General features: G+C 43.0%; 2 protein-coding genes across 6 annotated transcripts in view; one reads left to right on the forward strand and one right to left on the reverse strand.

Annotated features, from left to right (window-relative positions):
• The window catches only part of LOC117965136 (zinc finger protein 79-like), a 15,199-nt gene extending 350 nt beyond the window's left edge, over nt 1-14,849 (forward strand). Inside the window, exons 1-5 of one of the 4 annotated variants that reach the window (XM_059006122.1) lie at nt 1-441; nt 5,145-5,465; nt 6,489-6,755; nt 12,245-12,511; nt 14,203-14,849. The exon at nt 1-441 is cut by the window's left edge and continues 346 nt beyond it. In XM_059006122.1, coding sequence (XP_058862105.1) covers nt 171-441; nt 5,145-5,465; nt 6,489-6,755; nt 12,245-12,511; nt 14,203-14,213 — 1,137 coding nt within the window. In that variant the 5' untranslated portion in view covers nt 1-170 and the 3' untranslated portion in view covers nt 14,214-14,849. Of the gene's footprint in view, nt 442-5,144; nt 5,466-6,488; nt 8,435-12,244 lie in introns of those variants that run through there. The other 3 variants (XM_059006119.1, XM_059006121.1, XM_059006118.1) reach the window with 3 other exon arrangements.
• Nucleotides 14,850-35,433: 20,584 nt separating this feature from the next.
• On the reverse strand, nt 35,434-57,737 carry LOC131703163 (zinc finger protein 239-like). Of its 2 annotated transcripts, XM_059006124.1 has the most exons (3): nt 57,517-57,737; nt 36,355-37,494; nt 35,434-36,048 (listed from the first exon to the last, which is right to left on the reverse strand). In XM_059006124.1, exons 2-3 carry the CDS (start codon nt 37,457-37,459, stop codon nt 36,023-36,025), a joined length of 1,131 nt encoding a protein of 376 aa, XP_058862107.1. In that variant the 5' UTR covers nt 37,460-37,494; nt 57,517-57,737; the 3' UTR covers nt 35,434-36,022. The 2 variants fall into 2 exon arrangements, with proteins under 2 accessions (XP_058862107.1, XP_058862106.1); XM_059006123.1 differs by having other exon boundaries at nt 35,434-37,494; nt 57,517-57,736.
• Between the last annotated feature and the right edge of the window lie 3,211 nt (nt 57,738-60,948).

A 60,948-nucleotide genomic window follows, 5' to 3' on the forward strand; every position in this document is an offset into this window, starting at 1 on the left:
AAGCCTGTTGTTTGTGTTCTTTCTTTATCACACCAGAAGAAGTGATGAATATATTTGAATGGGAAGGCTACAGTTAAAAATAAATATTAGTAAATACAAACCGCAGGCGGCGTTTCTGAATGAAAAGAGGATTCCGCTACTAGACCAGTCTGAAACTCAAACCAGTGAAGATGGACGGCAGCGTGTCCGTGTCGCTCTTTCAAGACGATCTCGCCTCGACCATCGAGCACGCAGTGAAATCGGCTGTAGACACCATCTTGTGTGCGATTACTAAAGTTGTCGGCAGCAAATTCACTGAATTCCAGGTGGAAATGGCTGGAAAGGAGAAAGAGAATGAAAGTCTGAAGCTGAGATTGGAAATATCAGAGAACGAGCTGAAAGCTGTGCGAGGGTGTATAAACGCTGCAGATGCAGACATTAAACAACCTTTAATATTTCAAGGTAAGATTGATTTTATTGTGTGGTATTGCTTGGTCAATCCAGCACCTTAAACTACCTACTGTTGGAAAGATCTTGGTTAAAACGTGTCTGAAGAGAAATTCTAAAGTGTTTGATTATTATAAGCGCTGTTAATAAAACAGTTCTGTCTTAATATTGGTTATAAGGAGTCTAATCAATGCATTGTATTATTTTATAGACCATAAGAACGTAGTGAATCTAACCAGGTCTAATTCATATTTAAATAGGTATTCTATAAACTAATAAAGTACTAGATTGGTCAATCTTAGCCAGTCTAATTTAAGAGGCTTCAATGGTATCCTTCTGGTAAAGTGATGTGTTGTATAGAGTCCCACTGAGACAGTCACAGACCATATTGCAGAGGGTTAGAATAATGATTTGTGATCTAATATCAACACACAGGCAGCAGCACATCGGGTTTCAGTGTTTGATTGAACTGTTTGACTGCGAATCTATTTTTAGATAAATGGTTTCATTGTATTCCGCTCCAGTGCTGTTGAGTTTGTCTTTGGTACAGTCGCGGCTCATTCGCTGCTCGTTCTTTTGCTTTAGTGCTGTTTCCTTCTTGTTCCACACACACACACATTTACACGATCTTTCCAGACCTCAAGGGGCGGCAGCAGCACCCTGCCTGCACCAATATAGGTTATACTATGCCAGTGTGTATTATTAAGAATGGATAGTGGTGCAGTATATGTTATACTATAACAGTGTGTATTATTAAGAATGGATAGTGTTGCAGTATATGTTATACTATAACAGTGTGTATTATTAAGAATGGATAGTGCTGCAGTATATATTATACTATAACAGTGTGTATTATTAAGAATGGATAGTGCTGCAGTATATGTTATACTATAGCAGTGTGTATTATTAAGAATGGATAGTGCTGCAGTATATGTTATACTATACCAGTGTGTATTATTAAGAATGGATAGTGGTGCAGTATATATTATACTATAACAGTGTGTATTATTAAGAATGGATAGTGCTGCAGTATATGTTATACTATAGCAGTGTGTATTATTAAGAATGGATAGTGCTGCAGTATATGTTATACTATAGCAGTGTGTATTATTCTATTATTAAGATCTATCATTTGCTCAAAACAGCATGATGCTGCAGTTTGTTTGTTTTGTTAGAAAAATTATAACCATAAAATAAATAAAGTACTTTGTACAGCTGATGGTAAATAGAATTAGGAAACGATCGCTCATATTACTTATAAACATTTACTAATGCAGGTTATTTAAGAGCAGAGCAGAGATGAGTTGGCCGGGATGCATACAAATTGGATTTATATCTACAGTTCATGTGACGTTGCACAAGTAAGCTTCCAGTGTTGTTGCTAATGATTATTACACAGGTGGAGTTTGTACAGAAAACATATTGCTGCACTTTAAAAAGTCTGAGTTGTGTAAATCACCTGTTTAAATGAAACTGCTTTGAGAATAAGCAGGCTATCCTGCTGCAGTCGCCTGTCTGCTCATTGTATTTGACACATTGAAACATTGGGTTACTTACCGTAACCGTGGTTCCCTGAAAGAGAAGACCACCATCCAATACTTTTGGGATATGCCTGCCTTAAGTAGTTATTCGCTGAGCATTTTATGTCAGAGCTGCCAATAGGCCCCTCCCTGGTGCTTTTAGCTTAAAAGTAAACCACAAAGCAGTGTTGTTGTTAATTGATTTAACTTTGAAGAACAGATATTAAAATAAAGGTAGGGGGAAACATGCAACCTTACTTATTATTATAAATATATCATCATAAAGGAAACAAAGCACACCGACTTTTTTACACTCTCTTTGCTGTTCATGTGAACAATGCAGTTGGTCACCCTTTTGTACGATCGCATCAGTCTGGTGCTATCCTTGTTGTTGAAGTCCGCAAAGTGGAGCTGAGATGCTGGTCAGTTAAATGGGATCTGTAGTGAGATTTGTTGAAATTCAGTAGTGAAAATGTTTGTTCGCACACATAGGTGCAGGCGAACAACACGAGAATTGTCTGGGCTACATTGCAGATATTTGGGAACTTTGTTTCGTTCAAAGAGGTGTAAAACTTGTCCAGTGTTTGTGAATTGTGCTTTTCCTTCACAGTGGAGTTGCACTGGAGTTCAGTGAGCTCCAGTTGTAATTCTTCTGGGGCTTTCTCGTAGTCAAATGAAAGTGGGCATGACACCAGCTCCAGGGTCTTCTCCATCTTCTCAAAGTTAGAGAATCGAAGAGAACATTCTCCCTGCAATGTTGTTGTACTTGTCTGCCCGCTCTGATGACACTTCCAAACGTAAAGTGTTGGAAAGTGAGCGAACAGTTTGCTCTTCATTTGTTTTGAAAACAGAATTATCTTGACTTTGAAAGCATTCACATTGGAATACAATTCGTGAACAAACACATCCTTGCCTTGCAGCTTCACATTAAGTTCATTTAAATGTGCTGGGATATCCACACCAAAAGCGAGGGCGCACACCCAGTTTGAATTCCTTAATTCAGGGAAATCGTTTTCTTTCCCCTGCATTTCCAAGAAAATGTTAATTTCATCTCTAAGCTCCCACACTCGCTGCATCGCCTTTCCTAAACTGAGCCAGCGGACATTTGTATGATAAAGTAAGTCCTGGTGTTCAGCATCAGTGTCCTCAAGAAGGGAAATTAATTGCCAATGATTAAGCCCCCTTGCTCTAATGTAGTTCACTATTTTCACTGCTGTGTGAACAACATGATCTATGTCCAGAACATTTGTGCCTCCTGATGTATGATACAGTGCAGAAAAATGATTTCTTTCTCACAGTCTACATCTTTTACTTTGTCCTGAATTCTTTTTAAAGTCTTACGTTTTTCTCAGTTAAATTTGGTGATCCATCTGTGGTCACGTTTGCGAGTTTACTCCAGGGGAGCTTCAGACGTTCAAGGCAACCAGACACCCTCTCATACAAATCCAATCCCTTTGTTGTGCCTTTCATCGATTCCATAGATAAAAAAATCCTCTGTGATTTCAAATTTGTTGTTAATTTCTCTCACAAAAATCAAAAGCTGCGCTGTGTCCTTTATGTCAGAACTATCATCGAGAGCTAACGAAAACTGCGTGAAGCACTGTGCTTCCTGTTCAACTCGGAGGCCAAGTCTTCATCAATTACTTCGATACAGCGAGCAACAGTTCTTTGTGACAATCTAATCTCAAACATATTTTTGTATTCAGGACACAGCATGCCAGCAACATCGACTATGCATTCTTTCAAAAACTCCCCTTCAGCAAACGGCTTATTTTGTTTAGCTGTCTTGAATGCCAAATCATAACTTGCCTTCGTAGCGGCTTCCTGAACTGCAGCTTGTCGCACAAAAATGTTTTGCTGGGTTTTTAAATTAGTAGGGAGTTTCTGAGCTTTTCTTGTCTTTTCTTCTGTTGTTAAGTTGCTGCGGTAATTAGGATGTTTCGTTGTAAAATGGCGATTCTAATTGTACTCCTTGAACACAGCGATGCTCTCTTGACAAATCAGGCATACAGCCTTCGAGTTGGCGTTTGTGAAAAAAATATTTCTCAATCCACTCTTTTTTGAAAACTCGACACTCACTGTCCACTTTTCTTTTCTTTGAAATGCTCACTTTTCTTCACAAAGCATAAAAACAAAAACCTAGCTGCTGCAATAAGCGCTGTTAATAAAACAGTTCTGTCCTAATATTGGTTATAAGGAGTCTAATCGCTTGCACGCATTCTAGCAAAGACGAATATACGTCATACACATACTGCGCCCCACGTGAGACATTGCAAAGTGCTTTGTTTTAGCAATGCACTCTGTGTGGGTCGTAAATTAGCCTAGGAAATTAGTTATTTCTAACCCAAATCAGTCAATAACATGGATCGATTTAATGGATTTTTACTATTTATAGTAATCTAGTACTTTAATTGTTAAAGTACTAGGAAGCTCCACTACCACGTCCAGACTCCACTCAAGGAGGACGTCCTTTCTAGGGGGACGCAGGCCGAGCACCCTGTAGAATGTGGGCGCCTGTGGATACTGAGTCTATGGGGATGTGGCATGCAGCTATAGCTGCCAGGTACACTTTCAGTGTAGAGTGGGACCTTCCCATCTCTAGCAAATCTTGCAGAAACTGTAAAATAATTCTTATGGGGCAGTAGATGGGGTCATGAAGGAAAAGTCTTGCCTTTTCCTTCACTTTTTTCATAGGAAAGAAACACAGCGTTAACTAATAATTGCAAAGTAGAATAACAGGAATGGTATCAATACAATAATGTACCTAAACCACCAAACTATTATACCGCCTCAACCCTATACGAAATAACTGAGGAACAGTAACTTTAAATGTATGCTGCAAATTATTGAACAGAGCAGTTTGGAGGGGTTATTTTGATACAGTCCCTGATAACAGCAACTAACACAGACTGTTGATAGGAGTTGAAATAAATATTTGATCATTGCAAAGATGTGAACCATGGAATTGTGGGTAGGGTACTAGGGTTAGATGTTATTTATTTGATCAAATTTAATTAAAGGCATTGATCACCCCTCTACCACAAGTACTTTAGAAGGAATGTTGGATCCAGCCTCATTCCCAGCTCACAATCCTGTAGTATCTGGAAAAGATCCCATAGGCTATCAATCATGATTTGCAACTAACAAACCTAGCTAGTAAGTAAGAGTTCTAATTTTATGCAATTTTTTTCCCCACAGATCCCAAAGAGACCCACGCTAACTCTGAATCTGAAGCACAGGAGGGGCCAAAGATAGAAGCAGTTTGCACACAAGAGGAGTCCTTTAAGCAGGAGTGGTGTGCAAGTCTAATGCAGGTTACAGAGCTGGCATGTGTTAAAGATGAAGAGGTCCATCAACAGGAATGTGTTCCTATTAAAGAGGAATTCATAGAGCAGGAATGTGTCCCCATCGCAGAGGAACTTCCTCATGAAAATCATGTCTGTACACTTGAGGAGAACAACAAGCTGGGATCCAACCTGTGTGATGACTCTCCATCTGAATGTGAACTGGGATTCAGAGGTAATCCTACAAAACAAGCAGCATTGAGCTGCCTATTCATCCTGCAGAACCTGGTACTGAACACCAGCAGTGTGCTTGAGATTCATATTTTAACAAGGGGAGCTGCCCAACCAGTATGTCAATAAGGACATCACTGTGCTTGCTTCTGAGGCACCTGCTAGATGTGGAGCCGCTGCCACGCCTCTTTAGAATGCTGTGAGATCAGCGGTGTCCAATCACGCTCCTGGAGGCCATTCCACTCCACATTGAACAGGTTCAGTTATATAAAGTGCTACTCCTGTGTCTGGATGGAGGTTTAATTGGTTCAATTAAACAACTTAGAACAGGGTTGGAACAAAGAGCAGGAGTGGAAGGGCCAGCTTTGGACACCCCTGTGTTAGATCTTTGCCTTTCCCCATTCCTGGTAGACTGTTTGCATTTGTGCTGCTCCCACAGCTTTATGTCCCATGACTGGGTGATGCCAAATCCAGTCGAGTTGCAGAAGAAATGTTTCAGTAGAGAATGTATGCAACAGGATCGCCAAAATGAGAGTGAACCCATACTGTACGATAATGAAAACCAACAGTCTTATTTTATTTCTTACACTTTATTCAAATACAATATCATGTTTAAACGCTCATCTCATGTCAACTATCCCGAGGCCTGCTTGCAACACCACATTTCACTTTTGTGTGTCTCACAGTAAGCATTGCTGTGTTATTATTGTCACAGTACAGTAAGTACGTGTGGGGAGGTGTTCAAAATGCAGGTAGTAAATAGTCAGGATTTTTCATGACTCGCTGTTGGCTCGATTTAAAATATTCCAATTTAAACATTAAAAAAGCATGTCGTTTTTCATTTTCCACTTGGCTGACATGTTGACATCATTCTTGCTGTGACTGAAACTTGCGGGACACTAACTGGTAAATGAATCCGCCTCATCTCAAGCAACCAATCACTGAACTCATTCACTTGTGTTCAGAACAGTGCATGTGGAAGAATGCTGTACAGTAACCTCTGTCTCTCTTCTCTTTCTTTCTTTAGCTTCTAAAGTAGATGAAGGAGAACACGACTCCACTCTATCACCCCAGTGCAAAAACTCTCCTAGAGGCAAACCACAGTGCAAGAAACACAGAGAAACGACACCCCAAGAAGAGTATGTGAAGACATTGAGAACTCACTCAGTTACAATCCCTTCTTTACAAGACAGACACCCACTTACTGTGGAGAGTACAGAGACGCCACATTCTGTGTGTTTTAACAATTCTGAAACCCAGGGCAGCTTGAAGACCTTGCCTCATTCTATTAAAGGTGGGAAGAGTTCCTGTCAATTAGACGTTCCTGAAACTCACAAGGGAAATCCCACAGGAGGGACTCCGTGTTCCTGGGCTGATTGTGGGAAGAGTTTCAATCATATATCACTGCTTAAAAGACACCAGCGCATTCACACAGGAGAGAAACCTTCTCACATACAGTACAGTGATAAGAGTTTCACACAGTTAGGAAATCTTCATTCACACCAGCACATTCACACAGGAGAGAATCCTTATCACTGCACTCAGTGTGGGAAGAGATTCAGTCACTTAGGAAACCTTAAAATCCACCAGCGCATTCACACAGGAGAGAAACCTTATCACTGTTCTGTTTGTGGGAAGAGATTTAGTCAGTTAGGGGACCTTAATAAACACAAGCGCATTCACACAGGAGAGAATCCTTATCACTGTTCTGTTTGTGGGAAGAGATTCAGTTACTCAGGAAACCTTAGAAGGCACCAACGCATTCACACAGGAGAGAAACCTTATCACTGTGATGTTTGTGGGAAGAGATTCAGTGACTTAGGAAACCTTAAAAAACACAAGCGCATTCACACAGGAGAGAAACCTTATCACTGTGCTGTTTGTGGGAAGAGATTTAGCCAGTTAGGAAACCTTAATGAACACAAGCACATTCACACAGGAGAGAAACCTTATCCCTGTGATGTTTGTGGGAAGAGATTCAGCCAGTTAGGACACCTGAAAAGACACCATAAAATTCACAGGGGTGGGAGTGTTTTGTCTATAGACGATTTTCCATCTTGAAAGTATTTTGGGAGCTGTGAAAAATGAGTGTGTGTTTGGAATGTGTACTGTAGCAATGGCGGCCGTTCGCGAGCCGAGAGCTGATTTCATCAGCAAAAACGAAATATTGTTTTTAGCTTCTTGCAGTTTACCGTGAAAAATATGAATTCTTTACAGCATTTTACACTGTAAAGTCATACTGTTATCAGATCCGTGCATTTGGTTACTATGGCAACAGGGTCAAACAAATACCAACTTCATGATTGTTTTCAAGTTATACTTATACTACCCTGTAAATTGACCTAGCGAGTCAGTGGCATATATGATGTTACAATTTACTGATAATTTGAAGGTATCTGTGGTTTTCAAACTTCATAGTTATTTCTACGTGGTATTAGAAATGTAAAGAAAAATACAAAAACTGTCATTTAAAGTTTGCCTCCCGTGTATACGATTTATTGATTTCAAGGCAGCAAAATATGGAAATTGCATGTTCCTTTTCAATAGTACGTCAACATAATTTTAAAAGGTTTACAAAACTTGAAAATGTCGCTGAATTTGTCACTCAAGGTTGTTTTAAAAAAATCTGTTTGTCTGCTTGTTATGTTTTTTTGCAGCCAACACATTTCCAAAACATTGATACATTTTTAAAGATTGTTTCAATAGCGACTCGATATTTGAATGCCGTTTGACCTTTGACGAGTACTTCCAAGGTTAGCTCAAAGATATTCTATTTAATAGAATAGAAATAAATAGAATATATTTGGTTAGCTGTACCTGAGAAAATGCAGTGAAAACGAGTGGCCATATTGAGCTGGAAACGAGGTATTCTCAGCCCAGTAATAAGCATTTAGTTGTGGTTTGACGGCAGCAGGAGCATAGCCTGTGCTTTTTTTTTGTATTTGCTTGACAGACGCCCTTATGCACGGCGACTTAGAGGTAACAAGTTATTACAATTTGCACTTTGTGGGTTGTATGTGCATATTTGCTTTGTCTTTGAGGGGTGTATAGGCTACGTGCAACTAATGTTAAAATATAAACTGCTAAAGATGTTCGCCCTGCTTCACTCGGCACCATACATTTTCAGTTTTGCTCTGCTCCTACCCCTGAATTCATACAGGTGTGTACTCCTATCGCAGCACTTAGTGTGAAGAAGTTAAGTCAGTTGCAGGCTCTTACAGGACTCTAGAACATTCTCAGAATTGCAGACGCTTGGGGACACATAAACAACAGGAGTGCATTTGACTAAATACAGAAATATTTACTGAAAACTAAAGAATAAACTTGCTTGATAAATAGGGTCACCCCTAATCACAATTTGTTTTCAATTAACCAAGGGGAGCTGCCCAACCACTATGTCAACAGGGCAGCAGTGTGGAGTAGTGGTTAGGGCTCTGGACTCTTGACCGGAGGGTTGTGGGTTCAATCCCCGGTGGGGACACTGCTGCTGTACCCTTGAGCAAGGTACTTTCCCTACATTGCTCCAGTAAAAACCCAATTGTATAAATGGGTAATTGTATGTAAAAATAATGTGATATCTTGTAACATTATAAGTCGCACTGGATAAGGGCGTCTGCTAAGAAATTAATAATAATAATAATAACAAGGACATCACTGTGCTTGCTCCTGAGGCACCTGCTAGATGTGCAGCCGCTGCCACGCCTCTTTAGAATGCTGTTAGATCAGCGGTGTCTAATCTGTGTTAGATCTTTGCCTTTTCTCATTCCTGGTAGACTGTTTGCAGTTGTGCTGCTCCCACAGCTTTACAGAGCTGCAGGGATCACATGTCCCATCACTGGGTGATGCCAAATCCAGTCGGGTTGCTCAGCGTCACCAGAAGAAACATTTCAGTAGAGAGTTTCTGTGGAGAATGTATGCAGCAATGAGAGTGAACCCATACTGTATGATAATGAAAACCAACAGTCTTATTTTATTTCTTACACTTTATTCAAATACAATATCATTTTTAAAAGCTCATCTCATGGCAACTATCCCGAGGACTGTAATGTTTGCTCGCAACACCACATCAGTTTTGTGTGTCTCACAGTAAGCATTGCTGTGTTTATTATTGTCACAGTACAGTAAGTACGTGTGTGGAGGTGTTCTGTACAGCAGACCAGCGAATCAGTTTCAGCTGGGAGGGGATTCTGGGAATTGTAGTTTTACTGGATCTTTGCTCTATAGATATTTTACACAACAAAATTTGATTAATAAAAAATTTGTTGTGGAAAAACAAAACCCCTCCAGCCCTACATAGTTCTACATATAGTGCGTCTTCGATACAGGTAGAATGAAAAGGCAAGGTGCAGTGCATGGGATTGCAAATGGAATTTCTGTTTTTAGAAGCACAGCAAATATTAATTATCAAAAAGCAAATTAAAATATTAGATGAATAGCAGTACTGTCAAAATGCAGGTATAAATAATCACGATTTTTCATGACTCACTGTTGGCTCGATTTTAAAATACAGTGAAACTCTGATAGAACGTACTGCCTTGGGACTGTAAACACAGTATGTTCTAACCAAGGTATGTAATAACCAGATACATGCACATACCCGCCAAATCAGCACAAAAACCAAAACCCAGTGCAGTACTAACTGATATAATGTGCATGTATCTAGTATAAAGGTTTACTACAGAAGAAACAATATAAAACAATGTAACATGTGACTGGTACTGTGCATTACTATACAGTGTGTGACATTCTGTATTTGAATGATTTAATACAGTAATTCTATGTTGCCTTGGATAGAGATGGTCAGCTAAATGAATTATAAAAAAATAACAGAAAACATGTAATTAATGTACTGAATAATACTGTACTTTAATTAGAAAAATAAACTAATACAAAAAAAATACAGTACAGTAATAACAAATAGAAATAATAAAACTGGTAATAATAATAATAATAATAAATAATATACAAGTCAATAATCATTACCATACAAACTGTCCGTTCAGGTACAGCACAGTAATCATTGCCTGTAAGCTACTTTAAGAAGTCTTTGGCCCTGGCCACATTAGCATTTTAGAACTGAGTTAAGGGTTAAAAACTTGTTTAAAAGTGCCTAAATCGATTTGCATCCACACTAAACACGGTTCATAACAGTTCAACAACCGGGTCTCGAACTCGGTTGTTGGTATAGCTGGGTTAGATAGACTGGTTTAACTGTAATCTGGCTGTGAACCGTGTTCGAGTCTGGTTACACAGTATCCTCCGATATCCCACAGTGCTTTGCGGAATTACGTTGCCATAATCCCCCTGTTTATATGAGACAAGAATAAAGAAAAGACAAGCCCGAATTAAAATACAGGAGGAGTTATTCTTGTCATATTCCATCGGTACAGTCAGATATGCTAATGTACTGTAGTACACAAAACCTAAAATGTGTCCAAGACACTTTTTAAATGATCTTAGAGCACATCACATATTAGCAAGTTAAAGGTCTTTATTTCAACTTTTAATTAAATTAAAGAACGTCTTATCCGCCCCAGATTTTTCCTTTGTGTAAATGCCCATCTAATTTATTTACTATGGCGTGGGCATTTTTTCCCATACATGAATTATTCCCCTTTTGATTACTTAAGCACTTTCTCGTAGCTCCTCTGTTCTGCTCCTGTGTTCAATGAAAATAAACAACAACATTTACGAGGGGGTAAAAAAAAAAGAAAAGAACGTGTGTACATTACAGTGGATTCTGGGATACAGTCATCCAGCGAAGTGTTTTTTCAGCAACAGCTGGGTTAAACTAACCCAGTTTCATTACGGCAATCTGGACGCTCTAACACTGATGGGCTCGGGTTCAGGTAAATCGGTTTTGAACTCGGTTGTTGATTTTTTTGCTCTAATGTGGACAGGGCCTTAGACGACTGCCTCAGCGACTGCTGCTTTTTAAACTTGAGCTCTTTGACAACATAATTCTGACTGCTTTCATCCCTTTGAGATTTCTCCAGTAATGTAGTTTGTCCTTGAATGAAATGGACGATCATTTAGCGCTGGCCATGATAATACTGCATAAATTACAGAGAGCAAGGTCAAGTTCAAACAGCAAGAAGTAGGCCTACGAGTACACAACATGCACAGCACAGACCACTGCGTGCCATCGCGCTGCATGCGTAATAACAGGAAGCATGCACTATCAGAGGACGTACTAAAAGGAGAACTTAAACAGGATTTAATACGATTTTACTCGGTTCCGTGATACTGGTTCTTTATATCAGTGTGTGTGTGTTGTATCTCAGTTATGTTGTAAATGGGTTTGACTGTATTCCACTTTAAACATTAAAAAAGCACGTTGTTTTTCATTTTCCACTTGGCTGACATTTTGACATCATTCTTGCTGTGACAAACTTGCGGGACACTAACTGGTAAATGAATCCGCCTCATCTCAAGCAACCAATCACTGAACTCATTCGCTTGTGTTCAGAACAGAGACAGAAGACAGGTAACAAGCGTTTGTGTTTTTTCAAGAACATCTCATGAAAATAGTTGGGAATTTTATGAAAATAACCATGGAATTTTCTGGCTCCCGGCATTTATCTACATTCCTGAATATGGTGATAGAACAAGGAGGCTGACATGAATAGGTGTGATATTAAATAGATTTGGCTGTATTCTCTCAATATGAGGTCATCAACGTTCACTCTAGTTGTCATGTTTATGACATGAAGCCCTGCAGAACAGTGCATGTGGAAGAATGCTGTACAATAACCTTTGTCTTTCTTCTCTTTCTTTCTTTAGCTTCTAAAGTAGATGAAGGAGAACACGACTCCACTCCATCACCCCAGTGCAAAAACTCTTCTAGAGGCAAACCACAGTGCAAGAAGCACAGAGAAACGACACCCCAAGAAGAGTATGTGAAGACATTGAGAACTCACTCAGTTAAAATCCCTTCCTTACAAGACAGACACCCACTTAATGTGGAGAGTACAGAGACGGCACATTCTGCATGTTTTAACAATTCTGAAACCCAGGGCACCTTGAAGACTTTGCCTCATTCGATTAAAGGTGGGAAGAGTTCCTGTCAATTAGACGCTCCTGAAACTCACAAGGGAAATCCCACAGGAGGGACTGCGTTTTCCTGGGCTGATTGTAGGAAGAGTTTCAATCATATATCACTCCTTCAAAGACACCCGCGCATACACACAGGAGAGAAACCTTCCCACACACAGTACAGTGATAAGAGTTTCACACAGTTAGGAAATCTTCATTCACACCAGCACATTCACATAAGAGAGAAACTTTATCACTGTTCTGTTTGTGGGAAGAGATTCAATCACTCAGGAAACCTTAAAATCCACCAGCGCATTCACACAGGAGAGAAACCTTATCACTGTTCTCTTTGTGGAAAGCGATTCAGTCAGGTAGGAGACCTTAAAAAACACAAGCGCATTCACACAGGAGAGAAACCTTATCACTGTTCTGTTTGTGGGAAGAGATTCAGCCAGTTAGGAAACCTTAAAAGACACCATAACATTCACACAGGTGTGTAATCCTATCCCTGCATTTAATGTGCGAAGAAGTGAAGTCAGTTGCAGGCTCTTGCAGGACTCGAGAACATTCTCAGAGTTGCAGACACTTGGGGACACCTAAACAACAGGAGTGCCTTTGACTAAATACAGAAATATTTACTGAAAACAAAAGAATAAACTTGCTTGATAAATAGGGTCAGCCCTGATCACAATTTGTTCAGATCAAAAACTCACCCAAATATGAACGACTAACATATTTTATTCAATATCTTGTTGAGCATTCAGATTTTGTTACATCACATTAGTAATATTTAAATAGACTGTTATTATGAGTGCAAGTTTCTCTTTTTTACTCCTGCATTGCTCAGCCTCTTGCAGTGTGTTGGGTGGAAAATTCCCTGATACCATGGTGAATCTCCGGCACCTCAACCTGCAGCACAGTATACTGCAGTTATCATGCAAGCAGCCTGAAGTGTAAAACCAATACTGCTTCCAGCAGGGTGCACCAGAGAGCCTTTTCATTTAATAAATATGCGCTCCAGTGCTTCAACCTCAGTACTTGTGTGTGTGTCAACTTCCTGGACTGGGGACGTGTGACAGAAATAGAATGATTCTTGGTGGTAAATCTCCCTCCCGACCTGTGAAGGCGCTAATTACAGGGAACAGAGTATTATTATTATTATTATTATTTGTTTATTTAGCAGACGCCTTTATCCAAGGCGACTTACAGAGACTAGGGTGTGTGAACTATGCATCAGTTACAGAGTCACTTACAATTACGTCTCACCCGAAAGACGGAGCACAAGGAGGTGAAGTGACTTGCTCAGGGTCACGCAATGAGTCAGTGGCTGAGGTGGGATTTGAACCGGGGACCTCCTGGTTACAAGCCCTTTTCTTTAACCACTGGACCACACAGCCTCCTATGTACCCAGAGTACCCTGGACTGACAATTCATTCCCAGGGATAAAGGGAAGTCATCATCTAGAAAGGGGGTGGAACTCCGGTGCACTAACTCATCGACCCGAAAGGGAAACGATGTGGCAGCTGCAGATTGGAGGGACGGTTGCAATCGTTTATCAAGGGGTCACGAGTGACGGTACAAATAGGGGACGGAGCGACATTAATGGTTAATGGTTAAGGAATGACTCGGAAGGGCCAGTATTGTGTTTATCATACCGTGAGTGTTTTGTTTGTTTGTCTCTAATTGTTACTTTTTGCTATTATTAGTAGACAGCTAACACGTTCCGGAGCTGTCGCCAGAGGCCAGCATTAACCCGGACATCACTGCACCTGTATCACGATAACTTGTATTTGCGCCACAAGCACTACAGCACTCACCCAGGACTGGTGACCGTGTTTGTATATTGTGGATGTAACTGTGTTTATTATTTGGGACTGCAAACCCGTTTTATAGAACAGTGCCGTACACATTGCTGTGTATTGCCTGGGATTATTGTTTTGGTCACCAGACCTGGATTAAAAATTAAATCTCTTTCTGATTGGATTATCACTGTCTGTCTCTTCATTGTGCACTGCATTACTCCTACACCTGTACCCTGTGAACCACTTTGCCACATGTGGTGTCAGACCAACGGGATTATGGATTGCACTGAACTAGCAGAGCTGATGAAGGCGCTGGACAGTAGACGAGAGGCCAAGGAGAGAGGAGCGGTACCCACTGCTCATTGAGAGGGTAGGTCTGGCAATAACGGCACGCCCTTCAATAGCACCTGTGATGATGGTGCCGAAGGCACGGGCATTGAAGATGACGACGGAGGATGACCTGGAATCGTACTTGGTCGCTTTCGATCGGCTGGCTACCACCGTGTCATGGCTGCAGGAGTTCTGGGCGAGCCAGCTGGGACCCTGCTTGATCGGGAGGCTCAGGCAGCATACCAGGCAATGACCGATGCTGAAGCCGTCGATTACGACCTCAGCAATCCTCAGACGCCTTAATATTACATTGGAGACTCACCGGGTATGGTTCAGGGAGTACCAAAGGTCCCTGGAAACACACACCAAGGTGATCGGAAAGGTTGGGTAACCACATGGTACACTGGCTGACCCCCACCAAGAAGACCAATCTGCAAATGCGGGAGGTGATAGTGGTGGAGCAGTTTTGCCATGCGGTCAGCGCCAAAACCCAAGCATGGATATGGTGCCACAACCCCGACACCCTGGAAGAAGCTGTGAAACTGGTAGAGGACTGGTAGAAGACTCCCTGATAAGCCAGTTGACACATTTCAGTTGCTGAGCTCACATGTTTATGTCCCTGACCCTGGGTGAAAAACCAAAAAAATGTGTTGGGATGCAGTGTTTTACTTAATCTCTTAGAACAGTCCTGTTTCACCTGCATTATACCAGGCTGGTTGCCTTTGTTTGTGTGGTCTCCACTTCATGGTTTGCTGTACAACATGTTTCCTTCCACGTGTGTAGGACTTTAGAAATTGATACTGTAGTAGATTCAGGTAAAAAGAAAAAAAAACTATGGAAATTCAGTAACAAAAACTTTGTTAAAATAACGTTAAGGTTGCAGTTCAGAATCACAAAGTCGGGAAATGGGACGTTAAGGCACGCAGCCCCTATTATGTCCACACATCACATGACATCAGTAATGACATCGGCAATGACCAATCACATGACAAATGCTCCACCAAGACTACCCAGAAGAACATTACCTCGGTGTGTTTGTTGGTCTGCAGAATATTGTGCCAACAGCTGTTCTTAGGAAATGACAATAACGAGACAAAATAGCAGTTAGGTCCTCATTCTCCATGACACTGTGCTAGAAAAAAAAAATCTCTTTTTACTGAGTGAGATACATACTGAAATGCATTTTGGAAACCAATGGTCTTGCATAAATGTGGCAATGCCATATTGCAGTTCAGTATTTGCATAGTGGCAAGTGCACTTAGTTTTGTATTGGAAGTAACAGCAGTAATTATGCAACACCTATATCACGTCTATAGACAATAGTGCAAAAAGAGACCTGAGTGACAGCGAGCACAATGAAAGTGTACTTGTTCTGTCTATGATTGTGTCTGCATTGACAGAGTGATTTGATAGCTACAGTCCAGCACAGACAAATTGTTTCCTAGTGTAATGTTCTTCTGGACAGTCTTGGTAAAGCATTTGTCATGGGATTAGATATGCCAACATGTCATTGCTGATGTCATTACTGATGTCATGTATGACATCATATCTGATGTGATGCATAGGCATAATAGGGGCGAGTTAAGGCTGCGTGCCTCAATGTGTTAATTTATTTAAAGAACGGGGTACCCCTCCGCCCCTGTGCAGTTTATTGTTTTGTATTTCTTTTGTTGCAGATATTATTATTATTATTATTATTATTATTATTATTATTATTATTATTATTATTATTATTATTGTTTATTTATTTATAAAAATGTTTTGTTATTATTTTGTATTGTTTAGCACTGTGGATGGGAAGCCCCATCCACATTAAAAACCTCGTGCAGAAGGTGACCATCTCCCGAGTTAATTAATTGTTTAATTGTTGCTAATCGGGAGATGGTCACCTGTATATAAGCCTGCAGTTCTCCCAGCTCTAGGTGGGTGTTCGAGAGGAGGAACGGGAGCGAGAGAGAGGAGTTTAAAAGTAAAATTAAAAAAAATATATACAGGATCAGTGAAGGCGATTGCCCAGCCTGACCTGTGTTTTGTCCAGTCTGACCTGTGTTTTGTCCAGCCTGACCTGTGTTTTGTGTTCGAGATTTTGTTTTTGTTCCTCTTTTTATTTTGCTCTGTTTATTTCATTTGTTTTGGTTATTTAAATAAACGGCGCATGGCGTGTCTTTTTGTCCTGCAGTACCTGCCTCTGTGTTTTCCTTCCTGCTTCTGGCCTGATGTCACCACTACAGCCATCCTGTCACAGTCCCATTTCCCGACTTTTGTGATTTTGAACTGCAACCTTAACGTGATTGGCTGTGCCGATCGGGAGTCCACACTAATCACGACATCATCATGGCACTTCCGCTGCAGCTCTGGAGTGCCAGGTCGCCTAATGAGGGGTGAAAATCTGAGCCTTCCCTCCAAATGAGCTACCTGCACAAACTGTGCATGCGCACGCATGCGGAAATCCATTTTTTGACATCATATAATGCAGGCCTACGTGGGGGTTCTAATTTTTGGGTAATTTTCTTTTTAATTTGGGAAGAATTATTTATTGAAAAAAAATTCTAAATATAAATCAAGAGAATAGATATCAGGTTTTATGCAGGAAAAAATAAAATATTGTAATGATCCGTGCTCTTGAAAATGAAGCAGAAGATGGAGACGTTGCCAGGTACAATTTATTAATGGAAACGGATATGAGTATGGAGAGTACTTCACAAAAGACTAGTTCAAGATCTGCAGTTAACAAAGACATGGAACTCCGGATAAATTTGGGGACATCATCTACGCATATGGAAGTGAGAGGTTTGGAGTTGAAAAAAAGAAGGAAAAAGTACAAACTATTCCTGGAAAGTCTAGACGGCAGCAGGAGATTGAACGCTTAGTTAGAGAAAGGAGACAGCTGAGGAACCAATGGAGAAGAGCAGAACAAAGTCAGAAGGAGGGACTCAATCTCTTACAAAGGGTCATAAAAGATAAGCTTGCAACATTGCGCAGAGCTGAGCGCCTACGGAAACGCTACAAAAAGAAGGAGCGTGCGAGAGCTAACTTTTATAAAGACCCATTCAAATTTGTAAAGAAGTTATTCACCAGTTGGAAGAATGGCACACTAAAAGCATCTAAGGTTGAGCTGGAGAGATATTTGGAGGAAACACATACAGATTAAAAAAGGCAGGAGCCTATGTCAATTCCGTCAGACATCCCACCTATCAATCCACCAGAATACCAAATGGAGGACTGTGCACCTAAGTGGAAAGAAGTAGAGCAAGCTGTGAAAAAAGCAAGGGCTTCATCATCTCCAGGGCCTAATGGAGTTCTGTACAGAGTGTACAAGAGTGCTTCAGGAGTTCTACGAATTCTGTGGAAATTGATGAAAGTGGCAAGGGAAAAACAGGTTGTACCAAGAGCATGGCGCCGAGCAGGTGAAGTCTTTATACCTAAAGAAAAAGATTCTACAAGCATCAGTCAGTTTCGTCCCATTTCCATATTAAATGTAGTAGGCAAGATTTTCTTCAGCATTATTGCTCAGAGATTGTTAACTTAACCTATTAAAGAACTGCTTCATTGACACTTCAATACAAAAAGAGGGCATTCCAGGTTTCCCAGGTTGCTTAGAACACATCAGTGTGATCTGGCAACAAATTCAATCAGCTAAAAAGGAGAGGAAGGAGCTCCATGTGACATTCCTGGATTTGGCTAATGCATATGGTTCAGTGCCACATGAACTACTTTGGGCAGCATTTGATTTTTTTAGTGTACCGATGACAATAACAAATTTAGTGAAAGCCTATTTTGGAGATTTGCAATTCAGTTTTTCAACTTCAGAATTCAGCACTACATGGCAATGCCTAGAGGTTGGAATAATGGCAGGATGCACCATTTCTCCACTGGCTTTTACCATGGCAATGGAAGTAATCATTAGGGCATCAAAATGGGTAGTAGGAGGAGAGCGCTTGGCTTCTGGAATGCGACTACCACCAATTCGAGCATACATGGATGACATGACAACCATGACTACAACAGTAGCCTGCACTAATCGATTATTGGGCAAATTAACCAATAACATTGAATGGGCACGAACGCAATTCAAGCCCACTAAATCAAGGAGCATCTCTATAATTAAAGGCAAAGTAGTAGATAAAACATTCTTCATTAATGGTGAGGCAATACCAACAGTGTCTGAGAAGCCAGTGAAGAGTCTTGGGAGATGGTACGACGGGGATCTAAAGGACACAGTTCGTGTGGGAGAAGTTAGACAACAAGCAGTGGGAGGGTTGAAGAGCATAGACAGCTGCGCTCTACCAGGTAAACTAAAACTCTGGTGCTTTCAGTTTGGTCTACTGCCGAGGTTGCTATGGCCACTGTCTGTGTACGAGGTTTTTTTGAAAACAGTAGAGAAGCTGGAAGCTTTAATCAGTTCATACATCAGGAAATGGTTGGGAGTTCCACGTTGCCTCAGCAGAGTGGGACTTTATGGTAAAGGAATACTGCAGCTACCAGTCTCTGCTCTAACCGAGGAGTTTAAGTGCGCCAAGGTCAGACTGGAAATGACATTAGTAGAGTCACGCGATAAATGCATAAGGGAGGCAGCACCTGTGTTGAAAACTGGAAGAAAGTGGGCGGCAAAGAAAGCTGTGGAAGATGCAAAGGCTGCCCTTCGAATTGGTGATATCATGGGGCAAGTTCAGCATGGAAGAGGGGGTCTTGGTTTCAGTTCAGCTCCTCCTACATGGCACAAGGCAGCCCCAGCTCAAAGGAGGAAGCTGGTAGTCAACGAGGTGCAAAAGCAGGAGGAGAGGATGAGGTGTATAAAGGCCATTTCCCAGGCCAAGCAGGGAGAATGGATGAGATGGGAGAGTGTGGAACAACGCAAGATTGGCTGGCAAGACCTATGGTCAATGGAACAGAGTAGGATCAGTTTCCTCATCAGGTCAACATATGATGTTCTCCCATCACCACAGAACCTAAACCTCTGGGTAGGAGAGGATCCCTCATGTCCTTTGTGTTCATCACCTGCAACATTAAGGCACATTTTGACAGGATGTAAGGTGGCTCTTAGCCAAGGACGGTTTACTTGGCGCCATGACCAGGTGCTGCGATGTTTGGCCTTAGCATTGGAAGACAAGCGTAACATGACCAATAAGTTGTCACCTGTTCCATCAAAACATTACACACAAAAGACAACATTCCTCCGCCCAGGAGAGCAACCACCAGGAAAAGGTGTTAAAACCAATCCTCTCCCAGGACAACTGGAAGCTGCTAGAGACTGGAAAATGCTGGCAGATGTTGGTCAACGGCTTATTTTTCCACCTGAGATTGCCACCACTAACCTTTGACCAGATATTGTCTTGTGGTCTGGATCAGCACACCTTGTTCACCTGGTAGAGTTAACAGTGCCATGGGAGGATGCTGTAGATGAGGCGTATGAGAGGAAGAAACTGCGGTATGCTCAACTAGCCACTGAAGCGGAACAGCGAGGATGGAGAGTTCGGGTTTACCCAGTGGAAGTGGGTTGTCGAGGATTTGTGGCACACTCTACAGCCCGGTTTCTCAGAGACGTCGGATTCAGTGGCCAAGAGTTGCGTCGCACAGTGAAGAACTTATCTGAAGCAGCAGAGAGGAGCAGCAACTGGCTGTGGTTGAGACGGAAAGATTCTGGCTGGGGATCTCAAGCACAATAGAAAGAAAGAAACGCTGATGTACAGGTAAGTAAGCTGGGCTGAGTTGAGTGGGGGACGGAGGGGGTTGATGCTGGGACGCCAGAATCCAGAGATGTACCCTACTTAGCTCAATCCAGACGGTTGTCATGCTGATGCGCTGGGGAGGCCGCACTTTAGTTGATCCCCGGAGCCAGCATCGCAGCCGTTGTGTGTGCTGATGCGCCAGGGAGGCAAAATAAGCTGATCCCTGGAGCCAGCATTACACTTCAGCCATTAACACCAGCCAGAAGGATATCTACATCATCATATGGAAGGAAACGTAAATGGATGGAGACACATATGGATCACATTAGTTTACTGTAAAGCTACGTCTTAGTTGGTGCTTATCTTGGCGAGAGCCAAGTTCAAATCAGCATGAAGTTTTAACATCTACTCCCGTGTAATGGAAATCATAATTACCCCTCGACCACAGTCTGCACAAGTTTAGTAAGGATGCGTGACTGTCAGCTAGTTAAATAATCAGTAGCTGATCAGCCACGCATCCTCACAAGGTTTTAAAATGCAAAAACAACAACAAATAACAATTGGCTTTCGCCGCAATATAAATAAATAACAAACTGGGGCAGCACCGGGCCAAAGGTGGAGGCCACAGTGGGATGTCCTCCTCCCACCCAAACAGCTGTAGCATCCCGGTGGACCACGCACAGGCCGGTTTCTCCAGCCAAGGACATTTTGGGGGTGGTCTCTAGACCTCCCCCCCCTTCTTCATGGCCGGCAGCTCCCCTTCATGGGGCTCCAGCCACAGTATTTCCTGCCGCATGGCAGGACTGGTAGTGACCCCAGGTGAAGCAGAGCCCCCGGCGACCCCAGGCGAAGCAGGACCCTCTATGACCCCAGGCGAAGCAGTACCCTCGGGAGGCAACGGCAGCAGCAGCGGACCCTCGGGAGGCGACGGTAGCAGCAGCGGACCCTCGGGAGGTGACGGCGGAGGCAGTAGCCGCCATGGCAGGCATCCTTTTGCGGTGCGAGGCAGGCATCCTTGGGCGGTGCGAGGCAGGCCTCCATGGGCGGTGCGAGGCAGGCATCCTTGGGCGGTGCGAGGCAGGCATCCTTGGGCGGAGCGAGACAGGCATCCTTGGGCGGAGCGAGGCAGGGCAGGAGCAGTCCTTCCCATTGCAATCGAGGTGAAACCAGCAGGTATTCACCCTCTGCTGGTGGAGGTGGGAGTGGTAAGCCGTCCTCCCACGTTGATTGAAGCGGAACCAGCAGGTATTCACCCTCTGCTGGTGGAGATGGGAGCTGCAAGCAGTCCTCCCATGGCTCCTGCTGCTCTGCTCCTGGCTGTGGATACAGAGGCAGCTCCTGCTGCTCTGCTCCTGGCGGTGGAGGCAGTGGCGAGGGCTCCTCTCCCTCTGGCGTTAGAGATGTCCGCGCTGTGACCTCTCCCTCTGGCACTGGAGACGGCAGTGATGGCTCCTCCCTCTGACGCTGGAGATGGCAGCGGCGGGGCTTTTCCAGATGGAGCTGGAGAGACCTGCCATATCTGCAGCCAGGTAGCGAATTACTATGTATGCAACGTCCGGGAGGGACACTGGGCGGTGTTGCTTTTCCCAGTCTTCCCATCGCTCTCCATCTCTGTGGCAGCAGTGTGGAGTAGTGGTTAGGGCTCTGGACTCTTGACCGGAGGGTTGTGGGTTCAATCCCAGGTGGGGGACACTGCTGTTGTACCCTTGAGCAAGGTACTTTACCTAGATTGCTCCAGTAAAAACCCAACTGTATAAATGGGTAATTGTATGTAAAAATAATGTGATATCTGTATAATGTGAAATAATGTATAATGTGATATCTTGTAACAATTGTAAGTCGCCCTGGATAAGGGCGTCTGCTAAGAAATAAATAATAATAATAATAATAATCTCTGGCCCACAGGAGGTTGATCACATCAGGGAGGGCCTCTTCAGCATTCCTTCCAGGCTTCACCAGCCAGCCCCAGATTCCCTCAGAGGAGAGTGGTTTTGTCTGCCTCTGAGCCATCGGGACCTCTCCCCCTGATGCCGGACGCTCAGACTCCTCCATCTCCTGCCATGCATGGCTCTGGCTGAGTGGAAGATACCTGACCTCGCCACACAGGAAACACCACCATTCCTCATCCAGACAGGCCAGGCAAAGATCTGGCGTAGTAGAGATGCGATGGGACCTGTGACCGGCCCCGCGCTGTTGTTGATGCGCCTTCTGCTGCTTTCTCCTGCGGCTTCTTCCCATTTTTTCCCCCCAAAACAAAACAAAACAAAACACACTTTGAAAAAAATCCCCGCAGTATTCCTGGCCGGACGCTTGTCGGCACTGTCATCCCGCTTCTGACACCACGTGTGACAGGATGGCTCAGTGATGACGTCAGACCAGAAACACAGACTCAGGAAGTAGTGGGTGAGAGCTGAAACGCTACAGCGTTCAACTTCTTTTATTAAATAATAAACAAAAACAAAAGATTTGAACAAACAAAACACCAAACACTAAACAAAAAGGCACAAGGGCCAAACAAATAAACAAATAAGTATCATGCTGGTGTAAACCAGCACGCTTAGCAGTTGTTTTTAATAGTTTTAAGCTCTCCTTGCTCGCTCTCCCCTTGAGCATGGACAGCTGGAGACTTTTATATTGGGCGAGGGGTTAACTAGCTGTTAATTATCTTATTACCCCTCTGCCACAGTCTGCACGCGTTTCGAAAGGATGCATGACTGTCAGCTAGTTAAATAATCAGTAGCTGATCAGTCACGCATCCTCACAGGGTTTTAAATACAAAACAATAACAAATAACAATCGGCTTTCGCCGTACTATAAACATAAATCATAATATAAATAACACTCCGCCACACCATATTTTATGGAAATCAAAGAAAAAAAAACACATACAATAAAGCAGTTTTTTTTTTTAAAACCTCTTACAGCACTGACTATTGGATGCCATTTTTTAAAATATACATAAAACATAACAATTCTTAAATTAAATACAGTTATGGCCAAAACTTATGACTATTTAATCACATTAGTAATAATAACATTTGCCTAGCAAAATAAGATTGTAGTGGTGCACTGGGAGCAAATGTTTTAGTTTAAATTTTTTTGCAAAAAAAATTAAATTCTGCAGGAGAGAGCAAATTCTGTGACTTTGTCCGCGATCGTGGAATCCTGGAGGGACAAATTAAATTAACAAAGCACCCCTACATGTAGGCCACAAGCTGAGGCCAGAAAATATGCTTAGAAAATGAGTTTTGTTGCAACGGTCTGGGGTCTAAATTTTCTATACATTTTTGGATAGTCAATATTATACCTGAGCTTGTGTCAAGTTCTACTTCAGATTCGTTTTTTGTCACATCAAGGTCAAAGTATGCATGGTAGGGTGAAGAAGTGCTTTTTTGGTGCCTCCTGCTATGTTTGGTCTCCACTAGCTCACAAAGTGTTTGGTTCCCAGTGCTGAAATGGAGTGATAGAAATGAAGTGGAGTGATAGACATGTATACTGACTACAAATCAGTATACTGTAGACCCACTAGACCAGGGGTGTCAAACACAAGGCCCGTGGGGCCAAATAAGGCCCGCCTTTGTATTTTATCCGGCCCACACAAAGTTTACTCATTATAATGTCTGCTAAATAAACAAATAATAATGTAAAATGGCCTGACCCGGTTTGCGCTGTCAGCTGATTGTAGGAACGCCAATTCCCATCAGACTCTCTAAAATGAAATAAACAGAAAATGGCGCGTGCGTGACTGTTGATCATTTGATCATAGATATCTACTAAGGCAGTGTATTATGGGATGTGCATATGATCGTGCACTGTGCTCAGCGTATCCTGTTTTCTGCAACAGTCATACAGTGGTCAGAAACGTGTGACGCTCCAGCTCTCAAAAAAAAACAATAAGGAAGTCAGACTGTTTCAAAAAAGGTGGGAGACAAAATATTTTTTTGTCGAGCACAAAGAAAAACCAGATTTGCTTGGTATGTAAAGAAAGTATAGCGGTGATGAAGGAGTTCAATATAAGGCACCACTATGAAACTAAACATAGAAAAGTATGCCGATTTCCAGAAAGCCTTTGACAAAGTGTTGCATATAAGATTAATTCTCAAACTGAACGCAGTAGGGATTCAAGGAAATGCATGCACGTGGATTAGGGAGTGGTTAACAACAGAAAGTAATGATTAGAGGAGAAACCTCAAAATGGAGTGAGGTAACCAGTGGTGTACCACAGGGATCAGTATTAGGTCCTCTGCTATTCCTGACAGTTTATGATGACTCAGAAATGTCTTCATCTAGACAATGCGGGGAAGCTATAAAAAAAAAGGCCAACAAGATGCTCGGATATATTGTGAAAAGTGTTGAATTTAAATTAAGGTAAGTTATGTTAAAACTTTACAATGCATTAGTAAGACCTCACCTAGAATATTGTGTTCAGTTCTGGTCACCTCGTTACAAAAAGGATATTGCTGCTCTTATTGCCCATCTTTGTTCATGAAGTCTTTCAAACATATCGTGAATTGAATTCCAGCGAGTTTCGCATGACTGGATCAAGCGGTGTTGCTTTACCTGAAGCTGTATTTGTTTTTCTCCAGTGCTTTAATGGCATCAGTGCTGTGGTGGAAGTGTGCTACTAGGTGACTCCCTGCAGCAATAACACGATCAACACTACTGTTAGAAAAGCCGCCGTCATGTATGGCAAGCTGTAGTGTATGTTGAAAACAATTAACAGACACCCATGACACACCTTGGCGTGTTGGCAAGAATGATATTGCTTGCATTATCATGAACACATGCAAAAACACGGCCAACTAGACCCCATTTCTCAACTGCAGTATTCAGCCTTTCAGAAAGATTTTCCACTGTGTGTCGTTCAGGCGTGTTTTCTGTGTGTAATACAGCAGACTGAAACTCCTAGTTTTCAATGTAATGACATGTAATTGTGATGCAGTTTGTCATGAAGTGTACTTGCACACTCTTCATAGCGTTTCTCCACCGTGTGGTTATAATTTGCCTCAAAGACACACGGTATGCCGTCTCCTCAAAACCCATTCATTTGAGAAGTCCTGCACCTTCAATAAAACTTATTGGCAGCATGTCTTCAGTTACCATGGTGCACAAAAGCTGAGTTATTCTCTTCAGCCCGGGTTGTGCTGCTCTACGTGAATATTCAGAAACAGATGTTGTCAGCGTTGTTTGCTTCATGTCAACTTTATTTCCTGCTTCAACACAAGGGTGCTTAAGATTCAAATGATTTATCATTGTTCCAGTGCGGTTTGAATAACTAAGTTCTGCATTACATCATTTACATTTAACAGACGTCTCTTTAACTTTCTCAAAACGATTCCACACGCAGCTCCTTTTCAAACGATCCAGGTTAGCTAGCAGCTGATTCTCCTCCTTGAGCGCGCTGATGAAATCCCTGTCACGACACAGCAGGCAAAATAGTATTTACGTCACATCATTTTATGCATGTATGCGAGACGTATTTATGTAGTTTTTACTCTAGTTTAAACTAATTATATATACAGTAAACATATAAGAACATGTTATAGTTTAAACAATTAAACTATTACATCCCTATTAGGAAGCCATAGTGCCTTCCTTTTATAGCACCAACCCCGCACACAGGTAAGTTACCTTTAACCACAATATAAAGTTCTATACAATGCCCCCCCCCCGATTATCATGATCCATAAATCATGACAACATCAATACTGTAAACCCGGCTCCACACCTGAGCGATTAGCTGCGCGACCAAATCGCTCTCAAAATCGCGCAACTTAATCTCCTGCAGCTGCTTTGTCCACACCTGAGCAGCTGGTTGCGCAACAAGTTTCTTCCATTTAGAAGTGTGTGCAGTTTTTTTTTCCCTTGGCAATTACACTGCCCTGCTGCTGCTGTCAGTCCTTTCCTTCAGTCTTATCTTTAATAAACGATGGCTTCACTAATTACCGATGAAGAACTGGCTGCTATAGTCGTCTCATCTGTAGTTATTTTAAATGTGATATTAAAAGCAGAAGCGAAGCCACGTAAATACTGCTCAACTGACTTCTTCTCTGAAACGGTTATGCCGATTGAATCAAAGCTTTGCATACATGGCCTTGGCAAGGTTGTATGTCAAGTTTGTTCAAAGCAAGTCGCTACATAAAAAAAAACCATGGCCACCGCAAGCCAATCAAATTTCAGCTATGGTCAATTTGCATATATTGCAGTGTTTCTCTATGGTACAATGTGGTAGAGTGGTGAAACTTCATACGGTAGTAGAGGACTATGGGAAATTAATGTCAACGAAAGAATGAAGTTGATTGGGCACATGATTTGGCAGCCATATTTGATTATTTTCAAGCCAAATTTTCTTATGTCCGTAAAATCAACACCTTTGCACGAAAACTCACGAAACTTGGTACGGTGGTATAAGCCTTTGGGAAGTTGTGTCAGAGCGAAAATTAAGGTCATAGGTCACATGGTTTGGTGGCCATATTAGATTTTTCAAGAATTTTGGACAATTAAAAAATTCTTTTCTGAAACTGCTTATCGCAGAGATGTGATACTTGGTGCAATAGACTACCCTCATGGCCTAGATTTATGGTTGTTCAAGAGAAGTCGATTGGTCACATGGGTCGGCAGCCATATCGGATTTTTTCGTGAACTTTGGCCAATTTAAATAAATTTTGCATACATAGCCTTGGCAAGGTTGTCTATCAAGTTTGTGCAAAGCAAGTCACTACATAAAAAAACATGGCTGCCATTAGCCAATCAAATTTCAGCTGTGGCCAAATTGCACAAATTTGCACATATTACCTTGCTAAAGCTGAAATGCAACACTTGTTTAGAACTCCTTTGAGAGTTTAGACAGTGTCATGGTTACTATAGTATGCACAAATTAACCCATATATGCTCTATTCAAAAATTGACTTGACCCTGACCTTTGACTTCTCCTTAAGGTCAAATGTAAAACTGGATAATAACTCCTTAGAGAATGAAGATAGGGTCATGGTTACTGAAGAACACATATAGTAACCCATATATGTCTATATGTGACCTCTGACCTCTCCTTAAAATCAAATAAAAAGCTACCTTACAACTACTTAGAAAGTTTAGATAACACCATTGTACAAAAACCTGTGAAACTTTGCTGTATAGTAGTACCCAATGGAAAGTAATGCCCACAATTGAATGAAGATGATTGGTCACATGGATGGTGACCAATCAATATGTGTAACTTTCACGATAAAAACCAGGAAGCCGTAAAGTTGCTTGCAACTCTACAAACTGGCTTTATATCTCCTTAGAGAGTGCAGATAGGGTCATGGTTATTGTGGAACACATAGGAACCCATATATGCTCTATCAAAAAATGTCTTTGACCTCTCCTTAAAGTCAAATGCAAAAGTGGCTTATAACTGCAGTTAGGGTAACATGGTTACTATGGAACACAGATAGGAACAAGAATGCCTTGGAAGCCATTAATTATTATTATTATTTTGTTTTTTTCCGCCACCAAAATGGACCAAAATCAAAAGTCTCATTTTGAAGCCACTAAAGCTACAAGAACCATTGCAGCTATTGCCCTCAAACTTCACACATATGTTGATGACAGGATGCAATTCAACATCACTTTTTGGGGGTGACCGCATCTCATGTGTAGCCAGCATTTTGGATTCTATGTTTTCGCCTTAAAATGCAACTCCACCAGAACCGCTGGACCGATTAAACTGAAACTTTGCAGTATCTTATTAAACATTCATTTGGTGAGTTTTCGTCCATCCAAGATTGCCGACATGGCGTACAAAAAGTTGCTCAGAATTTCACGAAACTTCAGATATTGGTGACCTATGCAGACTTGTACCCGAGTGAAAACTGTGCTATTGGGTCACATGGTATGGCCGCCATATTGGATTATGCGTGATTTTTGGAAGATTTTCAAAACACTTATCATGAACGAAAAATAGTACAGCTGTGAAACTGTCTACATAGTCCTCTCGATAGGTCACATGATGCGATGGCCATGTTGGATTTTGTGTGAAACACTTAAATGACATCTCCTCAGGAACCCTTTGGCCGATTGACGTGAATCTTGGTATACTTTAACTTTGTACTGTCCTCTATCAGTACTATTGCTACATAAAAAAACAAGGCCACCACGGGCCAATCAAATTGCAGCTTTTCTAAATGTGCATATATTGGCCTATTTTCGCTCTATTTTTCTGTGGTACAGTGTTATATACTTATATTTCAAAGATGTTAGAGGCTTTTGGAATGTTGTGTCTGTGAAAATGAGGGCAACAGGTCACATGATATGGTGGCCATAGTGTGTTTTTCAGAAATGTGCCAATGTCTCGATCTCGGCCATAGTTTGACCAATTGTTGTGAAACTTCGGAATAACAAAATTAGTAACACCTTTATCATTGTTCCTTTTGGCATATTGCTGCATAAAACATACCAATTACGGTGCAGTACTCTTGACTCTCCAGTTTGTTTATGCTGTTGACCTTATTTTAATAGCAAGCCTGCATTTTTTAGAATTGTACTTTAAAATATAGTTTATTCATTATTATGATTAATCAAACATTTCTGTCTCTTATGTTTTATATTCTCCCATGGGAACCATTGAATTAAAAGCTTTTATTTGCCACATTTACAGGTTTCTGTCACAGATTTACATTGTCCCCCTTTACAGGAAACAGGTAAGTACCCAGCTTCACAACTACGGCAGTCCAGTCCCAGCTTTTCAGACCAGACAGCACTGTACCCAAGTCCAGCGCTCCAGATAAGGTTTGGGGTCTGGGAGTAACTTAACCTCTAATCTTAATACAGAGAGTAAGATGTATTCAACATTACCTTGAAGTCATGAGTAATCTCTATTAATGGGGTAGGCATTAAAAAAATAGCCTTCCATTTTAACTGCAATGTTACTTTGAACTACTGACTGTGCAACCGCACGTGCTCTACAAGGTTCTTTAATCGGCTTTTAGAGGTATCACACTTACATATACTTTAAATTCATATTCTTAAACTCAAATGAACATGTTAAAATATCAATAGAAAGTCATACAAATAAACATGGAAATGCATTAATATGTTATAAAACTGTTTGTTTAATATTTTAGGCACCTTTTTTTAGCGGTTGCCTCTGACGATGGTTCCAGTTGGATTTGTAGCTAGACTGGGGTGTTTACGCTTCAATGTGTGTAATTTCACATTTTTCTTATTCTTACTGTGAGTGGCTGCAAAAACAACAGGGCTAGCCAGAGATTTGACATTTGTTGAGTTGCTTTTTCTTGTGTACAGTTTCCTAGTAGCTGAAGATATTGTAATCTGGGAGATGTGGTTGTTAGTGGACGTTTTAGGGGAGGCGGGAGCAGACAAGCTGTGCAGCAACATTGCTGTGTGTATTTTTACACATTCCATTTAAATCGAGTGCATATTTCGGATTTGTTAATCTGTAAAAACAAACAGCAGGTACAAAGCTTATCTGGACCACTGCCCAAGACTATGAGCTACACAGTGGTGATTCACCATCACACTGAGAAAAAGGAATAGAAACAGTTTCCTTTCACCAAGTAGCACCAGATATCCTGTTTCACAATTAAATCATGTGTGCTATACAGTAACACATTGCACATGCATGTAGTTAATTGAAGTGCAACATGGCAAAGTGTGGAATTATTGTATCAGCTACAATTACTTTAACACGGCCTCTATTCATTGTATGTAAATGAAGGCATTATAAGAACATAAGAAAGTTTACAAACGAGAGGAGCCATTCAGCCCATCTTGCTCGTTTGGTTGTTAGTAGCTTATTGATCCCAGCATCTCATCAAGCAGCTTCTTGAAGGATCCCAGGGTGTCAGCTTCAACATTATTACTGGGGAGTTGGTTCCAGACCCTCACAATTCTCTGTGTAAAAAAGTGCCTCCTATTTTCTGTTCTGAATGCCCCTTTATCTAATCTACATTTGTGATCCCTGGTCTTTTTTTCAGGTCAAAAAAGTCCCCTGGGTCGACATTGTCTATACCTTTTAGGATTTTGAATGTTTGAATCAGTTCGCCGCGTAGTCTTCTTTGTTCAAGTCTGAATAGATTCAATTCTTTTAGCCTGTCTGCATACGACATGCCTTTTAAACCTGGGATAATTCTGGTTGCTCTTCTTTGCACTCTTCCTAGAGCAGCAATATCCTTTTTGTAACGAGGTGACCAGAACTGAACACAATATTCTAGGTGAGGTCTTACTAATGCATTGTAAAGTTTTAACATTACTTCCCTTGATTTAAATTCAACACTTCTCACAATATTTCCGAGCATCTTGTTGGCCTTTTTTACAGCTTCCCCACATTGCCTAGATGAAGACATTTCTGAGTCAACATAAACTCCTAGGTCTTTTTCATAGTTCCCTTCAATTTCGGTATCTCCCATATGATATTTATAATGCACAATTTTATTGCCTGCATGCAATACTTTACACTTTTCTCTATTAAATGTCATTTGCCATGTGTCTGCCCAGTTCTGAATGACCTTTGCTGCTGCAACAGTGTTTGCCACTCCTCCTATTTTTGTGTCGTCTGCAAATTTAACAAGTTTGCTTACTATACCAGAATCTAAATCATGAATGTAGATTAGGAATAGCAGAGGACCTTATACTGATCCCTGTGGTACACCACTGGTTACCTCGCTCCATTATGAGGTTTTTCCTCTAATCAGTACTTTCTGTTTTCTACATGTTAACCACTCCCTAATCCATGTGCATGCATTTCCTTGATTCCTTACTGCGTTCAGTTTGAGAATTAATCTTTTATGTGGGACTTTGTCAAAAGCTTTCTGGACTAATGGGGGATTTCAACTTCCCCTGTATAAAACGGGAAAACCCAATGGGGGGCACGACGGACGAAATTGCAATGGTGGAAATGACAAATGACTGCTTCCTAACCAAATTTGTCAAGGCACCGACTAGAGGGGAGACATGCCTTGATTTAGTCTTTTCAAATAATGAAGACAGAATAACTAAAACAGAGGTCAGAGAGCCATTGGCAAACTCAGACCAGAACATGGTCTCATTTGAAATATTTTTTAAAACCCCAAAAGTAATGACTAAAGCTAAGGTTTACAATTTTAGAAAAGCAAACTACGACTAACAGAGACTAATAGAAGTAGATTGGAGTAAAATAGAGAAAACATCCACAGAAAAAGGGTGGCTGTTTTTTAAAAATGTAGTACTAGAGGCACAAAACAATTACATCCCAAAAGTAGACAAATCTAAATCTAAAACAAGATGGCCAAAATGGTTTAATAGATCAATTAAAAAAAATATTCAGCGAAAAAAGGCACTTTACAGAGCGTTTAAAAGGGACCAAAAACAAAGCACACAGAAAGAGTACTTGGAAATGCAAACACAAGTCAAAAAGGAAGTTAGAAAGGCCAAGAGAGAGATAGAAATCAATATTGCTAAGGGGGCTAAAACCAATTCTAAAATGTTTTTCCAATATTATAACAGCAAGAGAACATTCAAAGAGGAGGTTAAATGTCTAAGAGACACAAATGGCAAAATCATAGATGAAGAAAAAAAAATAGCAAATATATTAAATGATTACTTTTCACAGGTTTTTACAAAGGAGGACACGGACAACATGCCCCACATGTCGACCTGTTCCTATCCAATTTTAAATAACTTTAGCATAACAGAGGCAGAAGTGTTAAAAGGACTAGGAGCTCTTAAAATAAACAAATCCCCTGGGCCAGATGAGATCCTCCCAATAGTACTCAAAGAAATGAAAGAAGTTATTTACAAACCGCTAACCAAGATCATGCAACAGTCTCTTGACACAGGGGTTGTACCGACAGACTGGAAAATGCAAACGTAATACCGATCCACAAAAAAGGAGACAAAACCGAACCAGGTAACTACAGACCAATAAGCCTGACTTCTATTATATGTAAACTTATGGAAACTATAATAAGATCCAAAATGGAAAATTACCTATATGGTAACAATATCCTGGGAGACAGCCAGCATGGTTTTAGGAAAGGGAGATCATGTCTAACTAACCTACTAAACTTTTTTGAGGATGCAACATTGAAAATGGATAACTGCAAAGCATACGACATGGTTTATTTAGATTTCCAGAAAGCTTTTGACAAAGTCCCGCATAAAAGATTAATTCTCAAACTGAACGCAGTAGGGATTCAAGGAAATGCATGCACATGGATTAGGGAGTGGTTAACAGGTAGAAAACAGAAAGTACTGATTAGAGGAGAAACCTCGAAATGGAGTGAGGTAACCAGTGGTGTACCACAGGGATCAGTATTAGGTCCTCTGCTATTCCTAATCTACATTAATGATTTAGACTCTGATATAGTAAGCAAACTCGTTAAATTTGCAGACGACACAAAAATAGGAGTGGCAGACACTGTTGAAGCAGCAAAGGTCATTCAAAATGATCTAGACAGCATTCAAAATTGGGAAGACACATGGCAAATGAAATTTAATAGAGAAAAGTGTAAAGTATTGCATGCGGGCAATAAAAATGTGCATTATAAATATCATATGGGAGATAGTGAAATTGAAGAAGGGAACTATGAAAAAGACCTAGGAGTTTATGTTGACTCAGAAATGTCTTCATCTAGACAATGTGGGGAAGCTATAAAAAAGGCTAATAAGATGCTTGGATATATTGTGAGAAGTGTTGAATTTAAATCAAGGGAAGTAATGTTAAAACTTTACAATGCATTAGTAAGACCTCACCTAGAGTATTGTGTTCAGTTCTGGTCACCTCGTTACAAAAAGAATATTGCTGCTCTAGAAAGAGTGCAAAGAAGAGCGACCAGAATTATCCCGGGTTTAAAAGGCATGTCGTATGCAGACAGGCTAAAAGAATTGAATCTATTCAGTCTTGAACAAAGAAGACTACGCGGCGATCTGATTCAAACATTCAAAATCCTAAAAGGTATAGACAATGTCAACCCGGGGGACTTCTTTGACTTGAAAAAAGAAACAAGGACCAGGGGTCACAAATGGAGATTAGATATTATTATTATTATTATTATTTATTTCTTAGCAGACGCCCTATCCAGGGCGACTTACAATCGTACGCAAATACATTTCAAGTGTTACAATACAAGTAATACAATAAGAGCAAGAAATACAATAACTTTTGTTCAAGCAAAGTACAAGTGTGACAAACCACAACTCTTGTTTTATTGTTTGTACTGATTTTATTTCTATGAATGTATGAAGACTTATAATCTCTTTGCATTGTGTTGCTATTTAGACATTTTCAGTTTACTTATTAAAAAGCACAGCTATGTCTATTGGAAATAGATTATCACTCTGGCCAAAGTTTTGCATCATCCTATAGAATTAACTCATTTTGCTTCATAAAGTCGAATGAAACCTGCTGAATAATGTTATGTTAACATATTAAATTACATACCGCTTTGTAGTTTTCCATATACTTAACAAAAAACTGACAATTGAAAATTGTGACATTTTGAAATCTAACATGAAATACTGTACTAGTATTATGGCTTCCGGTAGACTGCTGCGATATAATTTAGAAGTTTCTTTGATTTGTGTGATGTTAAATCAGATATGTGAATTATGTTCCTATGGTTTGTTTACTGCATGGGGGTGTGAGTTGAAAAGTCTGAAGTGTCCCAGACTGTCCATAAGAACATAAGAAAGTTTACAAACGAGAGGAGGCCATTCAGCCCATCTTGCTCGTTTGGTTGTTAGTAGCTTATTGATCCCAGAATCTCATCAAGCATAAAGGGGCATTCAGAACAGAAAATAGGAGGCACTTTTTTACACAGAGAATTGTGAGGGTCTGGAACCAACTCCCCAGTAATGTTGTTGAAGCTGACACCCTGGGATCCTTCAAGAAGCTGCTTGATGAGATTCTGGGATCAATAAGCTACTAACAACCAAACGAGCAAGATGGGCTGAATGGCCTCCTCTCGTTTGTAAACTTTCTTATGTTCTTATGGACAGTCTGGGACACTTCAGACTTTTCAACTCACACCCCCATGCAGTAAACAAACCATAGGAACATAATTCACATATCTGATTTAACATCACACAAATCAAAGAAACTTCTAAATTATATCGCAGCAGTCTACCGGAAGCCATAATACTAGTACAGTATTTCATGTTAGATTTCAAAATGTCACAATTTTCAATTGTCAGTTTTTTGTTAAGTATATGGAAAACTACAAAGCGGTATGTAATTTAATATGTTAACATAACATTATTCAGCAGGTTTCATTCGACTTTATGAAGCAAAATGAGTTAATTCTATATCTTGTTATTGTATCTAAAACCGAATCCCCCGAGTCGTGGGTCTGGCTTGTTCTCAGCTGTGTCCCCAGTGGGTTCAAAGCCCAGCTCAGGACACTGGAAATGCAGCTGAACTCACACACTGAGAACAAGCAGGCAGCAGAGAAGACTGAGCCCACACTCCAGGGCTTACATCATGAGACACTAGCAAAGGAATTCCATGATACAGAGGGAATTAAATTTCTCATTTCATGAAGCCAATATTATCAAACCTGCAGCAGCATCTCCCCCTTTGGCAAGCTTGTATTTTTCAATGTCTCCCTTGGATTTGTTCGGTTCCACCGCAAGTCTCTCAGGAATCATTGACAGTTTAAAAAAAAAAAAAAGAAAAAAAAGACAAATAGAGATAATGGGAAAAAAGATAACGTGCCCTGTATATACAGAGATACTGTAAAACGCACAGGAACTGAAACTCAATTTCAATAAAACCCTTTCTAAATAGCAACAATTGCCTTAGGATGTACTTTATTGTCACTCTAATGACAGCATACCAATACAAAATACAAGCAAAACAAGCCATATTTTGCGCAAAAGGAATAAACAGCTAATAGTGATTCCACAAAAGCACCAGCTCTGTTACTGTCAAACAGTCTGAGGCAACTTCATTCTGCAGATTGTTTGTATTAATTATTCATAGACTGTATAAAGTATGAATGTAGTAATAATGGTAATGTTGCAGCATGTATGTTTTGCAGGTTAACAAATGCAAAATTAGTGAAAATTGTTTGCTTATAACCCTTTCATGTTTTACAGTATATTTATAGAGCTCTACTATTGTGAGGCTGTCTTAATCGCACATACAAAAATCTACCCATTAAAAAAAAATGATAGGAATTTTATTTGTATTTCAATCCCATTGCACTGAAGCAGGGCTCCAGTATAGCTTGGGGTTTCTCAGTCTTTAAAACACTCAAAGCAGATTCATTCATTCAAATTCAAAACAGCATTTTCTCCATATTTTCGAGGCCATTCTAGTTAGATGAAGGATATACTGCAGCCACACATGAAGACATTGTTGGTTTTAGTTTCTTTATAACAATTCACTTCTGTATCGTACACTGTTCTCACTGACATTGGTACAGTAATGCCATTTATAGCTCAAATTACATTTAAAAAATATAATATATGTTATCGGTAGTTTGTTTAATATGTTGGGTTCATATCACACATATAAGTGTTCAGAGAAAAAACTTGGCATATATTTCCAATGTGTCCCTTCTAAGTTGAATTACCCTGTAACTCTGTCCTAAATCCTCACCGCATGAGGAGTGAGATTCATTTCCAATTCAGGGGTAGGAGTGGAGCTGAATCCCAGGGCTCTCCAGTTCATTGTGAAAGAATGTGTCTGTCTCCTTCAGTCTGACACGCTCCCCTTCTCAGTGTCTCTGGATTCAGGCTGCCTCTCACTCCTGGGGACCCCCTTCATTTACTGCAGGGTGAGACAGAGACAAGGAATCAGAGTTCTCCACACACTCCAACAAGCAGGGTGGAGAGGTGAGGGACTGGGAGGGAGGGAGGCTGGCTCCAGTGTGAATTCGCTGGTGTCTTTTTAGGTGCCCTGACGCCCTGAAGCTCTCCCCACATTCGGTACAGTGATACGGCTTCTCTCCAGTGTGAATTCGCTGGTGTCTATTGAGGTTTCCTGATACTCTAAAGCGCGCTCCACACTCAGTACAGTGATACGGCTTCTCTCCAGTGTGAATTCTCTGGTGTGATTTTAGGTTTCCTGACTCACTGAAGCTCTTTCCACATTTAGTACAGCGATACGGCCTCTCTCCAGTGTGAATTCGCTGGTGTTTTTTTAGGTTTCCTGACTCACTGAAGCTCTCCCCACACTCAGTACAGTGATATGGCTTCTTTCCAAGGTGAATTCGCTGGTGTTTTTTTAGGTGTCTTAATTGACTGAAGCTCTCCTCACATTCAGTACAGTGATACGGCTTCTCTCCAGTGTGAATTAGCTGGTGTTTTTTTAGGTGTCTTAAATGACTGAAGCTCTCCTCACATTCAATACAGTGATACGGCTTCTCTCCAGTGTGAACTCTCTGGTGTGTTTTTAGGTTTCCTGACTCACTGAAGCTCTCCCCACATTCAGTACAGTGATACGGCTTCTCTCCAGTGTGAATTCGCCGGTGTCTATTGAGGTGTCCTGACAAACTGAAGCTCAACCCACACTCAGTACAGTGATATGGCTTCTCTCCAGTGTGAACTCTCTGGTGTCTTTTTAGGTGTCCTAACTGACTGAAGTGCCCCCCACATTCAGTACAGTGATACGGCTTCTCTCCAGTGTGAATTCGCAGGTGTGTTGTTAGGTTTCCTAACTGACTGAAGCCCTTCCCACATTCGGTACATTGATGTGATATCTTTGGCTGGAATATGTTTTCTGAATCCTTAAACAACAAGTCAATAGACTCTTCTTGAATGTGGACAGGCTGCAGTTCAGTCTCCTCTTTAATGTGGAAATGATCCAGTTCAGCCTCTTCTTGAATGTGGACAGCCTGCAGTTCAGCCTCTCCTTTAATGTGGACAGGATTCAGTTCAGTCTCTTCTTTAATGTGGAAATGATCCAGTTCAGTCTCTTCTTTAATGTGGACAGGATTCAGTTCAGTCTCTTCTTTAATGTGGAAATGATCCAGTTCAGTCTCTTCTTTAATGTGGACAGGATTCAGTTCAGTCTCTTCTTTAATGTGGACAGGCTCCAGTTCAGTCTCTTCTTTAATGTGGACAGGCTCCAGTTCAGTCTCTTCTTTAATGTGGACAGGCTCCAGTTCAGTCATCTCCTGTTTAATGCAGACAGGTACCAATTCCAGAACCTCCTCCTGCTTAATGTAAACAGACTCCATTGTTGTTCCTTGGCTCTGACCAAGATAAGACAGTCCTGAAAACAGAAAATAAAATGAATTATTATGATCTGTTCTCTATTGGTGTGTTAAGACTTACAACTCGGACGTGAACTGGCTCAGGTTCGATCAGATTCAAAGATTCTTATCATTTGAGGCCCAGTTTACACTTGACTACAGACTAGGCTGGCTTTGGCCCTGTATGCACATGAATAGCCTCTGAACTGTTAGTGAGTGCCTGATGATCCCTTGCCTGAAGACATTTCCCCTCCCAAAACACAGAGACGAAAGTGTTTAAAATCAACAAGCCTGTCATTTGTGTCACTTGTTTGTTTCTACTTCAAGGTGTCCGTTCCATGCCAATTAGGATTTCATTTTGCCATCGGAAATGGAGCGGAGCATTGAAAACATGCATAGTGGACATTTAAAGAAACAGGTGTTATTGTCTTCATTTACACATCAGACTGACAACTCTTCTTATGTGGAAATGTAAACAATAACTTACATTTATATTCTTACCCATGACCCATGTCTTATCTTTGTGTTTTTATAAATATTACTTTTATACACAACTGTTTTTAGTTTTTAGCTAAAAATCTTTGTTTTAAAATCCCCCATCTCTGCTGTGTGCAGAGTGGGGGAGGGGCAGGCCTTTGTTAAGAAAAAAATAAATAAATTGTTTTTGTTTTATGTCGTGTGTTTGTGTGCCCCTGCACTGGTAAATTTTGCAGTGTAGGTAGTTTTTGTCTGTCTTGTTTTTGTTTTTTTGTTTTTCAAAAAATAAATAAATAAAAATGAGTGGGCAATCCGAACAAGCCCCGTAAAGGTGGGCGCAGGTGGCAGCGGACACTGCGGTCCCCTTCAAAAATATAACAAGGAGGCATGGGGTCAGGTGCCTCCTCAGAGACACCCTCTCGATTGAGGGATTTGTTAAGGCCATGGCCAAGGTGGTGGGGCCATCGGCCATCATGGCGGCCTCCAAAATGTACGGGAAGGCCGTGTTCTTCCTGAAATTGGAGACCGCCGCCAACACCGCAATTGTGAGGGGTCTCGCGGTGGCGGTGATATTTATTCCCATCAAACCGCTCGCGGGCCTGGGCACAAGGGTCGTTCTGTCAAACATTCCACCTTTTTTGAAGGGCGACCTGCTCAGGCCCCACTTACAGGCCCTGGGGGAGATAAAAACATCTATCCACCCCATCCCGCTGGGTTGCAAGGACCAGCCAATCCGCCACGTACTATCTTTCCACCGCCAGGCGGGTCAGAAAGTGGTGGAGGGCAGCTTTGTGGTTCCCTTCGAGGGGACCAATTACATCATTTTTTTATTCCTCGGAGGAGGTGCGGTGCTACCACTGCAGGGAGCTGGGGCACCAGAAAATGAGGTGCCCCAAGCTCAAGCAGGGCGCTACATCTGCACAAGCACCGCGCCCCTCTGAGTCCACCTCCCCCCGGGGCCCTAAGGGGCCTGCAGACAGGGCTAAAGAAGTACCCGCCCCCCTCCCAACAACATCCGATGGGGGAGGAGGGAGAGGAGGCACCTGAAGCAGCCAGACCCTCTGCGCTACCTGGGAGTGCGCAGGGGAAGAAAGCTGCTAATGGGGCTAAAGCAACACCTGCCCCTCTCCACAAAACAACCAAAGGGGAAAAGGGAGAGGGAGCCCCTGAAGAGGCTGGACCCTCTGCACCACCTGTGAGTGCGCAGGGGGGTAAGGCCGCTGACAGGGCAAAGCCTCCCCTCAAGGAGAAGGTGGCGGCCAAGTCCTCTGGGGGAGTGATGCAGGGGGTAACAAAGCCCACCACCACACCATCTAGTGGTGGGTTAGAGGGTGTCCCTGAGAAGGAGACTCCCTCACTGGAGCCCCCTGTGAGGAAGCCGCCCAAAAACAAAACAAAACATCTCTCCCCCCCGGGACTTGGAGCCTCCTGCTAACGGAGGAGAAACCGTTACTGTTGTGCCCACCGAGACGCAGAAGGGGGTCTCCTCCGATGGCATAAGGGGGAAGAGGAAGGTACAGGCTGGGCTCTCCGATGGGGAGAAGGGAGACGACAGGCAGGCCGGCTTGCTGTCGACCACCAGCGTGAACGTGGAATCCATGCCGGTGACAAGAATGAGGGAGGGGGAAGAACCTGAACAGGTAGAAGGAGGTAGATCCCCTCCCTGCAAAGACTGAGGACAGCCTGAGACTGTGCTTCAGTCTGTCAAAGAGGGGCCAGAATCATATGGTTCAGCAGCAACAGTCCCCCAAGAAGGTCCTTCCACCGACCTCTCCTGCCGCGTCCCCCAGGTGTGGGACAGGGGAGGGGTTGGTGAAATTAAAAATCATTCATTAATTCATTCTGGAGCCCCTGCTGCACAACCCCCATCCAAGTGTGCAGGCATTAGAATCCCTCGCAGTGCGAAGACTGTTGATCTTGGCCAAAGTGACCAGAGTGGGATCTCCTGTATCGAGAGCGCTCGGAGTAGCTGACTCCCGAGTCGCTGGTTGCCAGGGCAGCTCGGGGGACCGTCAGAATGGCCCACCAAGCGACCCAGGAGTTCAAAGAAGTGCTCCACCCAGACTCTGTCAGGTATCTCTCCGGTCCTGCTGATCGAATCAAAAGCGTGGGATCCCCCCTCAGCCTCTCCTCGAGAACAACCTGAGCAGGATCTTGCAGTTCTCCTCGACCCCCTTCCCCGCCGCATCGAGGTGAACCCTGTACGCGGTGGTGCTCCACACTCTCCATTTCCTCGCCCTCGTCTCCCACCGAGACATCACTTGGCGGGAGCCCCTCAAACCCCCAGAGGGAGGCCCTTTATTCCCCGCTGGTCCCTAGAGGAGCTGGGGAGTTATGATGGAGGGTGCTGCACGGAGCTCGCACGTCGCGAGAGATCCTGCAACACTTCACCGACTCGGACGCCACATGCCCTTTCTGCGGTCAGTCTCACATTTAGTTTTTGTGCACCAGGCTGCAGCAATTTTTCCTTCTGCTGAAGAATCTTCTGCTGCAGTTCTGGCTGCATTTTTCCCCCAAACCTGTTAATTTTTGGGCGCCCTGTTCGTGGCTCCACCAAGAAGAGAAACCTCCTAGTGAATCTGCTCCTGGTTCTTGCTAAACTGGCAATTTAGAACACCAGGAAGTGCAAGATCACCAGAGAGGGTCTCTTTGAATGTGGGGCCATGTTCAGGGCCCTGGTCCGGTCCCGGGTTAAGTTAGAGCACACCAACGCGGAGTCCGCTGGTGACATGACGGCCTTTGTCGACCAGTGTGCTCTAGGTGGCCTGCTCTGTACCAACCCCCACTTTTGTTTTGAACTTTTAATTTACAGACCTTTTAACCGTTTTTTATTAGTTAATGGCCAGTCTTTGTTAGCACCAAACAAAAGGGGGTGCTAAAGCGAATTTTTTCACTGTCTGCCTTTGGGCAGCTGGTGTAGTCCCCCTACTGGACATTTAATATGACGACTACTACTACTACTACTACTACTGTGAGGTCGCACTTTTCTGAGCTCCTCACTTCCCACATTAAAAACTTTAAAAAACAGTTATTTCAACTTTTTATTTTTCAATTCTTTTTATAAATTCAACTTTCTAAAGTAGTAGTGCACCTTTTAGTTTAAAAATATTCTGGTTAAGTTGTTTTATTTTTAAATAAAACACTTATTTAGTTTTTCCTTTCTCTCCCTGCACTTGCAGGAGAGATTTTTCTTTCTTTGAATTTTCTTTTCTTTTAAAATCACATTTGCACCACACTTTTAATTTTCCCTTAAAGGTTTTATTTCTGTCTTTTTATTGATCTTATTTTTATGTAAATAGCTTTGTAAATAGTTTTAGTTTTTGTGTTAAAAATCGTTTTGTTTTAAAAATCCCCCATCTCTGCTGTGTGCAGAGTGGGGGAAGGGCAGGCAGGGAGCACAGGCTGTGTGCTCCTTTGTTTTGCCCTTGGTTTAATTTTTGATTTTCTTTTAAATTTAAGACTATTTTTTAGTTTTAAACTTTGATTTCTTTTTGAATTTTCCTTTTACCCCTGCACTATTGTAGTGCAGGGGGGTGTCAATTTGTATTTGTTTATTTATTTAAAAATAAATAAATACGTTTGTTTGTTGGAAAAAAAAACCTTTGTGTTTTTCATTGTTTTATTTTTATTCTGTTGTTTTAAAAAAGAAATAAATACTTTTTCTTTGTTTGTTTTATTTTTAATTTCACTACTCCTGCACTATTGGAGTACAGGGGTAGTTATTTTTCATTTTTTATCAAAAAAAAAAAACTTTGTGTTCTGTGTGCCCCTGCACTATTGCAGTGCAGGGGTGTGCAAGTCTGTTTGTTTATTTTTAATTATTGTTTGTTTGTTTTTTGAAAAAAGAAATTAGATAAATAAATAAATAAACAAAGACAATAAAATTATGAGTGGGCAAGCTCCACAAGGCCCTAAAAAATGGGCAAACGTGGCTGCAGGGGAGGCTGCAGCCCCTTTTAAAAATATTACCAGGAGGCACGGGGTCAGGTGCCTCCTGAAGGACTCCCTCTCAATCGAGGGCCGTCTTCTTTCTAACATCGGAGGCCACCGCGAACACAGCGATTGAGAGGGGTCTCACGGTGGCGGGGATCTTCATCCCCGTCGAACCGCTCGCGGGCCTGGGCACAAGGGTCGTCCTTTCGAATGTGCCACCTTTTTTGAGGGACGACCTCTTCATGCCCCACTTGCAAGCCCTGGGGGAGATTAAAACATCTATCCACCCCCTCCCCCTGGGCTGCAAAGACCAGGCCCTCCGCCACATCCGAGGTGGGGGCGGCGGAACCAGCTCCCGAGGCAGGCGTGGGCTCCGTGGATAAAGCGGAGCCCATGCAGGCGACTCCGGCCGAGGGGCTGGAGGGGGAGGACCAACTGCCCCTCCCAGAACAAGAGCTGCCTCGGGCTCCCGAGGCAAGCGTGGGCTCCGCGGATAACGCGGAGCCCATGCAGGCGACCCCCGCCGAGGGGCCGGAGGGGGAGGAAGAACCACCCCTCCCACAAAAAGAACTGCCTCAGGCTCCCGGCTCCGGAGACGAGGCGGATCCGGCCCCCGAGGCAAGCGTGGGCTCCGCAAACAACGCGGAGCCCATGCAAGCGACCCCTGCCGAGGGGTCGGAGGGGGGGGGGGAAGAACCACCCCTCCCAGAACAAGAGCTGCCTCAGGCTTCCCTCTCTTGCGGCGACGGGGGTTCCGGCCCTCGTGCCGCCGCGGAGGGGGACGAGTTAACACCCCCTGAGGCAGAGGCGGGCTCTGAGGAGCCCGCGTTTACATTGATCTCCGGAGCGCGGAAGGGAGGGGAAGAACCGGAGAGGGCAGAAGGTGGTGCCCTCGCGGTAGATCCCCTCCCCGAAGTGCAATGGGGCCAAGAAACCGGTCCCCGACCCAGCATCGAGGGACCGGTTCCAGTCACCGAGGGGGCGCGGGAGGAGCCCCTGAAACAACAACCGCCTCGGCTTCCCTTTCCGGCGGCGACGAGGGCTCCGGCCCTTGCGCGGCCGTCGGGGGGGGAAACATCGCCCAAGGTGGTCCCGGTGACTGATGCGGGGGAAGGGGAAGGACCCGAAAGGGTGTATCCCCTTGCTCTAGGGGAGGGAGGGGAAGGACCCGAAAGGGTGGATCCCCTTCCTTCTAGGGAAGAGGACGGGCCTGAGACCGGATCCGGGACGGGGACCATACGGTTCACCTGGTGAACGCGTACGCTCCGTCCTCGGGTCCGGCGAGGGTCCAGTTTTTCCGCCGGATGTCGGCCCATCTGAACACCATCGGCGCCGACGAGCTTGTGGTCCTCGGGGGCGCGAGCCCTACCCGCTCTCGTCGGCCGCCCTGAGAGAGCTGATCGCTCGGCTCTCTCTGGTCGACATCTGGCGGTGGCAACACCCGGACGCCTCGGCCTTCACCTTCACCCGGGTGAGGGAGGGGCGGGTGTCTCAGTCCCAGATCGACAGGTTCTACGTCTCGCGGAACCACGCTCATTGCGTTCGCTCCTCCGACATCAGGCCGGCGCCGTTCACGGACCACAACCTGTTGGCCGTGACGGTGGCCATGGTGCCAGCTAGGCATTTCTCCACCTACTGGCACTTTTGGACGGTCTGGCACGGCAGGCGATCTCGCTTCCCCACCTGGCGTCAGTGGTGGGACGTGGGGAAAGCGCAGATCAAGGTCCTCTGTCAGGAGTACACGAGGGGCGCGAGCAGGCGGAGGGACTCGCGGATCGAGCGGCTGGAAAGGGAGCTGCTCGATCTGGAGAGCCGCCTGGCTCGCGGGGACCAACTCGAGCAGAGCGCGTACGAGGAGAAGAAGTGCACCCTGCGGGACCTGCAGCTCCAGCGGTCCCGGGGGGCGTTTGTGCGCTCACGCGTCCAGTTCCTCCGGGAGATGGACCACGGCACACACTTCTATGCGTTGGAGAAAAAGAAGGGAGACCGCAAGAACATCACCTGCCTCCTGGCGGACGACGGCTCCCTTCTGACGGATCCGGAGAGCGTGAACGAGAGGGCCAGGGCTTTCTACTCTGCCCTCTTCTCTCCGGATCCCGTCGACTCCGACGCGTGCAGGGTTCTGTGGGATGGGCTTCCCACGGTCGGCGAGGGCGTCCGGGACGAGTTCGAGGGCCAGCTGACCCTGGCCGAGCTCTCCGACGCCCTCAGTCAGATGCCCTATAACAAATCGCCGGGCATCGACGGGCTGACCGTGGAGTTCTACAAGAAGTTTTGGGACTTGATGGGGCCCGCCTTTGCGCGGGTCCTGGCGGAAGCCTACGAGACCGGGGAGATGCCCCTTTTGATGAGGCGGGCGGTGATCACGCTCCTGCCCAAGAAAGGGGATCTCCGCTGCCTAAAGAACTGGCGCCCGGTCTCGCTGCTATGCACGGACTATAAAATCGTGGCCAAGTCCGTGCTGGCAGACGTGATCCACCCCGACCAGTCCTACACGGTCCCGAACCGTCCCGAAGGCGTTCGACCGGGTGGATCACGAGTATCTCTTTGGAACCCTGCGAGCATTCGGATTCGGGCCGCGTTTCGTCATCTGGTCCCTGACCGCGCCCCTCGTGTTTAGGAGAGGAGTGCGTCAGGGCTGCCCTCTGTCCGGACAACTGTACGCGCTGTGCATCGAGCCCTTCCTCTGCCTCCTTCGCAGGAGGCTCATGGGGTTGGCGCTCGGCGCGTCGGACACGAGGGTGGTCCTGTCGGCCTACGCCGACGACGTGCTCCTGGTGGCCTCCGACCCGGTTGACCTGGAGAGGATGCAGAGCTGCCAGAGCGTCTACTCTGCCGCTTGTGGTGCACGTTGGCGTCACTTTTGTTACGCCAGCTGCACGACCTGGGCTATGACCGGCAGCTGTTCTGGATCGACCTCCGGGGAATACGTCTCCCCGAGCTGCCGGTCTTTTACCAGGACCTGCTCAGGACCCGGAGCATGTTTTCTATCGGCCGAGACGCCGTTCCGACCGAGGGCGAAGGACTCCTGCTGGAGCCCCTGCTGCACAACCCCCACCTGGGTGCGCAGGCGTTAGAGTCCCCCTCGGTGCGGCGCGCGCTGATCTCGGCCAAGGTGACCAGAGTCTGGGATCTCCTGGATCGCGAGCGGTCAGAGTGGCTGACCCCCGAGTCGCTCGTCGCCAGGGCGGCTCGGGCGACCGTCAGGACGGCCAGCCGCGCGATCCAGGAGTGCAAAGCAGCGTTGCACCCAGACTCTGGCAGGTATCTCGAGGGAGTTCTCAGGACCGGGGAGCCATCTTCCACCCCCCCCCTACCCCCGGCTCTCCGGTCCTGCTGATCGAACCCAAGGCACGGGCCCCCCCCCCCCGGCCTCCCCTCGAGAACAACCTGAGCAGGATCTTGCAGTTCTCCTCGACCCCCCTCCGATCCGCGTCGAGGAGGACCCTGTACGAGATGACGCTCCACACCCTCCACTTCCTCGCCCTCGTCTCCCGCCGAGACACCGCTAGGCGGGAGACCCTCCGACCACCGGAGGGCGTCGGTCCCCAGTGGGAGGCCCTGTACTCCCCGCTGGTCTCCAGGGGAGCTGGGGACTTGGGGTGGAGGGTCCTGCACGGAGCGCTCACGTCAGGAGAGATCCTGCGTCACTTTACCGACTCGGACGCCGCATGCCCTTTCTGCGGTCAGTCCGAGTCGGTAAGTCACATTTATTTTTTGTGCGCCAGGCTGCAGCCGTTTTTTCTTTTACTGAAAAACCTTTTGCTGCAGTTCTGGCTGCATTTCTCCCCAACCCTCCTCATTTTCGGGCACCCTGTTCATGGCTCCACCAAGAAGAGGGACCTCCTCGTGAATCTGCTCCTGGCTCTTGCTAAACTGGCAATTTACAAGACCAGGAAGCGTAAGATGATCAGGGAGGGTCTCTTTGATTGTGGGGCCATGTTCACGGCCCTTCTCCGTTCAAGGGTTAAGTTAGAGCACGCCCACGCGGAGTCCGCTGGCGACATGGCCACCTTTGTCGACCAGTGGGCTCTAGGGGGCGTGCTCTGTACCACCTCCCCTTTCGTTTTACAAATTTAATTTACAGACATTTTTACCGGTTCTTTCTTTAATTAGTTAAGGCCTAGTTTTTGTTGGCACCCCTATTTTAGAGGTGCTAAATTGGGCGGCCGGTGCACCGACTGCCACTGGGCAGTGGGTGTAGTCCGGCTTACTAGGCCCTTAAATAGGACTACTACTACTACTACTACTACCATTAATAATAATAAGAGGCTAAAAGTTCAGTTAGTTGTGCTTAACAACATGCATTTATACAAGCATAAATAGGCTATACAAGGGGTTTAAATTTGCTGCATCTTTTGCATTCTTTCGTCTGTGTGTGTGTGGCTTTGTGGAGGAATAACGTGAGATTCCACCAGATAAACAGGATCTTGACTGCTGAAATCTCGTGAGACACAAGCACGATTCCTGCTACAGTTTACATGGGTTTTACAGCTATTTTTACCGTGAGAAAGCGATTGACCCTGCCCTTAAAGTCATGCTGACCAAAGGACGTTCTTTTGCTGTTTCATGACGTATTCATGTGCCAACGTCACACTGTAGAGTCAATTTTCACGTGCATGTAAACCCAGGCAGTCAGTAGCTTAAAGGTACTTTACCTAGATTGCTCCAGTAAAAACTCAACTGTATAAATGGGTAATTGTATGTAAAAATAATGTGATATCTTGTAACGATTGTAAGTCGCCCTGGATAAGGGCGTCTGCTAAGAAATAAATAATAATAACAATAATAAGAACATAAGAAAGTTTACAAACGAGAGGAGGAATGTGGAAGGGTGTGGGTATTCACTGACACGGGAGACAGAAATTGTAGTTGAAACACCACACAATTGCTCGGTTTAATTTTTACTCCTGTGAGTTGCACTGATTTGCTTGAGCCCGTAAGAGGGCGCTGTTCAGGGGCACTCGCAGGTGCTCAAAAATAATGAAAAACAAAAAAAAGTCAAAAAGAAACAGGGAAAATAAAATTGTCTAGATGAAGACATTTCTGAGTCAACATAAACTCCTAGGTCTTTTTCATAGTTCCCTTCTTCAATTTCAGTATCTCCCATATGATATTTATAATGCACACTTTTATTGCCTGCATGCAATACTTTACACTTTTCTCTATTAAATGTCATTTACCATGTGTCTGCCCAGTTCTGAATGCTGTCTAGATCATTTTGAATGACCTTTGCTGCTGCAACAGTGTTTGCCACTCCTCCTATTTTTGTGTCATCTGCAAATTTAACAAGTTTGCTTACTATACCAGAATCTAAATCATTAATGTAGATTAGGAATAGCAGAGGACCTAATACTGATCCCTGTGGTACACCACTGGTTACCTCGCTCCATTTTGAGGTTTCTCTTCTGATCAGTACTTTCTGTTTTCTACCTGTTAACCACTCCCTAATCCATATGCATGCATTTCCTTGAATCCCTACTGCGTTCAGTTTGAGAATTAATCTTTTATGCAGGATTTTTTCAAAAGCTTTCTCGAAATCTAAATAAACCATGTCGTATGCTTTGCAATTATCCATTGTCAATGTTGCATCCTCAAAAAAGTCAAGCAGGTTAGTTAGACACGATCTCCCTTTCCTAAAACCATGCTGGCTGTCTCCCAGGATATTGTTACCATATAGGTAATTTTCCATTTTGGATCTTATTATAGTTTCCATAAGTTTACATATAACAGAAGTCAGGATTTTTGGTCTGTAGTTACCTGGTTCAGTTTTGTCTCCCTTTTTGTGGATTGGTATTACGTTTGCAATTTTCCAGTCTGTCGGTACAATCCCTGTGTCAAGAGACTGTTGCATGATCTTGGTTAACGGTTTGTAAATAACTTCTTTCATTTCTTTGAGTACTATTGAGAGGATCTTCTCCGGCCCAGGGGATTTGTTTATTTTAAGAGCTCCTAGTCCCTTTAACACTTCTGCCTCTGTTATGCTAAAGTTATTTAAAACTGGATAGGAACAGGTCGACATGTGGGGCATGTTGTCTGTGTCCTCCTTTGTAAAAACCTGTGAAAAGTAATCATTTGATATATTTGCTATTTTTTTTTCTTTGTCTATGATTTTGCCATTTGTGTCTCTTAGACATTTAACCTCCTCTTTGAATGTTCTCTTGCTGTTATAATATTGGAAAAACATTTTGGAATTGGTTTTAGCCCCCTTAGCAATATTGATTTCTATCTCTCTCTTGGCCTTTCTAACTTCCTTTTTGACTTGTGTTTGCAGTTCCAAGTACTCTTTCTGTGTACTTTGTTTTTGGTCCCTTGTAAATGCTCTGTAAAAGTGCCTTTTTTCACTGAATATTTTTTTAATTGATCTATTAAACCATTTTGGCCATTTTGTTTTAGACTTGTCTACTTTTGGGATGTAATTGTTTTGCGCCTCTAGTACTACATTTAAAAAAAAACAGCCATCCTTTTTCTGTGGATGTTTTCTCTATTTTACTCAAATCTACTTCTGTTAGTCTCTGTTTCATACCTTCATAGTTTGCTTTTCTAAAATTGTAAACCTTAGCTTTAGACATTACTTTTGGGGTTTTAAAAAACACTTCAAATGAGACCATGTTGTGGTCTGAGTTTGCGAATGGCTCTCTGACCTCTGTTTTATTTATTCTGTCTTCGTTATTTGAAAAGACTAAATCAAGGCATGCCTCCCCTCTAGTCGGTGCCTTGACAAATTGCGTTAGTCATTTTCACCATTTCAATTTGGTCCGTCATGCTCCCCACCGTGTTACTAGTAGTAGTTTAGAGTACATGTAGCCTACGCACAGTTACCAGACTAACATTCACACTAAGTAATGCTTTGTGGTTGGTTTCAAGCTGACGAATCTAATAAATATAGGGGTATTTATTACTGTTCAAATGCAGCATCGATGCGTGGTTAGTTACAAAACTGCCTATGCGATGTATCTGCTCTGTCCCTCTCTCTTTGGCAGCTTGACTTCACCTCAGGTCCTTCTCGGTAGCTCACTTGATCAAGTCCTTGAATGTAAACAGTTTAGCTGAAAAGCACTTTTTTAAAACCAAGACTACAATCTTCCTAACCTCCAAGGAGTTGTGGGCTCTCTAAACGTTAAGTGGGAATGACCTTTTGTAATTTGCGTTGATCTTGCTTAACCGGCATTGGTTGCAGGTGTATTCTGCAGCATTTTGAAGCAGGAATCGATAACTGTGCCGTCTTTTGTTTAGTAACAAACTTAAGCTTGACTGAATTTTGTAACCGGATATTCTTATGACATTTTTGTTTTTGATTAAGTGAACAGTTTAAGTTGGTAGAGATAACAACAGGCTTGTATATTTCACTGGGCTGTAAGGACAGAGCAGAGGAAGCAGAAATGTGCGGTTAGTAAGATGGGCCGAGTGAGCGATGCTCAGCTAAGGATAGAGGCTTGATCCCATAGCTCTTCTTAGATGGGCCTAGAGGGGGCCCCGCTTAAATGAGGATAGACAGAGATCCTGACCGATGAGCTCTCCTTTTGCCGAAGGTAGCTTTCCTGAGGATCTGAAAACATAATAAAAGTTGCTCTGCTCAGTAGAGGCGCCTCTCGGGGCAATAGGAATAGCCCGATCGTAGAGGTTGAAAGAAGAATAGAAAAGGATTCCTTGACTGGTCTGGTGCTGCCCTAGCAAAGGAAGGACAGCGCTTCACATGGCAAGGTAGAAAAGCACACGAGCTGCGAAAAAATAGTGTGGCCGGGGGTCCCCTCTGACGTGGCGACCTGAGGTCGGGGGAGTGAATCACCCCCCCCCTCCCCCTCCTCCCCCCGGAGGATCCCCGGCTCCCTGCAGAGACCCCGCAGGAAATGGTTGCCACGATCTGAATATTGGAGGAAAGCTGCAGCATTGGAATCTCTGGAGGAGGACAGTTGTAGATTTAAGCTGTAAACTAAAGCAACTTTTGCATGTTGCAACAGTGAGCAGATCTGAAGAGGGAGCCAAGATCTGCTGTAGTGAGGAGCGATTAAGAGTAGAGGGAGGGATCTGATGAGCAGTGCAGAGCTCTGAGGAAGTAAACGATGGAGTGCTGTCAGTAGCGTGCGGTGGCCCAGCTGTAGAAAGCAGAGATCTACTGAAGCAGTGATTTGTACTAGTGAATGGTGGACTGCCATCGGTAGTGTGCGGTGGCCTGCTGTAGAGCGCAGAGATCTGCTGAATATTGGTCTTTGAGTGTTAAAGGGCAGCAGTGTGGCGTAGTGGTTAGGGCTCTGGACTCTTGACGGGAGGGTTGTGGGTTCAATCCCTGGTAGGGGACACTGCTGCTGTACCCTTGAGCAAGGTACTTTACCTAAATTGCTCCAGTAAAAACCCAACTGTATAAATGGGTAATTGTATGTAAAAATAATGTGATGTCTTGTAACAATTGTAAGTCGCCCTGGATAAGGGCGTCTGCTAAGAAATAAATAATAATAATAATAAAGGCAGTTTAGATGGAGCCGAAGATGGGGCTGGCTTTGGGCAGAGATGAAGAATGCCAAGATCTGAGGCCGCTGCATAACTTGAGGATGAAGAATGCGTTGCTCGGAGGCTGCTGTGAAACATATTGATTTGATCAGAAGCAGTCTATGAATGTATCGTCCTTTGCAGTGAAAGTAGACCTGCTAAAATGTATAGAACTTGTGGTGTTATACTGCCATCTAGAGGTTATGATTAGAATAAAACCATTGACTTCAGAAAGTGATGCAGGGTAGAATATTTGATCATTGCGATTAAGAGCCCTTGCGATTGGAATGTTTATCCTAAATGCTCTGATGTTGTATCGTGATTATATTTTGACAGAGGGAGGTAGAATGGGCTGTGAATGTGCAGAGTCCGCAGGCGTTGGCTAGTGAACCTCTGAAAATGCGGTTAAAGGTGACTGAATCACGGGAAGACTGATTGGGGGAAAAAAAATAAAAAAAAATAAAGGCTATCTGCTGCTGAGATGGCAGCGGCTTTAGTGGAGAATGTTTTATAGTACTCATAGAATATAGTACCCCCCATATCTAACAGAGCCCGATAATGTAGAATAAATACCATATTACTTCAATTTGGAGCGCAGCGTTTATTTTAACATCTCTGTCACGGTACTTTGCGCTCTTTCTTGATATTGCCAACAGCCGATAAGAAGCTCGGTTTAAATATTGCTTTGGCTATTTTAAACAAACAGCCGGTATGCACTGCGTTTATGAAGCTTGCTTAGTTTAATTAAAATGCATTTAAAAGTTACAACACCACGCTGCCAATATCTGCAACCGTGCGCTTAATCATATAAACACATTGCAAAAAAAAAAAAAAAAAAAAAAAAAAAGAGTAAAACACAAAGCTTTCTCAACTGGTGTATTGAAAAGTTACTGCTGCACACAGCCCGTCTCTCAAAGGGGAACGCACCAAAAGGCTGATTGCAACAACGCTTTCTTTCAGTTTCCATCGCGGACGCTGCACTTGCTGCCATTACCATTACTCTCGTAGCCTAATTTTAACATTTATTTATTTATTTAGCGAGGCGGTTAATTGATCAGGGTGGGATATGTGACGCTCCACTGTAATACGGTAGTGATCCGGCTCTTCACAGCGGTGTGGAACTTAGTGTCGCATGACTTGAGTGTAACACTGACATCTTTACCATCGACTATTTATTTGGTAAAAGACCCGAATGTTATTGTTTAAACTAGGTTTCCAGTTGGTGGAAACGGATATATTGTATTATTTGCTTTCAAATGTTTGGAGAGAGTGTGGTGCCTAATGGTAGAGGCTGAATGAGAACCAGATGCAATTACTGATGCTAAATTGTACTCAGACGATGCTTGATGATTCCTTGCAGTGTGAAACTGACTGGTGGGATACACAGCAAGATAGGGGAAAAACTGCCAATAAAACGATAGTGACACTGGATCCCACTAACGTATGATTTAATTGTGCCTGGAGCCAGATGGAGAGAGTCTCTTGCATGTGCGATGAAAGGAAGGATCCTGTCTTGATTGAACACATAGGAAGAATCCAGTTTTGAGCACAGAAGACTAATAGCAGTTACAGCCCGTGGTACAAGACAATCTTGAGACTGAACGCCTGCAATGGGACTGGAGCTGCTGCTGCGATGAGCGTGCAGAATCTGTTGATTCCTGAAACCCCCGAACCCTAGAAATGAGACGTCTGGGAAATATCTTGAAACGATCATCAGCCGAAATATACTTTGCTTTCTTTGTCGTCCATTTCTACTATTTTACCTCCAATGCTGAAAACTAGATTTTAGCAACCTAAATCAAAACAATGCAGCACCAACTTTGTCCCGCCCCCTCCTGCACAGTACAGATCACATAAAAGCAGTAAAGAATCACCGATAGGCTGATTAAAACTTTGTCATTTGAATAGTAAACAAGAACGTTAACCGCTTTGGAGAATTTTTTTGTTTGTTTGTTTTTTGCTCAAGTGCAATGCACACGGGACGGCAAAGGAATAAAAAAAGAGCCATCTACAGAAGGAAGATGCGTAGTTTGCGTCGCTTGCGGTGCTTGCGTTGTGCAGTAGTTCATTTAAACGAGGTTTCTTTTTTTCCCTCTCCGTACTTGTTTGTATGCATTGGCCCCTAAGAGGTGAATTTCGCGGTGACCCCTCAATGTCATGATTTCCGTGAAATCACGATTTAGGTAGACCCCTACTTATACCACACCCGGGGGATGTGGATATTAGAGTATATCCCACACCCTGTCGTGCCTTAATACTTACCTAACCCACCCCTAACAGAAGACTATTGAGAATGATTTGAGTTGATTCTCAGAGGGGGAACCCCTTTACGTCCCCCATGTGTATTTATCCAGGTCCAAAATGGATTTTGATGCAATAACAGCAGGCAAACATGGCAGAGATTGCAAATTCCAGTTTCTTATTCGCATACAGCAAATGTAACACAAATTGAATAACTGGGGTATTTCAGGGGTTAAATCGCTTTGGGCCACTTATTTCAAAGTTGATTCTCACAGAGGCGGAACCCCTCTACGTCACCCACATGTATGTATCCCACCCAAAATGGATTTTGATGCACTACTACAGTTTAAAGTTACCAGCTTGCAATAAGTGCAGTCGATCTGCGCTGTGTGCGGAAGTCAACTAATATCCATCTCTAGTAGTTGTTCTGCATTTGATTCTATATATTTGATCGCCCATATCAAATAACAATGTAAATTAAAAGATTCACTGTGCATTTTACTATTGTATCGTCATGCTGCCTCACGGTAATTGAGCAACCCTATCAATGGAGCAAAGGTTTAACACTTCATTACAGATTCATTTCTTTCAGTTTAGGGTCAATTTTACAAACTTGTCCTGTCTTAGTGTCTGGGATTATGGGGCCAGTTGGCTTTAGATTGACAAGGTAAATCACTCTTATTTTTGTTTGCTTTCATGAACTACGTAGTGGCAAGACGGCTTGAAGGATGGAGGAGGTTTGTGTACTTACAGCTGATAGTACCTTTAGGGAATATAAACAACCTGAAAAGCCAACAGGTCTGCTATCTGAAGGTGAAGAGTGCGCAGAATACCTAGTCCGAGGAAGAATGCAGTGAACAGCCAGCAAGAAAGTAGATTTCAATGTGAAACTGAAGCTGAGGGAGGGACTGCGGCTTTATGTCTGCATCGGCTCATCTGCAGAATGACAGCAGTTACTGTCTTGGTATAATGATGATTGAGTGCGAGGAATGTGGCTGCAAATCAATTTCCAATCAATCATCCAACCTAGTATTTAAAAGAAAGGTGATCCTCAATAACAAAGGGCAGCAGGTAAGAACCAGGTACACACAGAAACACAGGCGCAGTGTGTTTTGACGGACTTGCAGAAAATAACTTGATTATGGGATTTCGCAAACCCAAACTTATACTGGGACTGAAAAAATGTCTTGATCAAGACAGTAATTCTTAATCACAGCTCAGCTGTATTACTGATTGTGGTTTTTAGAGAGAGCTGTTTCAAGTCCAGATCTCGCACAGAAAATCATTTTTTGGCTTTCGAGCTGTAGTTCGATTACTTTCACAATGGGCAAGAAATGACATCTCCCTGGACGAGAAGCATAAAAAAGATCAATAACTCCGGAAAACACTGACCACGCACCGAAGAGGCACGAAGTTGGCGTGACGTCACTAGAGGAAAACATGCCGTGAAGAGATACTGGTATACAATGGCTTCAGAGTGTGAAAGCGATCCTTCTGATTTCTCCTGAACTGAACAATCTTTATGACAGCGAGAGCGAGGGTTCAAATGGAGTACACTGAACAATGCTGATTGGTATGAGGATACATTCTGTACAGCTCCCCCCGGCTACTGCAGTTAACTTGTGTGTGTTTTGGTCTGTTGTATCACGTTTTGTATCTGGCAATTAAATAACCAGATACAAAAAAAATAGGTTCCCCCTCTGTGAGAATCAACATTGAAATAAGTGGCCCAAAATGTTTTAACCCTTGAAATAAACCAATTACTTATTCAATTCGTGTTACATTTGCTGTATGCGAATAAGAAGCTGGAATGTGAATAAGAAGCTGGAGAATAAGAAGCCAACTTCAGCATCGTCACCCACCCTTGGTTAGTGAGAGAAGTGGATGCCTTACACCACATGTTTTTAAATCTGTTCTATCACGTTTTCAAATGGTAAAAGCTGATAGTGTTGTCTGTGTTGCTTGTTCAGAGTCACTACAGCTTCAATGAATTGAAGAAAAAAAGTCCCATGTGTGGAAATCTGGTAACCCTACTGACACACAGCACATTTTGATCGTATAGAAAGCAGCGGTCATTGTGAGGTTATTAACCACGCCGATGCACGTACAGTACAGGACACCTGACAGCTTAATAGAATGCAGTTCACGTACCGTGTTACAAACGGGACGGCGCTGCACAGAGCGGTACAAACTGTGCAATTAAAATCTCCGGTAGTACTACAGACGGGCCGCCGATAATCATCTCTGATTAACCCAACATGAATATAAATACGAACTCAGTCTGTTTCAAAGAGCACCCAGAGTGGGGCTCCTGAGTGGCGCATCCAGTAAAGGCGCTCCACATGGAGTGCAGGATGCGCTCTATAGTCTGGGCGTCGCGAGTTCGAATCCAGGCTATTCCTTTGCCGACCGAGGACGGGAGCTCCTCAGGGGGAGGCACTCAATTGGCCGAGCATCGCCCGGGGGAGGGAGGACTTAGGTCGGCCAGGGTGTCCTCGGCTCACCGCGCACCAGCGACCCCTGTAGTCTGGCCGGGCGTCTGCGGGCTTGCCTGTAAGCTGCCCGAGAGCTGCGTTGTCCTCCGACGCTGTAGCTCTTGGGTGGCTGCATGGTGAGTCCGCAGTGTGAAAAAAAGCAGTCAGCTGACAGCAGTCGCTTTGGAGGACAGCATGTGTTCGTCTTCGCCCTCTCAAGTCAGCGCAGGGGTGGTAGCGGTGAGCTGAGCATAATAAAATAATTGGCGATTCCAAATTGGGAGAAAATAAAAATAATTGGCAACGACTAAAAAAAAAAAAAAAAAAAGAGCACTCAGAATGACTGCGTTGCCACCTGTATGGGTTTGACCGGACAGTCCAGGAATTGGCATCTGTGTCCGGGTGGCAGGAATTAACAAACTCGGACGCCCGAATGTCCGCTTTTAAGTGAAACGAATAAGAAACACCAACCTTTCTTTAATATTTTCTTTGACATACCGTATAACGGGACATTTTGGAGTGGAATTTATTTTGGCTTTATTGGTGGTTTGGATTGAATCACCAATAATACTTCCACCAATCATAGCGTGGCATACAGTGTGCGATCCCGCCCTCTGACAAACTGGTGGTATGCAGCACAGGTTAAAGAAGCAGGCGCTGGACTAGGGAAAGAATGTGTCGGATGTCAAGTGAATATGAGAATTGCAATGAGTGATGAAGCCAATTTGCTTAAAATTTAAAACAGACCGGACATTTCCATCAATGGATTTCAGAAAGCTGGAATTTATGATGTGATCAGAAACTCTGAGGCTGTGTAAACTGTGCCTGCTACTGTGGTACCTGTAGGACTGTTCTTTTTGAGGTTAACCAGTTTTGTGTTTATTATTATTATTATTATTATTATTATTATTAAAGGGGTTAATTAAGTAGCAGCCAAAACTGTTTATGCCAGACTTGTTAGAAAATCTGTAACAGTGGTGCAAATGTGCTTTGGATTGTTACTGTCAATACGTGTAGACACTCCTATCCACCGTGCAGGTCTCTCAAAGTCCCTAAACAATATGTTATAAAATAAATTTGTTCTGCGCTGTATAAAAAAGCTGATTTTGCCAGTGCTTGCTAGTCTATTACCCAGTTTTAAATTTAAAGCGTTTTAGTTCTGGCTTTATTGTTAAAGTTTTCACAGGTGCAATACTGTCCTACAATTACTACATGAGACTCTGATCACTCCGCTGTGTTATGTTAATGAACCACAGCTAAGTTTTAAAACGGAGTTCGCAAACGCCTATCATTAAAGTGTATTGCAGTTAGTAATCCTTTCCAATTACTGATATCTTCACACTGAAGGGCCACATTAAGGATACATATTGTAACTCGTTTTTAGAAGGCCTTTCTTGTTCTCCAAGTTGCTGCAGTGACATTGTAGATGCTATATAACGAGTTACTGTAAATTAGATAGTGTTTCAGGAGACACATTAAGTAAACACGCATTTGAATGTTGTTGTTTTTTAATTAAAAGTAGAAATACAAAACTGGCATGTCTTTGTGAACGTGCTACGTGATAACTGGCAATTCAAAAACCGTCAAAATCTACCAGGCAGCAAATTTAATACCAGCCAAAATGTCCTGTTATACGGTGCATTAGTTGCTTAAAGGATGTCCACTCTCGTATTAGAAATGTGCTGCTTAGCACCGATCTGTACATTATGCTGTGCCCCCAGCATTTAAATACATAACCTTTAAAGTACAATACGGGTTACTGACGATATATAATGGTAATGTATAAACATTGCATATTTAGCGTAATAATATTGAAAACCCCGAACCAAATCAGAGTACATTTTGACTCATTTTGCCATAGTTTTTAACGTCTATTAATAACGTTTATTAATATTTATTATTGGGGGGTGCGAGATGTGCTGTGACACAATGCCTGCCGTCAAAAACGGGCTTTCGGGCTCAGAAATTATTTATAAAAAGAAAAAAAAAAAAAATAGCCAGGATCGTCGTTTCAGAAATGCATTGATTTACTACAGCGTTACTCATCAGCACAGCTGCTTGTCTCGGGTAAAATGAGCTTCTAACCTACCATGATATCATATAGCTACTGTTTGTCTGGCTTGTAAATTCGATTGCTAGAAATATCAAGAGCACAACACTGTGTATACATACTGCATGAACACTGATTGCATCGAGATCTGATGATATTGTGTTAAACTGTATTACAGTATACTGCCGTTTTGATAGAGCTAGGCTGTCCTAATATGTCCGGGTTTGGTCTGTGGAAAAGGTGGCAATCCTAGCAGGTTTAATGATAATGAAAATGTCTGTGTGCATCAAACTCGCCGTCCTCTGTATAATATTACACACACCCCCGTACCACACACGGGGTTTCCAGCGGCTGTAGTGAATTCAGTTCCAGTAACTCACCGCTCTCTTTCTCTCTCTGTCTTCTATCCCTCCTGTTTTCTCTTCTCTTTTTCTCCACGTAGCTCTCAGACAATGAAACCCCGGTTCCGATGGTCGGCAGACACACTGAACTGAAGGACCCACGACTCCTCCTGCCCGGACTTCAGGCCGCCGTCTCCCTTACAGGGCGGCAGGAAACCGTATTAGAGTACAGCGATCTCATTGGTCAGCCTCGAAACGCCTCTGCCCGGTTGTTGATTGGTTCACGCCGCCTCTTTGTTTGCTGAGCAGCTCGATTGGTTGCTTTTTATCTCAGTCTGTTTATTTGATTTATTTGGTGGTTTTCTGTTCATTTAAATTGACTGCAGGATTGGGAACGGTTCGTGCGTACATTTCAGCATCTCCTTTGAACATTATTTTACTTTCATAATATGAAGTCATGTCGTTGAGAAACGAAACAGCAACGCATTTGAACATTAGCTACTTTGTTAACGTACTTAGGTTTGTATTTATATTTATTTTTGTATTTATTTATTTTCAGACCTATCAGTCGATTATGCCTTATTTATTTTTCGCTCTTTTAAACATATACAAATGATGTTAATTTGGCCATTTTATAAACAGTGTTTTTATTAGGACGATGTTTAATGGGGTTTTTAAAAATACAAGAGATTCCTGTTAGCTGCATAGCCCGTTTGCATTACATTTGCATGAAATTTACTATACTATAGGAACAGTTACGTGCATTTTCATGAGAAATGTTTCAAAACACAATGCACTTAACTAGCATATACACAATTATCACGAGTATACAGTAGGTCTAAATTACATAGTTTCTTTACTGTAGTAATTTAATATTAACCGCCTTTGGTTTAAATAAAGAAATATATGTTTAAATATTTTACATTCAATTAACAAAGAGGTGGCATGGGGCGTGTCCTCTCAGGAGTGGCACAGGGCTTGTCCTGAGAGGGAAGCATGTCCTCTCAGGAGTGGCACGGGGCTTGTCCTGAGAGGGAAGCTTGTCCTCTCAGGAGTGGCACAGGGCTTGTCCTGAGAGGGAAGCTTGTCCTCTCAGGAGTGGCACGGGGCTTGTCATAAGATGGAAGCTTCTTGAAGGATCCCAGGGTGTCAGCTTCAACAACATTACTGGGGAGTTGGTTCCAGACCCTCACAATTCTCTGTGTAAAAAAATGCCTCCTATTTTCTGTTCTGAATGCCCCTTTATCTAATCTCCATTTGTGACCCCTGGTCCTTGTTTCTTTTTTCAAGTCAAAGAAGTCCCCTGGGTTGACATTATCTATACCTTTTAGGATTTGGAATGTTTGAATCAGATCACCACGTAGTCTACTTTCTTCAAGACTGAATACATTCAATTATCTAAGCCTGTCTGCATATGACATGCCTTTTAAACCCGGGATAATTCTGGTTGTTCTTCTTTGCACTCTTTCTAGAGCAGCAATATCCTTTTTGTAACGAGGTGACCAGAACTGAACACAATATTCTAGGTGAGGTCCTACTAATGCATTGTAAAGTTTTAACATTACTTCCCTTGATTTAAATTCAACACTTCTCACAATATATCCGAGCATCTTGTTGGCCTTTTTTTTTATAGCTTCCCCACATTGTCTAGATAGACATTTCTGAGTCAACATAAACTCTTAGGTCTTTTCCATAGATTCCTTCTTCAATTTCAGTATCTCCCATATGATATTTATAATGCATATTTTTATTGCTTGCATGCAGTACCTTACACTTCTCTCTATTAAATGTCATTTGTCAGAACAGAAGATAGGAGGCACTTTTTACACAGAGAATTGTGAGGGTCTGGAACCAACTCCCCAGTAATGTTGTTGAAGCTGACACCCTGGGATCCTTCAAGAAGCTGCTTGATGAGATTCTGGGATCAATAAGCTACTAACAACCAAACGAGCAAGATGGGCTGAATGGCCTCCTCTCGTTTTGTAAACTTGCTTATGTTCTTATGTTCTTATGTGTCTGTCCAGTTCTGAATGCTGTCTAGATCTGTCTGAATGACCTTTGCTACTGCAACAGTGTTTGCCACTCTTCCTATTTTTGTGTCATCTGCAGATTTAACAAGTTTGCTTACTATACCAGAATCTAAATCATTAATGTAGATTAGGAATAGCAAAGGACCTAATACTGATCCCTGTGGTACACCACTGGTTACCTCGCTCCATTTTGAGGTTTCTCCTCTAATCAGTACTTTCTGTTTTCTACATGATAACCACTCCCTAATCCATGTGCATGCATTTCCTTGAATCTCTACTGCATTCAGTTTGAGAATTAATCTTTTATGCGGATCTTTGTCAAAAGCCTTCTGAAAATTTAAATAAACCATGTTATATGCTTTGCAATTATCCATTGTCAATGTTGCATCCTCAAAAAAGTCAAGCAGGTTAGTTAGACACGATCTCCCTTTCCTAAAACCATGCTGACTGTCTCCCAGGATATTGTTACCATATAGGTAATTTTCCATTTTGGATCTTATTATAGTTTCCATAAATTTACATATAATAGAAGTCAGGCTTATTGGTCTGTAGTTACCTGGTTTGGTTTTGTCTCCCTTTTTGTGGATCGGTATTACGTTTGCAATTCTCCAGTCTTTCAGTACAACCCCTGTGTCAAGAGACTGTTGCATGATCTTGGTTAGCGGTTTGTAAATAACTTCTTTCATTTCTTTGAGTACTATTGGGAGGATCTCATCCGGCCCAGGGGATTTGTATATTTTAAGAGCTCCTAGTCCCTTTAACACTTCTGCCTCTGTTATGCTAAAGTTATTTAAAACTGGATAGGAACAGGTCGACATGTGGGGCATGTTGTCCGTGTCCTCCTTTGTAAAAACTTGTGAAAAGTAATCATTTTAATGTATTTGCTATTTTTTTCTCTTCATCTATGATTTTGCCATTTGTATCTCTTAGTCATTTTACCTCCTCTTTGAATGTTCTCTTGCTGTTATAATATTGGAAAAACATTTTGGAATTGGTTTTAGCCCCCTTAGCAATATTGATTTCTATCTCTCTCTTGGCCTTTCTAACTTCCTTTTTTACTTGTGTTTGCAGTTCCAAGTACTCTTTCTGTGTACTTTGTTTTTGGTCCCTTTTAAACGCTCTGTAAAGTGCCTTTTTTCTCTGAATATTTTTTTTTAATTGATCTATTAAACCAGGGGTGTCAAACTCGTTTCGTTTGGCGGGCCTGAGCCGATACCCTGGCGCTTGACGCGGGCCGGGTGACAGTTATAAAAATACAAAGATGACCCCAAACACCTCAAAGTTATTGTATTTAACAAAAAGGATCATACATAGCAGATTTACATCCCCCTAAATAGCACATAGTGATTATTTTACCATCACCTCTTAGAACACGTGTGCAAACATGCCTCCAACAAATTCCTTCGCATGACGAACATGGAATTGTCATGTTTTGGATATT

This window comes from Acipenser ruthenus, chromosome 32, assembly GCF_902713425.1.
Source record: "Acipenser ruthenus chromosome 32, fAciRut3.2 maternal haplotype, whole genome shotgun sequence".
NCBI lineage: Eukaryota > Metazoa > Chordata > Actinopteri > Acipenseriformes > Acipenseridae > Acipenser > Acipenser ruthenus.

What these genes read in the sequence shown, in the direction of transcription:
- LOC131703163 (XM_059006123.1), bottom strand. Translation starts at nt 37,459, where the DNA reads ATGGAGTCTGTTTACATTAAGCAGGAGGAGGTTCTGGAATTGGTACCT.